This window comes from Leopardus geoffroyi, chromosome D3, assembly GCF_018350155.1.
Source record: "Leopardus geoffroyi isolate Oge1 chromosome D3, O.geoffroyi_Oge1_pat1.0, whole genome shotgun sequence".
NCBI lineage: Eukaryota > Metazoa > Chordata > Mammalia > Carnivora > Felidae > Leopardus > Leopardus geoffroyi.
Window position 1 is genome coordinate 29,365,177 of NC_059339.1, and position 68,474 is coordinate 29,433,650.

Sequence of the window (68,474 nt, forward strand, 5' to 3'; positions counted from 1 at the left end):
ATGGAGTCTGCAGAGAGCCGCCTCTGAGAATGTGGATGTGCCGGCCGTTCCCACTCATCCCTGTGCGTGCCAACGGCCGTTTGCTGCCTCGCCAGGCCTCTCTGGCACAGTCACTTCAGGTCACCGGCAGGCGTACTCTTTGCTGCAGATCAGAGGGAGGACTGACCTGAGGTGGGGGGGTAGCTAGCATGAGGAAGGCCCAGGAGGAAGTTCTCCCTCTGAAAGGCCTTGTCCCTTTCCTGCAGGATATGAGCCTTCAGGAGCTGTGGCTGGCCAGTGCCCCCCAGGCTTGCTGGGTGGGGAGCCGAGGGGGAGGGAGCCCTGACCATGCAGACCCTGCCAGCGTCAGGAGAGGATGCTGTGGGCAGTGGAAGGGAGGGCACAGCTAGGCGGTGCTCAGACCTGACCCTGGGGCTGCATGGGCTGCAGAGACAACCTCATGTGGAAGGTCATGCCAAGTCCACAGTCTGGTCTGCTCTTGTCACCTGGAACATTCTGTTTTCCTTTGCCTGTGATCCTGCAGCCACCTGGACTGCTCCCCCATGTTGGTGGGGAGGGTGGGGGCAGAGGAGCAACCACTCTAAAGTAGTGACTTGCTTTCTTCTCTAGGTCAAGGGGCCCATCCCTGTGCCTGGTGTGTTCCGGGTGCCTGGTAAGGACTCTGCTGGGTGTAGAAACAGCCTGTGTGGGCTGGAGTCTGTGGGGTGGAGGATATGGGGCCTCGGAGAAGCCCCTGGAGGTGGCCAAGACTGGGGGCTGGACCTGCTTTCTCAGGAGGAGCTGGGCTCTGCCGTCTGGGTCCAGGGGCAGAGCACACGGCATGTAGGACCAGCCAGGCTTATAGGGCAGCTGCACGTTCCCCTTCTTAGTGGAAATCCCTCTCTTTCAGCCATACATTGTGTTTGACTCGGTGTGTTTTTCTTGGCTTTAATGAACAGGATTAGTTACAGTCTTTGTAATTTTTGGAATTGAAGGTATTTTTAACAAATGCAGCCAGTATCGTGGGAACATCCTGAAGTTGCTGGCATGTCTGTAGTCTAAAATCAACCCAGTCCCACCCCCAACCTTCCTCCCTGAAGAGTCAAAGTCACTCAATGGGATGTCTATTTTTGTTCATTTCGATTTCAGACTGAAACATGGATAGAACTGAGGAAACTGGCCTTCCCCAACTGTTATTCCTTCTTCTTTCTCTTGCCCCAGATCTATGAAAGCGAGGTAGAAGGTAAAAAGGACCAGACTGTATGGCACATCCAGGCAGGGCAAGTGGGTGGGCCAGTAGCCCTGCCCCTCCCAGCCAGACATCGATGCCCCCACTCGTCAGTTAACTGCATGCTCTAGCTGGAACAAGCAAGACAAAAATGAAGTACATCAGCAATCACTAAGTTATGGAGGTGCATTAGTTATCAACTGCTGCACAACAAATTATCACACACTTAGCAGCTCAAAATAGCACAGATTTGTGATCCCACAGTTTCTGTGAGTCAGGAATTTGAGCATCAGCTAGGTCCTCTGCTTGAGGTCTCTTGTGAAGCTGCAGTCAAGGTGTTGGCTGGGGCTGTGGTCTCATCGGAAAGCTCCACCGGTGGGGTCCCCTTCCAAGCTCACTCACGTGGTCGATGGCAGGACATAGTTCCTGTGGACTGTTGGACTGAGGCCACCCTCAGTTCTTTGGCACATGAGCCTCCCCAACACATCAGTTTGCTTCATCAAAGCTAGCAAAAGGGAGAGTCCTGAGTCTTTTGCAATCTAATCCCAGAGTGACATCCTCTACATTGCCACATTCTGTTGGTTAGAAAGCAGTTACTCAAGGATGAGGGATCACACTGGCCATGCCTTCCAGGAGGGGAATCATGGAGCCATCTCAGATGCTGTCGGCCACAACACAATGTAAAAATGGTCATGCCCTTTGCTGGTGCATGTATTCATCTCATGGGTGTGCTAACCCATCTCATGGGTTGCAGAAAGTGCTTTGGCTCCTCGTCCAGAGGGGGAGCACCGAGGGCGAAGTCCTGACTCAGGACCCTCTAGCAATCCAATTAACCACTCTGACCCTCATTCTCTTCCTCTTTAGAATGGGGATCATGGCAACTGTTGTGCCATTTTGTGACAGTTTTAGATTTGATGTGATAAGCATTAGGCATTAAAGAGCTGGTCAAGGCAGCTGACTCATAGCAGGCACCCAGAAATTCTTGCTGAATGAATGAATGAGCTTCCTGTTGATACAGTGGGGACAAAGCCCTGTTTGGAGTCTTTGGTAGCAAGAAATACATGAGGATTCCTTCAGGATATTTGGATTCTGAAACCCACTCCAGCTCCTGGGGAGTAGGGGCAGATCAGAGGCCCTAACCTGGACTTGGGCTTTTATTATTCAGGAATAAAGGTGTCTGACTGCTGGCACACACTGTCCAGAGAAGGGACAGCTCAAATGACAAAGGAACAGACACATTTTTCTGGCTTCTCTTAAAAATAAATCTTATCTGATTTTGAAAGTGATGTTGGTTGGTGGCAGAACTCTAGCAGAGGAGCTGGCCTAGGTGTGTCAGAATAGTGGAGTGGGATGAGCTATACCAGGGCACAGGCAGGGCCCACCCAGACCTGTCCCTTGGAGCCTCAGGGAGCAGAGCTTGGCAGGAGGGGCTGGGACAGTTCAGGGGTGATTCTGACTTTCACTCTGGTCATTAAGCACCGTGAATGCATCATCCCTTGTGGGTGAGGCTGTAACCTGGGGTGTTTTCCTATGTTTGCTCTCCCTCAGGTAATGTCAACACCATTTTCCAGTTACTTGGATTACTCTGACCACCCCATGCCCCTCGCGACGTGAGACTGCTGTCATCAGATTGGTGCATGGCATTCTAGGCCTTTTTCTCTGAATTTCCATACTTACATATTTAATAACAATACAGTTTTGGATTTTTTTTTTTATAAAAATGGCATCCCGCCACACACGGCATCCTGTGGCTTACCAGTTTTCTACTTGATAATATGTCTTAGTATCTTTCCATGACCAGACATGTTGCTGATGCACATTCTTTTCATTGCTTCATGATGTTCCAACCTATGGACACACTGTGTTTCATTTGCCTCCCTCTATGCATGAACGTTTAGATTGCACCCAGAGAGATTTTGCTTTTATAAGCAACACTGCCTCTCTCTCTCTCTCTCTCTCTCTCACACACACACAAACACACACATGAGTCTTCTTTCTGTAGGGGAAGTCAAGAAACAGAATTGCTGGATCCTGAGGGACGCATATTTAAAATTTTGGTCATATTAATAATACCATATTGCCCTCTGACATGTCTGTATTAATTACCTTCTTACCAGTGATGTATCTGAGTACCATTTCTCATCATCCTTGCTATTACTCAATATTCTCAAACTTTTGGGTTTTTTTTAATGTTCATTTATTTTAGAGAGAGAGAGAGAGAGCAAGTGGGTGAGGGGCAGAGAGAGAGGGAAACACAGAATCTGAAGCAGGCTCCAGGCTCTGAGCTGTCAGCACAGAGCCCGACGCAGGGCTCACCAACTGTGAAATCATGACCTGAGCCAAAGTCAGAGGCTTAACCGACTGAGCCACCCCGGCGACCCGATTTGGATCTTTTTTAGATGACCCTTTGATCTGAATATAGTTTGTTCAGCTTTGTTAGCATTTGAAAAATTCATTCTATACCTGGTGCCTGTCAAGGGCCAGGGTCCTGGGAATATCATTACTAAAGACTAGGAGTGTTCATTAGTGATGTATTACCTGAATCAACAGAGAAGGGGAAGTGGTCAAGAAAATAAAAAACAGAAACATGTAGAGAAGCCCATGGCAGGGGTGAGAGCATTCTTCATGCCATCTTCTGCCCACGGACCATATGGTCCTAGGACCCCTGCTCCAGGTTCAGGATCATGGTGGTGACACTGGCTCTGCTCTGTGGCAGCACTGGTCACAGGTTCCTGGGACAGTCTTTTATGAAGTCTCTTCACAGGCTCAACTCCCGACCTTCATGTACATCAGGATCCTCGAGGTAAGTGTAAGTAACAAGAAGAAACCCCATCCACAGTGAGACTAAGTGACCCAGATTCATCTATTATAATCACTCACTTTATCAGAACAGAGAATCCCCAACTGAAGCAATGCACAACTAGTGATTCATTTGGTCATTATCCAGAAAGAAGAAAATCTCTAGGTCTTTGATTTATCCCCTTAACTGATTTATAAATATCAGCAATTGACAAGCCTACTTAAGCCCAGACACAAAAGATTTTTGTAGACAGTTGTTATGCCAATCTTTGGGCATGAACATGAGTATTTTGTAACCTAAAAGGCACACGATGATTGAAACATAACACAGTTTATTCATCATTAACCTAAGCATGCTGAAATTCTCTTTTGACTGGATGTTTTTTCCTTCTTCTCTTTTCACCCTGAACTTAGTAAACAACAGAACTCTGACAATAGATTTGAATAAATTTAAATTTAGAGGATGACAAACAGATCAAATTATTCCTAGTGTCCTTGCTTTAACAAGATGAAGGAATGGGTCTTTGTTTTAGGCAGTGGAGATGCCAGGAAATCCAATCCAATTATAGTTTAAGAAAAAAAAAAAAAAAGACACATTCATAATTCTGTTCTGATTTGAGAATGATGATGTCAAAAAGTGTTGTCAGAGAATATAATATTTACTTTAAAGCAAGAAATAGTGACACATAATATTTTGAAAACATAATAATATATAATATTATTAAAATAGTATATAATATTATTAAAAACATAATATTTTGAAAACAGTAATAAATGTTAATGATTACAGGGAACTTTGACTTTTTTAAAAACAAAAAAACTGTAAAAATTTAATATTATGTTAAGGCACAGAGACATAACATAATATTTTGGTATATTTCTCATACAGATCTTTACACACACACACACACACACACACACACACACACACACACTAGTTCTCCGTAAGGCCTCCTCATACCTCCACGAGCACTGACATTGTTTAACACATTGTCCTCTGCCAGGGGAGGAACCCATCTTGCTGTCTGGCAGGACCAGCCGATTCCCAGAAAGGTGCCCAGCCTCCCCACCTTTCCCAGGCTTTCCTCCAAATCCTGGTGCCCCCTCGCTATGTCCAGGGCTGAGGTCTCCACTTGCTCTTGGTGCTACTTTGTTCCCTCCCTGCCCCACGCTCTGGGGCCCAAATCTGCTCTTTTCAGTCTCTTGCTGTCATTTTAATGGGGGTTAAGGATGGAGCCAGGATAAAGCTGGCTATGTTAAAACCTGAAGTTCCAGTCATTTCTTCTACTAGTTTAACGGTTTTGCTATGTCCCTAGAGCTCTTCAGTCTACAGTTCAATTTTCTGTGGGATATATGACTGAAATCTTTATTTTTTTTCCAAATGGCTGGACAGTCATCCCAATTTTATTGACTAGTATAACCATCTTTCTGCTCACATGAATAACACTCCATAGAATATCAAGCACATGTGTATCTTTGTTCACGTGGGCACATTTTCTGGGCTTAGATTTTCTGAACTGGAAATTACAGGGTCAAGGACACGAGCCTTTGGAGGCTCCTGGGCATGCTACCAACCACTTTCCAAAAAGATTGCACCCACATGGGAGAGAAGTGTCCATCCTTGGGTATTCTAATTTTAAAAAGGTTTCTATTGTGGATAGGCCAAGTATCTCAACATTGTTTAAATTTATATGTCTGTAAAAATTAGTAAGAGGCCACTTCACAACCATTAGGATGGCAATTATAGTAATAAGGAGGAGGAGACAGAGAAGAAAGAGAAAAAGAGGAAGAGGAAGAAGGAGGAGGAGGGTTTTTGATAATGTTGAGAAATTGGGACCCTGTACTTTGCCAGTGGGAATGTAAAACAGTGCAGTCACTGTGGGGAACAGTATGGTGGTTCCTTAAAAAGCTAAACATAAAGTTGCCATTTGATCCGGCAATCTTACTTCCGGGTATATGTACAAAGCAATTGAAAGCAAGGACTCCAACAGATACTTGTACACCCATGTTCATAGCAACATTATTCACAATAGCCAAAAGGCAGAAACGATCCAAATGACCATTGACAGAAGAATGGATAAGCAAAATATGTATCCATACAATGGAATATTATTCAGCCTTAAAAACGGAGGAAGTCCCAACATGCTACCAGGTGGATGAACTTTGAGGATATGGTGTTAAGTGAAATAAGCCAGTCGCAGAATGACCAATACTGTATGATGCAATTACTGGGGTAGTCAAATTCCTAGAGACAGAAAGTGGGATGGTGGGGCCAGGGGCCAGAGGAAGGAGGAGGGGAGGACGTTGTTTAAAAGGGACAGAGTTTCAGTTTTGCCAGATGAAGAGAGTTCTGGAGATGGGTAATGGTGATGGTTCCACAACAGTGTGAGTGAACTTAATGCCACTGAACTGGACACTTAAAAACGGCTAAAATTATAAATCTTTTGTATATTTTACCACAGGGGGGAAAAAAATCAGTGAGTGGAAACTTTCTTCAATGATGATTAGACAACCCTATTTGCTTTTTATGTGAGTTTTCTCTTCACACTCACTTATGCCTAAGCTCCCAGTTATCTGGAGGAGGGGAGGGGTTCATTTCAGCAATCCTGGGCTGTGGCCAGACTGGGCCTTCTTCAGGCCCTGTGCAGGGTCCGAGGAGGTTGGTGGAGGAACGAAGGGGAGGATGGTGCAGAAATTGAAGAGGCTCCTGGGCAGTGTTGGGAGGGAGGACCCCTGGGGAGGACTTGGGCTTCGTCAGGCTTAGCATCACCAGACCCAGATGGATGGAGACAGGTTGCTAAGGAGGGTCCCTTCTCTGAGAGGGGTCCTGACCTCCAGAACGTGTTCAAAAACACCCAAGCATCTGGTCTCTGGATGTCGAGCTGCCCCTCTCAGGGCCCCAGCTGGAATGAATGCCCAGCAAGGCACTCTTGGGTCTCACTCCCTGTGTTCTGAGATCTGGGCCATCTGGAGTCCTGCCACCTGGACAATGAATCTCTGAGACAAGTGGGGCATCCCTCATGCATCACAAAACCTTGGAGGAGGGTTCTAGAAAGTATATGCATTTCCCCTGTATACATCTCCACCTCTAGTACCTGCTCCAGGGGTCTCAGCCCACAGCCCTGAGGTCCTAGGCCTTAATAAGGCCCCTGCACATTTCTAGTCAGGCCCTGCCACCAGGGGGCAGTATAGCCTGCAGGAGACTACTGTCCTCAGAGCCCTTGTTCTAGTCCAGAACTGAGCCCCTTGGGTGGACCATCCCCAAGGCCCTGGCAGACACTCTTAGCTTAGATCTGGAAGTCATTCTCTATTGTCCCAGTTATCTAAGAGACTGGGAACCTCGCAGGTGTCTGCTAATGGGGAGGCAGCCAGAGGAGGCCAAGGCACAAGTGGGGTTTATTCCTGGGATACCGGGATACCAGGATACCAGGCTGGTTCAGGATTCAAAAAGTAATCAAAGTATCCTACCATATTGACATGCAGAGAGGAAAACTCATATGATCCTATCAAATGATCATAAAAAGCATTTGGAAAAATTTAACTTTTATTAATGATAAAAATTCTAAAAGTAAGAATAAAGGGGGAACTTCCTCAGCTTGGTAAAGAGCATCTACAAATACCTACAGGTAACATTAAGACTAAATGTTCTTCCTCCAAGGTCAGGAATAAGGCAAGGATGTCTGCCCTCACCAATCTTATTCAATCTAGTGCCAGAAGTCCTAGCCAGTGCAATAAGGCAAGAAAAGGAAATAAAAGTCACTAATATAGGAAAGGAAGAAATAAAAGTGCCCCTATTTGCACATGACATAACTGTCTTCAGGGAAAATCCTAAGGAATCTACCAAAAAACCCTCTGAGAACTAATAAGTGAATTTAGCAAGGTCACCCAGCATACACATCCTTCCCAAATTAATTATCTTTCTATAGGCTGGCAGTAAATACATAGATGCTGAAATTTAAAACAAATACAATGCCATTTAAAATGCTCAAAAAGTGAAGGGGGCACCTGGGTTGCTAAGTCAGTTAAGCGCCAGACTTCAGCTCAGGTCATGATCTCACAGTTCGTGGGTTCAAGCCCCACATCAGGCTCTGTGCTGATATCTCAGAGCCTGAAGCCTGCTTCAGATTCTGTGTCTCCCTCTCTTTCTACCTCTCCCCCATTCTCACTCTGTCTCTCTCTCTCAAAAATAAATAAACATTAAAAAAATAAAATGCTCAAAAAGCGAAAACTTGGATGTACATCTGAGAAAACACACCAAATGTGGACACAGAAAAGTGCACAAGGCCGAGAGAAGAAAAAAGAACTGAGTTGTTTATATGCACAACAACCTAGATGAATCGCCAGAGAATTATGCCTAGTGAAAAAGTCCACTCCTGAAAAGTCACACACTAGATAATTCCATTTCCATTTATATGACATTGTTGAAATGGCAAAATTACCAGAATGGAGAGCAGATTAGTGGTTGCCAGGAGTCAGGAGGTGGGAGGAGGGTAGGTGTGGGTGGGTATAAAAGGGCCACAGGAGGGAGCCTGTGGTGACCTGACACCACCAATGTCAATATCTGGGCTTTGATGTTGTGCTGCAGTTTTGCAAGATGTTACCACTGGGAGGAACTGGAGAAAGTGTGCAAGGGGGCCTCTCTGTATTCTCACAACTGAATGCCAACCTATAATTATGTCAAAAAAATGTTTCATTAAAAAAGTTTTTTTAAGTGCAGAACAGGTAACAATGTGTCATTCGGATCAGAACAAATCTCAAGCATGCAGACTCCGGGGCTGGTGTTCACCTAACTGCAAGCCTAGCAATAAACTTGTATCTGCAGTTTTTGAAAATTAGAATCTGAGGCTACCCTCAGAGACCCCATCAGGAGCTCTCGTGAAGCACCCAGACATTGTGTTGTGTTTGTTTGTTTGTTTTTAATTTTTTTAATGTTTATTTATTTTTGATAGACAGAACACGAGAGGGGAAGGAGAAGAGAGAGAGGGGGACACAGAATCCAAAGCAGGCTCCAGGCTCTGAGCCGTCAGCACAGAGCCCAATGTGGGGCTCGAACCCACAGACCGTGAGATCATGGCCTGAGCTGAAGTCGGTCGCCCAACCTACTGGGCCACCCAGGCGCCCCCACACATTGTATTTTTAAAGCGTTTCAGCTTCACTCTGGGGCAAGGGCCATGGGTTTGTATTCCTTTGTGCTCAGTTCTTGCTCCTCTCTCTTTGTCCCCACCCCACCGTTGCCCCCTCAGAGCTCTGCTCTCTCTGTCCTTTCCTCTCTGTGGCCTCCATGTTCCTGCAAAACTTGCCTCTCCTCCTCCTTCAGGTTCCCTTCAAGGAGCCCGGCTTCCCTTTGGGGCCTACAGCGCCCTAAGCAATGGCATGGCACATGGGTGCCCCACGGAGGCTCATCACCTTGCACAAGAGGGGAGGCAGTGCATCTCCCTCCTCCTGTGACAAGGACATCCTCGTCAAGGAACCCATTTATCTTCTGCCCTCCATTTGGGCCAGACTCCCTCTTGGGTCATACTTGCTAAGAAATGGGTTGCAACACAGCCCTGTGTGTTTCCACACATCTGGGGAGGTGGCTGGTCTTCCGCCACAGGAACCTGTTGGGGAGGCTGGAAGGTGCCTCTTGGCATCCCAGCGCACACGCCGCGACCAGCCTGCCTCTCAGGCTCCCCTCCCCACGACTGGGTGTTGGAATCACAGCCACGCCCTGTGTAGAGTGCTCCTACCTGCTACCTGCCTGTGGAGCCCCATGGCCTGTGTGCATGGGCACAGGAATCTGCTAGGCGGACTGGCATCTGGCAGGAGATTGGAGGAATGAATGTCTCAGCCACAGCGCCCTTGAGTCTGCAGTCGGCTTTTTGATTTATGGTCGCAGCCAGTGTGTGTAGAAACCACAGCAGGACCGACTTTGGTGGATCCAGCTGCTGGGGTCGCTTCATGCTGGGTCCTCACTCTGCATCTCCCTATCCATCCCTGCCCTGCCCTCCTGCCCTCCTTCCAGGCTCATTGTCCCCTATCTCCCCCCACAGCCCGCTCTCTCTCTAACTGGCCCCTCGGCCTCAGCCATCTGGCATCACCCTGCCTCCCAGCGATAGGGGGAGCTGCTGCCACAACCAAGTTATTCCCCCTAAATCCTTGGTCTGCTCATGCCACCCACCCCAGAACCACCCTGGTCTGTCTCGCCATGTTACAGCCTTAGGTCCTTGACCCCCTCAGTCCAGGCCCACACGCTGCTTCGCCAACCTCCTCTTTTCCAAGGTTCAAGTGCTGAACCCAGAACCCTTCCCAAGTGCTCTGTCTGCTGCGCCTCGGCCTTCTCTGGCTTGGAGGCAGGGTTTGCTGGCCTCCTGGGACTTGTAGCTGTTGTAGGGTGCTCGATGGTATGTCATATCCCCCAGAACCGATGCCCCCAAGGGCAGAGGTAGGATGGATGTGCTGGATCAGGCCTTGGGAGCCCTGCCCTCAGCCCTGGGGCCCCGGGCCCTCCTCCCTCCTGGCTCACCAGAACTGTCTGTCTCCAGACCCACACAATGGCTTTTGTCTCTGTGCCCTCTGGGTTCCCTGTGGCCCTCCTTTGCCAGCTCCTCTTCCTTTGGCCACCCGCTGCTCACGGGCAGCCAGGGACCAACTTGCACCAAGAGGAAACACCAGGTGCTGGGAGTGGTCAGTGTTGCTCCATGGGTGGGGGAGGGGTCAGGGGTCACAATGGCAATACATGAAGTCAGAGGGGGTCCTGTCTCCCTGGGTTAGGGGACAGACCCCACTGTCACATGCCTCCCCACCCTGGCTTCTGCAGACGCAGGAGGTGATGGTGCAGATAAGGCTCAGATTCTGATGTGACACCCCTTGCCCTGTTCCCACTTAAACAACATTTCCAACTGAGCACAGCCCATCACATGTGCTTGGAAGCTTGTTTCAGTCAGTGCTGTCCCGTCAAGGCCAAACCACAGCCTGGTCCTTAATTAAGTGCAATGTTTAGAGCCCAAGGTGCTGAGTCTTCATGGGTCAGGGTGGGAACCTGATCGTGCTGCTTGGGAGGGGACGGGTGCCTGGGGCAGGGAGGCCTCTGCAAGACAGCATGGAACTGAGTGCTGGCCAGAGGGTCTCACCCCTGGTCCCTCCCTGAGCCTGATGTCCTGTATGGTCAAGTCAGCTTCTTCTTGATCTGCGCCAGCAGAGGGCTGGCTGTCTCCCGCAAAGGACCTCAAATGGTGTGGCCGATCAGGGCCACAGCCTCCCCTCTTAGTGGCCAGACAGCCCCAGTGGGCACAGGCTCCTTCTGGGGTGTGCTGGAACTTACAGAAAAAGAAAGTACAGCGAGCTCCTTAACGCTTTACCTCATTTACCACCTGTTTCTGTTTTGTCTCATTTCCTTTCTCACTTTCTGTATAAATATGCATGGCCCCATCACACTGCTGATGAGTATTATTCCTGGGCACTTGGGAAGTCTGGTTTTTCAGCCCTAAAACTGAGGTGTGTTTCACTTAAGAGCAAGAACACTCAGCTCAAGTATTCTCCCCCACCCCCAACCCCCGTTTCACCCACTGCCCTCCCTTCCCCTCTGCTTCTGGATATCCATGCATCTGTTCTCTGTATCTATGAGTTCATTATTTTTTTGTTTTAGCTTCCACATATTAGAGAGATCATACGGAATCTTTCTTTCCCTGCCTGACTTATTTCACTTTGCATAATGCCCTCAAGCTCCATCCATGTTGTCTCAAATGGCAGGATTTCCTTCCTTCTTGTGCCTGAATAATATTCCATTGTGTACATATACAATAATTTTTGTAATCCATTCATCCATTGATGAACATTTAGTTGGCTTCCATACCTTGGATATTGTAAATAGCACTGCAATGAACATAATGGTGTAGATAACTCTTCAAGTTAGTGTTTTCATTTTCTTCAGATAAATACCCAAAAGTGGGCTTGTTGGATCCTATGGTAGTTCTATTTTAATTTTTTGAGAACCCTCCATGCTGTTTTCCATAAAGCTGAACCAATTTACATTCTCACCAACAGTGCAGAAGGGTTCCCTCTTCCTCACATCCTCAGCAACACTTGTTATTTCTAGTATTTTTTGGTAGCAGCAGTCTAACAGGTGTGAGGTGATATCTCATTGTGGTTTTGTTAAGTATTTGATTCAGGAAATTTAACATTGATGCAACACTGTTATGGATACATAGTTCATATTCAAATTCCGCTAGTTGTACCAATAATATTCTCTCTAGCTATTTTCTCCCGTCCAGGACCATGCCCTGAATTTTGCTGTCAGGCGTTTGGAGTGACCCCTTGGCTACTGTGTCCCTGACCTTAGCATCTGTGAGCACAGGCCACCTGTTCTGCAGCATGTCCCTTGCTTGGTATGTCTGACCATTTCTTCCAGGTCAGATGTTCATGGCCACACATTATGAGTGACACCAAGTCCCTTTCCAAAGGCCCAGAACACTCCAGGCAAAGGTGATGCCTGCCAGGTGTTCTCGCCTGTGCCAATGATAAAGGAGCCAATGGGAGAAACTCTGAGGCTAAGTAAACATCTCCCTGGGACCTCTCCCCCAACCATTTTCTAGCACCTATTGGCAATTCTTGCCTGAGTCAATTATTACTACTGTGATAGCAGGATAATGGTCTTTAAACTCCTTCTCTTGTTCTCCATTTATTGGTTGACATTCTACTGCAAGGAAGAATTGTTGGTTCCCGGTCTCATTTGTTGCGATATGGGCTTGCAGGTTTTTGCTTTATTCAGGAAGTTATAATCCGTTACTGTCATTGCTTATACTGATGCTGTCAGCCTGGCTCCCGCGTCCTCCATCATGTCCCCATCCTTTTTGAGCACTTCCTTGCTCTCTGCCACTACAATCTGCTCCAAATCCAGCTTACACTTTCACTGCCCTAGCCCTGGATTCCACCACTTCTCCGGGGTTCCTTTAGAGCAGAATGTTTCGGGCGCCTGGGTGGCTCAGTCGGTTAAGCGTCCGACTTCGGCTCAGGTCGCGATCTTGCGGTCCGCGAGTTCGAGCCCCACGTCGGGCTCTGGGCTAATGGCTCAGAGCCTGGAGCCTGCTTCGGATTCTGTGTCTCCCTCTCTCTCTGCCCCTCCCCCGTTCATGCCGTGTCTCTCTTTGTCTCAAAAATAAATAAACGTTAAAAAAATAAAAAAAAAAAAAAATAGAGCAGAATGTTTCTTCAACACCAAGTCTAGGAGCTAGGTGTGCTCATTTTCACCAGGGTGTCATCTGGGTGCTAGAAAGAAGTATAATGAATAGCACCATGAGTTCACGCTGTCACTTCTAGCCCCACCCTAACATTGCGGATTCCTCCTTGCGTCCACCAGACCACATCTGCACCACCTCCCCAACTTCTGACAGAATCCCTGTATTTCTTATCTAGTTTGTCTTCTGAACACACAAGACAGTTCTAGAATTGCTATACCCACCACCGCAAATGGCAAACCTACAAAGCTTGGTCTGAATTTCTTCTTGTCTTTAGACTGAGTCTGTAGTGACAGTATTGTGTTTAGAAATTAATTGAGTTTGTTTTTTGTTTTCATCTCTGTCGTTTTCTTAATCATTTGAAATATGGTTGGGTTTGGCTTTCCGTTTGTATTCAATTTTAGGGTACCCTATCCATTGTTCTTGACTGAATGTTACTTACGACTATAGCAAACATTAGCAAGGTTTAAAATCAGAGCGATAGATATGGTTTCTTCTGCATATATCAGGAGATATATGCAGACATGTGGTCTTATTTTTCTTTCTCAGCAAAAGGTAGCATATTAATTATGCTTGTCAATGTAGTCTGGACCTACTTCTTATGGACCAGGAGGTCACCCCACCCCAAAACATTCCCCTGCATGGCTGCTGCTCTATGGGTCCAGATTATTCCCATAGTTGTAATGGCCAGTAATGACTATATTTGTTCCCATGCATTTCACACTGTTGGAGGTGTATCTTCAGGGCAAATTCCCAGAAGCAGGGTTGTAGATCCAAGGGTAAAGGCATATGCGGTCCCATTAGATACCCCGGATTCCCCTTGGCACAGAGAAATTTGCAGCCTGGGCTTGTGAGGTGCATCTACCCCACAGGGAGCTGTCGTGTCAGCTGAGCCATCTCAGGGTGGGTCAATGAGCACTTTCGTCTTTGTAAATGAATTTGAGCATCTCTTTGTGCATTTAAGACCATGTTTATATTGCATGTTGCGTGTTGTCTATCTTTTGCCCATGTTCCTATCTGTGCCCACCCTTGATTATTAAGAGTTCTTTTTTTTTTTTTTTTCAACGTTTATTTATTTTTGGGACAGAGAGAGACAGAGCATGAACGGGGGAGGGGCAGAGAGAGAGGGAGACACAGAATCGAAAACAGGCTCCAGGCTCTGAGCCATCAGCCCAGAGCCTGACGCGGGGCTCGAACTCGCGGACCGCGAAATCGTGACCTGGCTGAAGTAGGACGCTTAACGGACTGCGCCACCCAGGCGCCCCAAGAGTTCTTTATATACTAGGGATATTGGCACATAACCTGAAGGTACTCTCCATTTGTTACGTTTCATCCATCTCTACTTTTGCCAACTTTCAACACGGGGCAGCGTTGTTGTTGTTTTTTTTTTCCACGTCATTGAATTTTTTTTAATGTTTATTTATTTTTGAGAGAGAAAGAGCATGAGCAGGAGAGGGGCACAGAGAGAGGGAGACACAGAATCTGAAGAAGGCTCCAGCACAGAGCTGAGCTGTCAGCACAGAGCCTGACGCAAGGCCCAAACTCACAGACTGTGAGTTGATGACCTGAGCTGAAGTCAGACTCAACCGACTGAGCGACTGAGCGACCCATCCGCCCCCACGTCATTGAATTTTAATCGTTTCTTTATTGCATGGTGTTTCGAGTCTGTCTGCAAAGGAATCCAGCCATGTTTCCCCCATCCTCTCTGTATGGTTTCATTGTTATGTTTAGAACTTTGCGCTGTTTGCAGTTTAATTTTGTGAAGGTATGAGGTATGCATCCAATTTTGCCTTTTCCTAAATGGCTTTAGGGGCGCCCAGGTGGCTCAGTCAGTTGAGCGTGAGACTTTGGCTCAGGTCATGATCTCACAGTTCATGGGTTCAAGCCTCCCATTGGACTCTCTGCTGTCTGTGCAGAGCCTGCTTCAGATCCTCTGTTCCCCCTTCTCTCTCTCTGCCCCTCCCCCACTTGCACTCTCTCTCAAAAAGAAACTTAAAATAAATAAATGACTTTAGTGTTATTTGCTTTAAAAAATTGTTTTATTTTTATTAAGTTTATTTTTTTAAAGTTTATTTATTTTCAAAGAGACAGAGACAGGTAAGCAGGGAGGGGCAGAGAGAGAAAAGAGAGAGAATCCCAAGCAGGCTCCACACTGCCAGCACAGAGCCAGATGAGGGGCTCAAACTCACAAAACTGTGAGATCATGACCTGAGATCATGACCTGAGCCAAAACCAAGAGTCAGACGCTTAACCGACTAAGCCACCCAGGCACCCCATAGTGTCATTTGCTTTTAACAAGTCCGTCTTTCCCCTGCCTTTGTCATATACTGAATCTCCAAATGTTCCTTAATTTTCTATACCAGTAGAAATAGAATCCAGGCACATGTATAATTTTAAATTGTCTAAGAACCACATTAAAAAAATAACAAGAAACAGGTAAGATGAATATTTTTTTTTTCTAAGTAGGCTTCATGCCCAGTGTGGAGCCCAACACGGGGCTTGAACTCACAACCCTGAGATCAAGACCTGAGTTGAGATCAAGAGTCAGATTCTCAACTGACTAAGCACCCCCAGTTTTAATATTTTTTAATTTCATGTAGCCAGAATATCATTTCAACACGTAGTCAATATAAGCGAATGATTGATGAGGTAACCTGACTTCTTTTGCTCACAAGCTTGGCTGTGTTATTCTCACAGCCCATCTACATCAGGACAAGCCACATCCCAGGGGCTCAGCGGCCACTTGTGGCCAAGAAGGACTGTGCTATCCTGTCCCTCCTGCCCTCCTGTTCGGGGACAGCCCTGCACTGTGGTAGTTATAAGGGTGCAGACGGTGTTTGCATGTCCCAAAAGGATTTTATTCTTTCCATGTGGAGGCTCACTTTGCTCAATGCTGGTGCCTCTCTCCCCAGAGAATATCCTTATTTTTCATTAGGACCTGTCTTCTGGAAGCATCAGGGGCAGCTGGAATTTAGGTGAGAAAGCATGAGAAATTTCTATTTTGGGGGAAATTCAGTCTAGGAAAATGTATCTTTCCTTCATTTTGCTACTGGAGGTCTGTTCATCTGCTGGATACTGTAAAATGACTCCTTAATTTGAATACTGAATTTTCTTCTGATTCTCAAACCTCAAACCAGCTTTGTAATAGCTTATTTGGAAGTTTTCTGAAATGTAAAAATAAAAATAGAAGCTTTATTCTATGTCTTATTATTTTTCTTTAATTAAGTGCCTGGAGTCTTGGGCTGCTGGAATACAATTCTGAATAAAATGAACTCTGGTTTTTTGGGTTTTCTTAAAAGATGTGTCTGTGCTAACATCTAAGTAGATTTTAATTGCCTTTCCACAAACCTTGGCTTTTTCTGCTTATTCCATTTCACTCTTTCCGCTGTGGCTAATCCTTCCCTATGTAAGATTCTTGCCAGGTAGAGGTCCAGATGCAGCTTTCTGCTGGGAGTCTGTGCTCTGGGTTTGAGCATCGCCTTGGGGAACGCCAGAGTTCTTCCTGCCCTGCCTCCTGCTCAGAATTCCACAGCCTAAGCAAATATGTTTGGTCTCTTTGGTCTAGCCACTGGGGCCAGGCCGACCACACTGCCAGACTTCTGAGCGAAAGACTTGCAAGGTTAGCAGTGGGGGGAGAAAAACAAAATCACCTCCTTCCCCGCTGACCTGGCTTGGTATGCAGACACTCGTCACCATTACTCAGCTCCTGACAGAACGGGAGCTTCAAGTTTTCATCTGGAGAATTGCGTGCGGGGCAGGGTTGCTGTGTCTGCATAAAAAGCCGGTTTTCCTCCAGGGCCACCCGACTCCTCCTTGCCAAGCAAGCTCCCCGCAGTGGGGTGGGGCAAGGCAGCCTGGTCCTGGGGCTTTGCCTGTTTTCCTCCGCTTGGCCTCCCTTCAGCAATCTACTTTTTAACTTTTTTCCAGTAGGTGACAGAGTCTCAATATTCAAAATTCCAGAAGTGTAAAAAGATGCAGACATAGAGAATTCTGCCTGCCTCTCCCGCCTGTTCACCAACACCCTTTCTGTCGCCCACTGATGGGGCAACTTCTTGGTACCCTTCCAGGGTACTTGATGCATGTACAAGCACATGTGTGTATGCACATATTTTCTCCTGCTACCTTTTTCATACACATGGCAGCACACTATGCCCACAGGCCTGCAACTTCTTGGGGGTTTTTTGGTTTTTTTTTTTTACTGTGGTAAGAACACTTATCCTAAAATCTATCCTCTTAATAATTTTTTTTCGGTATTAACTATAGGCACAGCAGACCTCTAGAACTTAATTGTCTTGCATAACTGAAACTATATCCCCCATTGAATTGTTTTTTATTATTTAATTTTTTAATTGCAGTAAAATGCACATAACAAAGCGTGCCATTTTAATTGCTTTTTTTAAAAGCTCTTATTTTTTAGGTAATCTCTACACCCAACGTAGGGATCTAACTCACCACCCTGAGATCAAGAGTTGGAGGCTCCACCAACTGCGCCAGCCAGGTGCCCTGCCATTTTAACTACTTTTAAGTGTCCAGCTCAGTGGCATGAAGCACATTCAGATTGTTCTACAGCCATCCCAACCATCCATCTCCAGAACTTTCTGTGATCCCCAACTGACACTCTGTCCCCATTAAACACTAGGTCCCATTTCCTTCCCCGGCCCCCTGGGAACCACCATTCTCCTTTCTGTCTCTACGCATTTGACATTCTAGGGACCTCATTCATGTATGTGGAATCTTACAGTATATATCCTTTTGTGTCTGGCTTCTTTCATTTAACATAATGTCTTCAAGGTTTATTCATACTGTAGCTTGCGTCAGTTTCCTTCCTTTTAAAGCCTGAGTGACATTCTGCTAAGAACTAAGGACACATCCTTTTCTCTCCTCAAAATGCTCCAGTGGTTCAGCCAGGATGAAAACTGGAGCTCTCACCCCCTTCACAGCCCTTAAACAACCCCCCCCCCCACCACACCTGTCCCCTCCCTGGGATGCAGTGCGTGACACCTGCCCCACCCTAAGCCTCTGCCCTGTGCTCTCCACAGCCCCCCCACCAGCCACCTGCCCTTGAGCTGCCTTCCTCCTATTGTTCTCCATAACCCTTCTGACCCCACTATACACTGCAGAACCTACGCACTTTATTTTGATTATTTATGTTCTTCCCCACTTAGAGAATAAGCTCCATTAAGGGCAGAATTTCTGTCTGGGGTGCTTCCCCAGAAACCCATTCAGCGCCAGGCTCACGTGGGTCCTCAGTCAGGATATGTTCAAGGACTTCAATGGTGCAGTTCAAGGATGAATGGATAAACGTGGTATGTACATACCATGGAATATTATTCAGCCTTAAAAAAGGCAGGAAATCCTGACACCTGCTACAACATGGATGAACCTTGAGGACATCATGCTAAGTGAAGTAAGCCAGACATAAAAGGACAAATATTGTATGATTCCACTTATATGAAGCACCTGCAGTAGTCAGAGTCATAGAGACAGAGGGTGGAATGAAGGTCGCCAGAGACTAGGGGAGAGAGTTGTTTAAGGGGAGCAGGGTTTCTGTTTGGAAAGATGAAAAAGTTCTGGAGATGGATGGTGGTGAAGATTGCACACAATGTGAATGTGCTTCATGCCACTGAACTGGACACTTAAAATGGTTAAAATGGTCAATTTTGTTATGCATATTTTACCACCACCACCACCCTCAAAAAAACTCAATGTGTTCAAGGGGTGAATCTCAGGATCTTTCCAATAAGCACACATGAAGATGTCCTTGCATGTCTATAATGGCGGCTAGTGTCTATAGAACTGAAGCTTCCTTCGGGGGCTGCAGCCTGCTTTGCAGACACACTTCCAACCCCAGTCTCAGAAGCCCAGTGCAGTAGGGTTGCGCCCATTTGAGGGGTCATGGACAGCATACACAACTGGCTGTCCTGAGCTGGGTATCAAGAGAGGAGCTCTGACCTACCTCGGCTTGGCCTAGATGCCCCAGAACTAGCCCCAGCCCCCCGCCCCAGGCCCCAGACTGCAGACCCCAAACCCAGACCCAGTCTCCAGACCCAGCCCCCAGACCCAACCCCCAGACTGCAGACTCCAGGCCCAGACCCCAGACCCAGACCCAGCCTCCAGACTCAGCCCCCAGACCCAACCCCCAGACTGCAGACTCCAGGCCCAGCCCCTAGACCTAGGGTTAGGGTTAGGGTTAGGCCCTAACCCTAGACCCCAGGCCCAGCTTTAGACTCCAGAGTCCAGACCTCAACCCCAGACCCAGCCCAAGATCCAGCCTCTAGTCCGCAACCCCAGACCCTGACCCCACTCCCTGGCCCCAGATCCCAGATCACAGCCCAGGACTCCAGACTCAGACCCTGAACCCCAGTCCTATAGCTCTCTGATGGGGGGAGTCACCAAGTGGGTTCTCACCTAAAAGACAAGTGTGAGTGGTGCTCATCTTCTGGGTGGTGGCTCATTCAGACATTCTAGAAAAGCTGAAGTCCTGCACATAGGTGGCAACTTAGCACAAAGACCCTTGATGGTAGGTTAGGGTGCACTGGGCCCTAAGGGGCAGGTCTGTCTCTATCTTGTCGGCCTTGCCTCCTTCCAAAACAGTAATCTCTGGGACATCTGTGACAACAGAACTGGGGCCTTGGGTGAGACCCCGGGAGAGCCCACAGGTCAACATTTCTGTTCTCTGGGACAGTTTAGTTCCCACCTGGACTCAATAAACTGCTCCTGGCAGAAATGCAGGGGGTCAAAGAAGAGGGAGCAGGAGAAGGAGGCCTTATGGAATAGGGAGGGAAGCAGGAGCTGCAGGAAACGGGATGTTGGTGGCACAGGGGTAGGACTGAGGGCTACCTGGCTCCAGCCCACTCCTGGCAGCTCTGGGCATGATGCTCGCCCCCACACAGTGGACACAGCCCCTCCCCTCCTGTCTCCTTCATCCTAGATGGGAGAAATGGATAATAAATCGAGGCAATCAGAAAAACACAGGACCTTATGACCTTAGGATCCAGGAACTCCATTTTAGCTACCCAACAGAGACGAAAACATGTCCTCACAAAGATTTGTACACAAGTGTTTATATTCATGACAGACAACAAGTGGAAAGAACTTGAGTGTCTATCCATGGACAGATAACCAAATGTGGCCCATCCACACAGTGGAATATTATCTGGCCATAAAAAGGAATGAAGTTCTGACACGCGCTACCACAGGGACGAATCTTGAAACATCATGCTAAGCGACATAAGCCAGGCACAGAAGGCCACCTATTGTCTGAGTCCATTTATATGAAATGTCCAGAATAGGCAAATCCGAAGACACAGAAAGTATATCAGTGGTTCCAGGGGGCCAGGGGAGGGCAACAAGGAGCAAATGTGAGGGGATTTCTTTCTGGGTGATGGAAATGTTCTAGCGTTAGAGAGTGGTGATGGATGTGTGACATTCTGAATGAAATTGTGACATTGTGAATGACATTGTGAACAAAAATACACTGAATTACACACTGGATGAGGGGGGATTCTGTGGTATGCAAATTACATTTCAATAACAAGTTTTGAATTTGATTGTGGGGATGGTTGCGCAATTCTGAGTATAGTACAAACTTTTGTGCACGTTTTTTTTTTTTTGAGTAAGCTCTACACCCAAGGTAGGTCTTGGACTCAGGACCCTGAGATCGAGTTGCATGCTCTACTGACTGAGCCAGCCAGGAGCTCCTATACTACAAACTTTTGAATGGCACTCTTTAAATGGGTGAATTGCATGGTATGTGAATTATCTCAATATATATATATATATATATATATATATATATATATATATATACAGGCACGCGACCAGGGGTTGTGTGAGAAGGCCCAGGTGGCACTCATACTTGACTCCAGGTAGAGGGGAGGCCCTGAGGGGTTGGACTGAGCTTAGTGTGTTTGAGGGAAGGTGATGAGGTCCGTTGGCCAGACCCCCCAGGGTGAAGGGAGAAAGCAAGGCAGGCATGGGAGAGTGGGCTCGGACTTCTCATGTGGGCCTGTGTGCTTGGTGAGGGGTGGGGCCTGTTACCTAAAGGTGCAATTCTCAAGGGTCTCCACTGCAGAATGGAGTGCCCAAGGCTCAAGTTGAGGTAGTAAAGATCAGAGTGGAGTTGGGTGTTGTGATGGGCTGAACTGTGTCCCCCAAAGTTCATATGCTGAACCCCTAACCCCAGCACCTCTGAATGTGACTGTATTTAGAGATAAGGTCTTTAAGATTAAATGAGGTCATCTGAGTGGGCCCTAATCCAACATGACTGGATAAGAAGAGGACATTAGGACACATACACTCACAGGGGGACCACCGTGTGAGGACACAAGGAGATGACATCTGTCTGCTGGCCAAGGACAGAGGCCTCAGGAGAAACCAGCCCTGCCCACAGTGGATCTCAGACTTGTACCTCCCCCCCCCCCCCCCAGAACTGTAAGGAAATACATTCTGTGGTTTAAGCTGCCAAGTCCGTGGTATTTGTCACAGCAGCCTGAGCCGGCTAATACAGGTGGTAATGGAGCGAGGATAGCAAAATTTGAGTATGTTTAGGACTTGCTGACAGATGTGGAGAATGAGGGAGAGGGACAAATGATGTGATCTGGAGATTTTTATTTGAGCAACTGGTGGGCAGTGTTGTCTCGGGTCATACGGGAAGCCCAGGGCAGGAGCAGGTATGGTACCTCAAGGGTCCATCCAGTGTGCAATACCTATAAGGCTTCCACATGCTGCTGTTGGAATGGGGGACAGCCAGCCTAGGGGGCTGGAGTTCTGGGACAAGGGCCCAGGAGTTCCAGCCCTCACCCGAGTTTGGGGTCCACAGCCTCCTTCACAGGCACCTTTCCTATGGGGAGCACTCCTCAGTGACTTCTCCTCACCTGCCTATGCTGCAGCAAACAAAAACAACAATCAAAAGGCACCCTTGGGCCGGGGTCTGCAGGAGACAGGTCGCTTCCCTCTCCCATCAGTTCCGTGCACTGTGCCTGTTACATGTCACAGGGAAGCATGTGAACAAGACGGGCCAGGGGACGGCTCTCAGGGGTTTGATTCATGTAAGAGGGAAGCTAACACATAAATTAAAGAACCACATGTGCTGGAGAGAGATGCACGTGGTGCCCAGGCCGAGCAGTCCATCCAGCAAGGCCAGCAGGCTGAGATGGCAGCAAGGAGGAGCCAGCTTCCACGAGACGAGGATGGGCAAAGGCCCTGAGGTGGGATGCCGTTTAGCCTGAGGAAAGAAGGGGAAATGGTGGAGCCAAGGAGACAGCCTGAGGAGGAGGGGCCATGGTGGTCCCCAGTCCCTGCCCCTTATCCACAGATGAGACCCAAGATGCTGGGACATTTGCTGAAGGCAGTGCAGCCACTTTGGGGTGGGGTTACAGCTGCTTGATCTTCGGTCAACAGTGTTTTCTTAGGGATTCCCCTTGGATCTATGAGTTGGGAATGGGGGTCGTCCACGCAGGAAAAACACTGAGATGGTTGGAGACTCTGTGGGCCCCAGAGGTGTCAATGCCTTAGAGAGAGCCAGCCAAACACAGCCTGGTGTCCTCTCCCTGGCCAGCCAGGACAGCCCCAGGCCTGTCCTCAGCAGTCATCGAGCACGCAGCCGCCAGCACGGAATGCACTCTCTCACTCAGTGCCTCCCCTGGAGCCTGAGACAGCTGCATTTAGCTCTGCCATCCTCCACGTGAATGCCGGCCAACTCAAACACGCTTGTGTCGGGTTTCTTCCTGAGTCAGAGCAGTGCAGCCACAGGCTGGAGTTTCAGCACCGCGCATAGGCCCTCCAGACCACCTGCCGCCCTAGCTGTCCTCCTCTGTCCCTGACCCCATCATCCACCCACCCTGTGGCCCTCAGCTCCCGAAACACTCCTCTGCTGGGGTCCAGACTCATGCACTCGGCATGATGTCTCAGAGGCACGTTGGTATCCACATGGACACACTTTCTCCCACCCTTCCTCTCCCACCATGCCTGTTGCAGTCTTTCCTGACCACACATTGGATGATCCACTCCTCTCCACCACCCTGCCCTTGTCCTGCAGGCCTCTCTCGTAACTCATCCCAATGGAGGAGTGTCCCTGCCATCTGCTACAGTCTACCCCCACACTGCCGGCCAGAAATCGATCAATATAGATTATCCAGTCTGCAGAACAGAGAAGTAAAAGATTGACCCCAAAACAGGATGAGGTTTTACCGATTGTAGTTTTCAAAGATGACCACAACAATGTCTTCCATCCCACATGTGCTTCTAGACCCTTAATAGTCCCCCTTGAATGTAAGTGGTCTTATACTGTCTTAGAAACAGTGGATTACAGGGGCACCTGAGTGGCTCAGTCCGTTAAGCAATGACTTCGGTTCAGGTCATGATCTCAGTTTGTGAGTTCGAGCCCCGCGTCGGGCTCTGTGCTGGTACCTTGGAGCCTGGAGCCTGCTTCGGATTCTGTGTCTCCCTCTCTCTCTGCTCCTCCCCCACTTATACACTCTCTCTCTCTCTCTCTCTCTCTCAAATAAATAAACATTTTAAAACATTGTAAAAAAAAAAAAGATATTTTAGAAACAGTAGATCACAACAGAAGTGATGCCTCCCAATTTGTGAGGCTGGGTCAGAACAGATAAGGCAGCATCTGGAGCTGCCCTGGTGCTAGAGGACTAGTGCTTACAGCCTTGAGGTCTCCATGCTTCAGGGTCCAGGCTAGGCCACCTGCAGAGCCAACTGTCAGGCTAGGCCACCTGCAGAGATTGATTGCCAGGCTGCCTCACCTGCAGAGATGATATAAAGAAGCCCTAAGATGAGAGGGGGCCTGGCTGGCTCAGTGGATTGAACATACTGATTCTTGATTTTGGCTCAGGTCACGATCAAGTCATGGGATCAGGTCACGATCAGGTCATGGGATCAAGCTCCATGTCAGTCTCGTGCTGAGTGTGGAACCTGCTTAAGATTCTCTCTCTGTCTCTCTCTCTCTCCCTCGGCTCTTCTGCCCCACTCGTGCTCTTTCTCTAAGAAAAAGAAGGAAGAGGAGGAGGAGGAGGAGGAGCCCTTAGAAAGAAAAAAAAATGGAAAAAAAAAAAAGCCTTGAGACTTCATGGAAAGGGAGATGTCCAGCCAGCTGCTCCAACTCCAGACATTCTCTGCCTAAATCACAGGAACTACCCAGCTGAGCCCTCCTGAATTTCTGACCCATAGAATTCATGATAATCAAATGACTAAACTGATGTTTTAAGGCACTAAGTTTTGAATTGGTATCCAGTAACACATAGTCATTTCAGAACAGAATTTACTTTTCATTAATGGTGTCATGGCAACTCAATTGGGAAAACCAAAATTTTTCAAAACAAATGATACTAGGATATTGGACAAGCTGAAGGAGAGAGACAGAATGAACCTTGACCTCTACCTAATCCTATACACAAAAGTTAATTCAAGATAGATCATAGTCTTTTTTTTTAATGTTTATTTATTTTTGAGAGGGAGAGACAGAGTGTAAGCAGGGGAGAGGCAGAGAGATAGGGAGACACAGAATCCGAAGCAGGCTCCAGGCTCTGAACTGTCAGCACAGAGCCCAATGCAGGGTTTGAACTCATGAACCTTGAGGTCAGACGTTTAACTGACTCAGCCACCCAGGTGACCCCAGATAGATCATAGTCTTAAACATAACATGGAAACTATAAAGTTTCTTTTTTTTTGTTTTTAATTTTTAAAATATTTATTTACTTTTGAGAGAGAGAGAGAGAGAGAGAGGGAGACAGAGTGCAAGCAGGGGAGGGGCAGAGAGAGAGGGAGACACAGAATCCAAAGTAGGCTCCAGGCTCTGAGCTGTCCACATAGAGCGCGAGGTGGAGCTCAAACTCACGGACTGAGAGATCATGACTTGAGTTGAAGTCAGACTCTTAACTGAGTGAGCCACCCAGGCACCCAAAAACTGTAAAGTTTCTAGAAGAAACAGAGGAGAATATACTCATGACTTTGGAATAAGTAGGCAAAGACTTCTTGGAGAGAAACAAAAAAGCATGAAATATAAAAAATTGATACATTGAAATTTATTAAAATTACAAACATTTATTTCTCAAAAGACACCATTAAGAAAATGAAAATCAAGCCTTTGTCTGAGAAAAAGTATTTGCAGTGAACTTGTATCCAGAATATATTTAAGAACACCTGCAAATCAGGGCGCCTGGGTGGCTCAGTCAGTTAGGTGACTGACTTAGGCTCAGGTCATGATCTCATGGTCTGTGAGTTTGAGCCCCACGTCGGGCTCTGTGCTGACAGCTCAGAGCCTGGAGCCTGCTTCAGATTTTGTGTCTCCCTCTCTCTCTGCCCCTCCCCACACTCATGCTCTGTCTCTCTCTCTCTCTCTCTCTGTCAAAAATAAATAAACATTAAACAAAATAAAAAAAAATAGCACCTGCAAATCAGTAATAAAAAGATAATCCAATTTTAAAATGGGCAGGATTTGAATAAACACTTCACAAATGAAGACATACACATGGGCAATAAGCACTGAAGAAACATTCAGAATCATTAGTCATCATGGAAATACAAATGAAAACTGCAATGAGATATCCCTATACAACCATTAGAATAGCTAAAATAGAATACTGACACTAACAAGTGTTGGCAAGGATACAGGACAACTGGAACTCTCATATACTGCTGGTGGGAGTGAAACAGTACCACCACTGTGGAAGCAGCTGACAGTTTCTTATAAACATAGGCCTATATGATTCAGTCATTCTATCTTAATTATGGATCTAAGAGGAAGGGAAATATATTTCCAAACACATATGTTCATAGCAGCTGTATTTGTAATAGGCTAAAACTGAAAACAACCTAAATGTCCATCAACAGTGAATGGATGAACAAGCTGTGGCATATCTATGCAAGATAATATTACTCAGAAGAAAAAAAAAAGAACTATTAATACATTTGGGGACATAGATTAATCTCAAAATAATTATGCTGAGGTAAAGTCAGAGTTTTCATAAGTACATACTATATAATTCCCTTTATCTGAAGTTCTGAAATAGGCAAAATTAATATATGATGATAGGAGATCAGCAGTTGTGTGGGGCTGGGACAAGTATGGTGGTGGTGGGAATTAACTGGGAAGAGGCACAGGAAACTTTATGGTATAATGAAAGGGGTCTTTTATTTATGTTTTAATTTTTTCTTTTTTTTTTTTTTTTTTTAATTTTTTTTCAACGTTTATTTATTTTTGGGACAGAGAGAGACAGAGCATGAACGGGGGAGGAGCAGAGAGAGAGGGAGACACAGAATCGGAAACAGGCTCCAGGCTCTGAGCCATCAGCCCAGAGCCTGACGCGGGGCTCGAACTCACGGACCGCGAGATCGTGACCTGGCTGAAGTCGGACGCTCAACCGACCGCGCCACCCGGGCGCCCCTGTTTTAATTTTTTCAATGTTTATTTTTGAGAAAGACAGAGATGTGAGTGGGTTAGGGGCAGAAAGAGAGGGAGACACAGAATCTGAAGCAGGTTCCAGGCTCTGAGCTGTCAGCACAGAGCCCAACGTGGGGCTTGAATTCATGAACGGTGAGATCATGACCTGAGCCGAAGTCGAACACTCAACTGACTGAGCCATCCAGGCGCCCCTGGGGTCTTTTATTTTTAAGTTTATTTATTTTTGAGAGAGATAGAGGCAGATTGGGGGAAGACAGAGGATCTGAAGCAGGCTCTGTGGTGACAGTTGAAAGCCCGATGCAGGGCTCAAACTCATGAACAATGAGATCATGACCTGAGCTAACGAATGCTTAACCAACTGAACTACCCAGGTGCCTCAGAAAATAGGGTCTTGATTGGGGTTTTGTTTACATGGTTCTATATACTTGGCAACATTTATTGAATTGAGAGTTTAAGAACTGTGCATTTCACTGCATGTCAATTTTATCACAAGAAACAAAAAACAAAGTAAAACAAAAAAATGAAATGTCCAACCTGTGTTAAGTGGGTTAAAATAACAATGCTTGCTATTCTAGTTCCTCTGCCTTTCCACATAAATTTTATAACAACCTCATCCATATCTACAAAAAAGTCTTGCAGGAATTTTGATATTTTTATATTTTATATATATTGATGGGAATATAACTATACATCAGTATGAGGATAACTGACATCTTTACAATGTTGAGTCTTCTAACCCATGAACATAGTATGTCTCTCCTTTTATTTAGATATTTAATTTCTTTCAGCTGCATTTTGTTGTCTCAGCATGTAAACCTGTATGTGTTTTGTTAGATTTACACCTCAGTATTTCATTTTTTGAAAGATTGTAAATGGCATTGTATTTATAATTTTGGTTTCCATGTGTTCATTGCTAGTATATAGAAATACAATTGATTTTTATATATTGATCTTGTATTCTGCAACCTTGCTGAAGTGAGAAGAAATAGTCTACCTGATTAATGTATATATTAATATATTAATAATTAATCAATATACAGTATATATGTGTGTGTATTCTATGGCTACAGCTATTAAAACTGTATGGTATTAGCAGAGGGATAGATACAGATCAGTGAAACAGGGCATGTTACCCTCCCAAAATAGATCCACATTAACATGCCCAACTTATGTTTTTTAAATTTATTTTGAGAGAGAGAGAGAGCATAAGTGGGAGGATGGGACAGAAACAGAGGGAGAGAGAGTATCCCAGGCAGTCTGCATTGTCAGCTCAGACTGGAGGCTCGATCCCATGAACCATGAGATCACAACCTAAACCAAAACAACTCAGACACTTAACTGAGCCACTGGGGCACCCCATGTCCAACTGATTTTGAACAAAAGTTCAAAAGCAACTCAATGAAGGAAGGATGAAGCAAATGTTGTTGGAGTAATTGGACATCCATAGGCAAGCAAAACACTCAACCTAAATTTTGCACCTTATATAAAAAATATTTCAGGGGCGCCTGGGTGGCTCAGTCAATTAAGTGTCAGACTCTTGATTTCAGCTCAGGTCATGATTTTCATGATTGGTGAGATCCCGTTTGGGATTCTCTCTCTCCTTTCTCTCTGCTCCTCCCCACCCCGCCTCCCCCACTTTCAAAATAAATAAATAAACATTTAAGACTAGGGGGAAAAAATGACAGTCCCAAATGCTGGTGAGGATGCAGAGAAACTGAATCATTCATATATGGCTGGTGGAAATGTAAAATGGTTTGGCTATTCTAGAAAACACTTTGGCAGTTTCTTGAAAACCTAAACATGCAATTATCATAGGACCCAGCAATTGCACTCCTGGGTATTTCTCCCAGAGAAATGAAAACTACATCCACACAAACACTTACATGTGAATGTTCATAGCAGCTATATTTGTATTAGCTACAAACTGAAATACAAATATTGGTATGTCCATAATGCAGACATACTACTACTCAGCAATATATATGTGTATATATATATATAAAAGGAAGGAGGTACCTACACATACAGCAAACTGCATGAATCTCCAGAATAATACGCTGAGTGAAAAAAGCCAATCCCTGTATGCTACATACTATATGATCCCATTAATGTGAGATTCATAAAATGACAACATTATAGAGATGGAGGTTCCCAGGGATTATAGGGAGTGGATTGTGATATATAATATTGTTTTGCAAGATGTTACAATTAGGAGAAACTGCTGTATTATTTCTTACAACTCCGTCTCAAAATAACAAGTTTAATTTAAAAAACATGTAAACTCAGGGATGTCCAGGTGTCTCAATCGGTTAAGCGTCAGATTCTTGATTTCAGCTCAGGTCATGATCTCACGGTTCGTGAGATCGAGCCCCCCCCCCCCATTGGGCTCCAAGCTGACAGCATGGAGCCTGCTTGAGATTCTCTTTCTCCCTCTCTCTCTCTGCCCTTACCCCTGGCTTGTGCATGCTTTCTCTCTGTCTCTCTGTCTCTCTCAAAATAAATAAATAAACATTAATAAACAAAAAACAAAAAACACGTAAACTCTGATGACTGGCTTGCTCATATGGCCACTCATAGGGCCATCTTGGGAGGGGAGAACAGAGCAAATCCGCGAGTTCTTGCACGTGGCCAGCGCAGCCCAAGGCTTCCCTGGGCTCCTCACTGCGGGGCCTCACCATCCAAGGCTCTGACATCCTGCAGGCAGCCTTTGTCCCATACCACACATCCACAGCATCTGTGTGCCTCTCTCTTTCACCTGAGTCTCAAAAAGCATCAGCTATCAAAGACGTTCTCTATGCCATGGACAAGGCCAGGCAACCACGTGGCTGCAGTCCTGTGGGTGAGCTGGTGTCACTGTCCTATTCTCTGCACCCAGGGAGCTTCTCCAGCAACCTTGTGGGGCTGGGAAAGATCCCATCTCTGTTTCAGACAGATGGTTTGTGCCCAATGCCATTCTCCTCTCAACAGTGACCTGCCAGGTGTGGAGGAAAGTGGGCACCGGGACTAGAGTTTGCTGGGTAAAGAAGGAGGCTGTGGGGGGCCTCATACATACTTGTCCCCCATAACTCTGGCTACTTCCAGTCTCCTTCCACTCCCAGGTATTGACACAACTTCACTTCCTGTTTACCCATCTGCCCTCTGGAATAGCTTGGAGCTGTAGGCCATATATCAAATGCCTGGCCATCCTGGACTGGAATGCTGTCCTGGCCACCACAAAGGCACCAAGACCACCGCTGTCAGCCCCTCTCCATTCTTCGTGTACCCCACTCCTTGTCACAGTTGTGTCCTCCCTGGGGTTCCAGGAGGCCCTACCCACATCCCTCCCCCAAACGGGGTCCCTTGTCTGTCCTACTGTCTGACAAAGTTAGGAGCCCAAGCCTCTCTGTCTGTGAATGCCCCTTTGCCCTGATTCTCCCACTCAGCTCTCACTGAGAGCACTTGCTGTGTGCCAGCAACTGGAGGTACACTGAGATGCCAGGAGGGAGCAAGGGAGGGGGGATCCCAGCCAAGACTGGGGGTGCCAAGATGAGTCTTAAGGGAGGAGGCATGGAAAGGATCTTGCCAAGTGAGGGGAGAGGAGGCAAGAGGGGGGGTGGGGTGCCTGGGCTCAGTATGGCAAGAGGGGTGTGGCCTGACATTGAGATGTATGGATAGAAGCCAGAATGGTTAGGTCCTCAGAAAGCTCTTTAAAAATGTCTTGAGGTGGCGCACCTGGGTGGCTCAGTTGGTTGAGCACCTGATTCTTGGTTTCAGCTCAGGTCATGATCTTGTGGTTCATGGGTTTGAGCCTCGAGTTGGGCTCTGTGCTGATTGCATGGAGCCTGCTTGGGATTCTCTCTCTCTCTCTCTCTCTCTCTCTCTCTCCCTCTCTCTCCCTCCCCTGCTCACTCACTCTCTTTCTCTCAAAATAAATAAATAAACTTAAAAATGGTCCGAGGGCCAGGCTGAATGCAGGGAGGCCCACAGGAGGCTGTGTGTGTGGGCCAGGGTTGCAAGCCTGGGACCAGGTAGGTCTCAGGAATCTTAAGCCCCCATCTCAGGCTGGCTCCTCTTGGGAGAAACATCAGTCTGGTTCTTTGCCCTTTTGGAATTAGGTTGTCTTTTGTTGTTGACAGTCTCTGTTTTTTGATCCTCAAAATTATCTTGAATACCCAACGCAGCCAAAGCAGTCTCACTGCGTATGGATGGGGAACCTGAGACAGGCCTGCTCCAGACCTCGGGGCAGCTGGTCCTGCGGCCCAGGACAGGGCATCTGAGGCCTCAGAGGTGCTCTGGTTGGACCCCTGCTTAAGACCAGTGTCTGTTATGGGCACCTGGATGGCTCAGTCGGTTAAGCATCTGACTTCAGCTCAGGTCATGATCTCGCGGTTCATGGGTTCGAGTCCCGTGTCGGGCTCTGTGCTGACAGTTCAGAGCCTGGAGCCTGCTTCAGATTCTGTGGCTCCCTCTCTCTCTCTCTCTCTCTCTGCCCCTCCCTTGCTGGTGCTCTGTCTCTTTCTCTTTCTCAAAAATAAATGAATGCATTAAAAAAAAAAAAAAAAAAAAAAAAGACCAGTGTCTGTTGTGGGAGCTGTGGGCCCAGACCCTGGGCAGGGGGTCTGGCAGAGCTGTGACGTTGTCTTGGCAGCAAGGCCCATACCCAGTGTGCTGGTCCTCCTCCCAGCAGCATGCAGGTGGGGACACCAGCCCAGCAACACCCTCACAATGCCCATTGTCACCCCCAGCTCTACAGATTTCTCTGCTTTCCCGGGCCCTGATTTGGCCAGCACCTGCCCAGGACGCCTCTGACCCATTCCAGGTGGCTCCTTGGGCCTCTGTACTCAATGCTTATGGCCCATGCCCTCCCTCCTGGCCTGGAGGAAGCACTTTATGGGGGCTTATGGCACGTTGACGCCCCCCCCCCGCCCCCAGGGAGAAACCCTGGGGAAGAAGCCTGGCAATCACCACTTTGTCCTACCTGTGTTGCAGTGTGATACAGCCAGGCAGGGCTGGTGGCTGCTGCGGAGGCAAGAGGCATCTTCCACCTGCAGCCCACAGCTGCCTGGGAAGGTCCAGTGGGAGGACCAGTTTAGCACATCAGCAGTGTGTCCTGCTAAGGAGGCCACGTGCAGCTTCTCACCAGGCAAGAGCACCTATGGGTGGACACGCCAGCACCCGTGGGTGGCCGTGAGCTATCATAGCTGCAAAAAGGAGCCTTTGGCAAGAGCTTGAGGGAGGGGAGTGAGTCGGAGTGAGTCCTTTTTCCTCGAGGTCCTACTTCCCAGACCCAGCACCCAAATGCACTCTGGCGATGCTTCTTTGGTCCGAGCCCTGGCCAGAAGCACTTTTACTTGGCAGCCAAGCCCCGTGCTTCCCGCGTGCCATTAAGAGCCACTGGTGATGTTGAAGGGCCCTCCTTTTTCCTGCAAAAGCTGCCCAGGCTCGGCAGCTCCATCCCCTGCTGCTTTTCAATCTGGAGAAGACCCTGATGGTGGTTCCCGTCAGGTTCCTCGTGGGCGTGGGCGTTGCTTTAAAGAGCCTTTGGAACGGGGAAGGGGCAAGCACCAACTCAGCATGACACATCCTGCTAGGGAACACAGGCCTTGCCTCATGCATGCATTATTAAGGCTGGCTCTAGCTGGTCACAGGCCTTAGACACTTGGCCTCATCCAGTGGAGGGAGTTTGGAGGCCTCCTGGTGTATGGTGGCTGGCCTGTCTCCCACAGACTGGAACCCCCTCCTGAGGGCAATGCATGGCTCTGGCTTGCCGTGGTGTGCCAGGAATACCCGGTGGGGACTGGCCACCTGGGAGCAGACCTCTCTGCTCCAAGGAAGAAGAGCCCTGTCCTCACCCTGGAGGAGTAAGCAGATGCTGCACTCAGGCATCAGAGATGACAGCTCCTTTAACCCCCTACCCATGCCCTCTTGACTCCCACCCCAGTGGTATGCCCAGGGTAGGCAAGGGATCCTCCACAGATTGCAGCCAGAACAACAGGTGGGGAGGAGACCCTGAGTCCTGCCCAACGTGGCCAGTCACCAGAGACCTTGGAAACCAGGTGACTGATGCCCGCTCTGAGGACTTTGATGTCTGCCTTCTTACCTCTGTATGATAGGCAGCATACTTGCACCACTGACCTGCCACACCTTCCCTGGGTGGTGCCAAGGCCCTGTGTCCAGCATGCATGGGGCAGGGTGCCATGGACCGGGAAAGTGCCAAGGCCACTGAGGGACATGGCCTGCATGGCTGGGTGGCAGGGTCCGGGGTCCTCCCTGCATCCTGTTTATTCCGGGAAAATTTCCTGATCTGTCTTGGCCTGATGCTTACATGGCAGACCAAGGAGCTGGGGTATAGCGAGGATCTGGAGCTGGCCTTTGGAACCCTCGGCCTTCTCTGGCAGGAGAGGCAGGTCACAGGGAAAGGGCTGGACGCTTCCTGCTCCAGCTTGCCAGTGCTCCAGCCCCATACTCTGCCTTTCACAAGCACGTGTCCCCATGGGATCTTACAGGGCATGAATGCTCTGGGAGAGTCTCCATGTCGGCGCATTTCATATCTATATCTTAGGCTTCTCACGAGATCGCAGAGCTGCCACAACAGAGAGCCTCAGAGGTGCTAAGACACCTTGGAGGAGGTCTTATCCAGTCTCCTGATGACCCCCGAATGCATACCTTTGGAGGGCCTCTGGGGGCCACACAGTCAGGCAGCCCTTCTGTACTGAGTCACACTGCACTCTGGATTCCTGTCACTCCTGCTCCTGCCCTGAGCTGCTCTCTGCAGCCTCTCCCAGAATACTTCAGGGGACTGTGTGTCATCAGATGTGACTGGAGGCCCACACCACCCCCCACTGACCCTTGCCAGGGAGAGAGCCCATCGCCCGCTGCTCTGGGTCCCCAGGTCCCCACGCTGGTTCACTGCCTCAGAGCACAGGCGCCCTTTGTAGCCCTCCTCCAGCTGCCCAGTGAATGGGGAACTCGGTGTGGACCATGGCTCTGCCCCATTTGGAACCCTGCTCTGTCCCCTGCAACACACAGGCCGCTTTAACGGGGCTGGGTAGCACCCTCCTGACAGGGGCAGCTGCTGTGGACTCTGTGCTCTGATTGGTGAAGACGACGGGGGTGTGTCGTGACCCCCTTACATTTTTCTAACAAGAAGATCAAGAAAAGCCTTCTCCAACAGCTCCTTGATGCATATGCATTTCCCTGTGAGACAGCCACCCCCAGAGCTCCCCGGCTCACAAACTCCACTCAGGCAGGCAAGAAGGGCTGGGGACAATGCATGAGACTCTGAAGTCTGGTCCCTCCCACCCCCAGGTCAGTCGGGCAGGGGAGAGCCGTCCAAGCAGCAGACACATGGTGGTACCAAGCTGCAGGATGCACTCACAACAGCAGGGCAACCCTCCTGACTGGGAGCCCCAGGGCCCAGGGATGGTTTCTGGTCTTCTCATGGGTATGGCTAAGCCAGAGTAACCGGACTCAAAGTTACTCAGAGTAACCGGAGTCAGGAGGTGCCAGGTCACTGAGTTGATGGAGTTCAGGGTCAGGCGGGGCTGCCTGATCAGGGCAGGCTCCTGGCCTGGCTGAGGACAGTTCACACATCTTTGCTAGAATGAGGCCTGGGCCAGGAGGTCCTGGGTTCAGCTGTTTGGTCTCACCATGCTGTGAACCTCTGCTTCTGATCTGTGCGTGGCCACGACACCCATCCCCAGCAAGCATTAGGGCTGCCCCGGGGAGTGCCATGTAGGTAGGTGGAGGGTGACAGAGTGGGAGTGGGGAGAATGAACTCACCTTCCAGCAGACCAGGGAACTATCCTCTGAGACCAGGGAAGTTGAGATTGCTGGCAGGAGAGGAGGAACACCTTGACCCCATCCAAGGCCCTGTCCATGGCCCCAGCATTGCATACTAAGGAGCAGGCGTTTCAGAAAGGGGACATAGGACGTTGGGGTATAGTCCCCTGAGCCAGAAGCTGGTAGATGCTGCACATAACAGTGCAGCCAGTGCAGCCAGAACAGTGTGGCAGGAAGGAAAGGAGTGGGCAGGGCTGGATGTGGAAGCTGGCAGGGCAGGCGGGAGAAGGGGCAGCATCGAGGTGGAGTACTTACATTGAAGGATCCCTGAGCAGAGCACCATCCACTGGCCAGCGCAGTGGGTCCTTTTCTCAGTTCTTACTTAACTTGATCTTGGCCTGCTCTGCACACTGGTCCCACGCCCAGTGACAAATTCCTTGGGAGTGACTTGGAAGACCCAAGCCTCACCTTAGAGCCTGTCGGAGCGCACTCTGTGAATCACAACCTCGAGCCTTACTTAGGGCCCCCCCAACATTCCCCCCAGGGAGGGCCCCACAAGCTGCCAGGGATGGGGAAAAGGGTCACCCCTGCCACCATGGCTTCTCCAGGTTGGTCAGAGCAGGAAGGGGTATCCCAGAGCCCCTGTTCTTGGACGCCTGAAGACCCAAAGAGAATGTCCGGTCTGTCTCGTTCTTTCCTTTTTTTTTTTTTTTTTTTCCCCAATATATGAAGTTTATTGTCAAATTGGTTTCCATACAACACCCAGTGCTCATCCCAAAAGGTACCCTCCTCAATACCCATCACCCACCCTCCCCTCCCTCCCACCCCCCATCAACCCTCAGTTTGTTCTCAGTTTTTAACAGTCTCTTATGTTTGGCTCTCTCCCAGTCTAACCTCTTTTTCTTTTTTTCCTTCCCCTCCCCCATGGGCTTCTGTTAAGTTTCTCAGGATCCACATAAGAGTGAAACCATATGGTATCTGTCTTTCTCTGTATGGCTTATTTCACTTAGCATCACACTCTCCAGTTCCATCCACGTTGCTACAAAAGGCCATATTTCATTCTTTCTCATTGCCACGTAGTATTCCATTGTGTATATAAACCACAATTTCTTTATCCATTCATCAGTTGATGGACATTTAGGCTCTTTCCACAATTTGGCTATTGTTGAGAGTGCTGCTATAAACATTGGGGTACAAGTGCCCCTATGCATCAGTACTCCTGTATCCCTTGGGTAAATTCCTAGCAGTGCTATTGCTGGGTCATAGGGTAGGTCTATTTTTAATTTTCTGAGGAACCTCCACACTGCTTTCCAGAGCGGCTGCACCAATTTGCATTCCCACCAACAGTGCAAGAGGGTTCCCATTTCTCCACATCCTCTCCAGCATCTATAGTCTCCTGATTTGTTCATTTTGGCCACTCTGACTGGCTTGAGGTGATATCTGAGTGTGGTTTTGATTTGTATTTCCCTGATAAGGAGCGACGTTGAACATCTTTTCATGTGCCTGTTGGCCATCCAGATGTCTTCTTTAGAGAAGTGTCTATTCATGTTTTCTGCCCATTTCTTCACTGGGTTATTTGTTTTTCAGGTGTGGAGTTTGGTGAGCTCTTTATAGATTTTGGATACTAGCCCTTTGTCCGATATGTCATTTGCAAATATCTTTTCCCATTCCGTTGGTTGCCTTTTCGTTTTGTTGGTTGTTTCCTTTGCTGTGCAGAAGCTTTTTATCTTCATAAGGTCCCAGTAATTCATTTTTGCTTTTAATTCCCTTGCCTTTGGGGATGTGTCGAGTAAGAGATTGCTACGGCTGAGGTCAGAGAGGTCTTTTCCTGCTTTCTCCTCTAGGGTTTGGATGGTTTCCTGTCTCACATTCAGGTCCTTTATCCATTTTGAGTTCATTTTTGTGAATGGTGTGAGAAAGTGGTCTAGTTTCAACCTTCTGCATGTTGCTGTCCAGTTCTCCCAGCACCATTTGTCAAAGAGACTGTCTTTTTTCCATTGGATGTTCTTTCCTGCTTTGTCAAAGATGAGTTGGCCATACGTTTGTGGGTCTAGTTCTGGGGTTTCTATTCTATTCCATTGGTCTATGTGTCTGTTTTTGTGCCAATACCATGCTGTCTTGATGATGACAGCTTTGTAGTAGAGGCTAAAGTCTGGGATTGTGATGCCTCCTGCTTTGGTCTCCTTCTTCAAAATGACTTTGGCTATTCGGGGCCTTTTGTGGTTCCATATGAATTTTAGGATTGCTTGTTCTAGTTTCGAGAAGAATGCTGGTGCAATTTTGATTGCGATTGCATTGAATGTGTAGATAGCTTTGGGTAGTATTGACATTTTGACAATATTTATTCTTCCAATCCATGAGCAGGGAATGTCTTTCCATTTCTTTATATCTTCTTCAATTACCTTCATAAGCTTTCTATAGTTTTCAGCATACAGATCTTTTACATCTTTGGTTAGATTTATTCCTAGGTATTTTATGCTTCTTGGTGCAATTGTGAATGGGATCAGTTTCTTTATTTGTCTTTCTGTTGCTTCATTGTTAGTGTATAAGAATGCAACTGATTTCTGTACATTGATTTTGTATCCTGCAACTTTGCTGAATTCATGTATCAGTTCTAGCAGACTTTTGGTGGAGTCTATCGGATTTTCCATGTATAATATCATGTCATCTGCAAAAAGCGAAAGCTTGACTTCATCTTTGCCAATTTTGATGCCTTTGATTTCCTTTAGTTGTCTGATTGCTGATGCTAGAACTTCCAGCACTATGTTAAACAACAGCGGTGAGAGTGGGCATCCCTGTCATGTTCCTGATCTCAGGGAAAAAGCTCTCAGTTTTTCCCCATTGAGGATGATGTTAGCTGTGGGCTCTTCATAAATGGCTTTTATGATCTTTAACTATGTTCCTTCTATCCCGACTTTCTCAAGGGTTTTTATTAAGAAAGGGTGCTGGATTTTGTCAAAGGCCTTTTCTGCATCGATTGACAGGATCATATGGTTCTTCTCTTTTTTTTTTTATTAATGTGATGTATCACGTTGATTGATTTGCAAATGTTGAACCAGCCCTGCATCCCAGGAATGAATTCCACTTGGTCATGGTGAATAATTCTTTTTTATGCTGTTGAATTCGATTTGCTAGTATCTTATTGAGAATTTTTGCATCCATATTCATCAGGGATATTGGCCTGGAGTTCTCTTTTTTTACTGGGTCTCTGTCTGGTTTAGGAATCAAAGTAATACTGGCTTCATAGAATGAGTCTGGAAGTTTTCCTTCCCTTTCTATTTCTTGGAATAGCTTGAGAAGGATAGGTATTATCTCTGCTTTAAACATCTGGTAGAACTCCCCTGGGAAGCCATCTGGTCCTGGACTCTTATTTGTTGGGAGATTTTTGATAACCAATTCAATTTCTTCACTGGTGATGGGTCTGTTCAAGCTTTCTATTTCCTCCTGATTGAGTTTTGGAAGAGTGTGGGTGTTGAGGAATTTGTCCATTTCTTCCAGGTTGTCCAATTTGTTGGCATATAATTTTTCATAGTATTCCCTGATAATTGTTTGTATCTCTGAGGGATTGGTTGTAATAATTCCATTTTCATTCATGATTTTATCTATTTGGGTCATCTCCCTTTTCTTTTTGAGAAGCCTGGCTAGAGGTTTGTCAATTTTGTTTATTTTTTCAAAAAACCAACTCTTGGTTTCGTTGATCTGCTCTACCGTTTTTTTAGATTCTATATTGTTTATTTCTGCTCTGATCTTTATTATTTCTCTTCTTCTGCTGGGTTTAGGCTACCTTTGCTGTTCTGCTTCTATTTCCTTTAGGTGTGCTGTTAGGTTTTGTATTTGGGATTTTTCTTGTTTCTTGAGATAGTCCTGGATTGCGATGTATTTTCCTCTCAGGACTGCCTTCACTGCATCCCAAAGCGTCTGGATTGTTGTATTTTCATTTTCGTTTGTTTCCATATATTTTTTAATTTCTTCTCTAGTTGCCTGGTTGACCCACTCATTCTTTAGTAGGGTGTTCTTTAACCTCCATGCTTTTGGAGGTTTTCCAGACTTTTTCCTGTGGTTGATTTCAAGCTTCATAGCATTGTGGTCTGAAAGTATGCATGGTATAATTTCAATTCTTGTAAACTTATGAAGGGCTGTTTTGTGACCCAGTATATGATCTATCTTGGAGAATGTTCCATGTGCACTCGAGAAGAAAGTATATTCTGTTGCTTTGGGATGCATAGTTCTAAATATATCTGTCAAGTCCATCTGATCCAATGTCTCATTCAGGGCCCTTGTTTCTTTATTGACCGTGTGTCTAGATGATCTATCCATTTCTGTAAGTGGGGTGTTAAAGTCCCCTTCAATTACCACATTCTTATCAATAAGGTTGCTTATGTTTATGAGTAATTGTTTTATATATTTGGGGGCTCCAGTATTCGGCGCATAGACATTTATAATTGTTAGCTCTTCCTGATGGATAGACCCTGTAATGATTATATAATGCCCTTCTTCATCTCTTGTTACAGCCTTTAATTTAAAGTCTAGTTTGTCTGATATAAGCATGGCTACTCCAGCTTTCTTTTGGCTTCCAGTAGCATGATAAATAGTTCTCCATCCCCTCACTCTCAATCTAAAGGTGTCCTCAGGTCTAAAATGGGTCTCTTGTAGACAGCAAATAGATGGGTCTTGTTTTTTTATCCATTCTGATACCCTGTGTCTTTTGGTTGGCGCATTTAATCCATTTACTTTCAGTGTTATTATAGAAAGATACGGGTTTAGAGTCATTGTGATGTCTGTATGTTTTATGCTTGTAGTGATGTCTCTGGTACTTTGTCTCACAGGATCCCCCTTAGGATTTCTTGTAGGGCTGGTTTAGTGGTGACAAATTCCTTCAGTTTTTGTTTGGGAAGACCTTTATCTCTCCTTCTATTCTAAATTACAGACTTGCTGGATAAAGGATTCTCGGCTGCATATTTTTTCTGTTTAGCACACTGAAGATCTCGTGCCAATCCTTTCTGGCCTGCCAAGTTTCAAAAGAGAGATCAGTCACGAGTCTTATAGGTCTCCCTTTATATGTGAGGGCACGTTTATCCCTTACTGCTTTCAGAATTTTCTCCTCATCCTTGTATTTTGCCAGTTTGACTATGATATGTCGTGCAGAAGATCGATTCAAGTTACGTCTGAAGGGAGTTCTCTGTGCCTCTTGGATTTCAATGCCTTCTTCCTTCCCCAGTTCAGGGAAGTTCTCAGCTATTATTTCATCAAGTACCCCTTCAGCACCTTTCCCTCTCTCTTCCTCCTCTGGGATACCAATTATGCGTATATTATTTCTTTTTAGTGTATCACTTAGTTCTCTAATTTTCCCCTCATACTCCTGGATTTTTTTTATCTCTCTTTTTGTCAGCTTCCTCTTTTTCCATAACTTTATCTTCTAGTTCACCTATTCTCTCCTCTGCCTCTTGAATCCGAGCCGTCGTCGTTTCCATTTTGTTTTGCATTTCGTTTAAAGCGTTTTTCAGCTCCTCGTGACTGTTCCTTAGTCCCTTGATCTCTGTAGCAAAAGATTCTCTGCTGTCCTCCATACTGTTTTCTTTTTTTTTTTAATTTTTTTTTTAACATTTATTTATTTTTGAGACAGAGAGAGACAGAGCATGAATGGGGGAGGGTCAGAGAGAGGGAGACACAGAATCCGAAACAGGCTCCAGGCTCTGAGCTGTCAGCACAGAGCCCGACGCGGGGCTCGAACTCACAGACCGCGAGATCGTGACCTGAGCTGAAGTCGGCCGCTTAACCAACTGAGCCACCCAGGCGCCCCTCTATACTGTTTTCAAGCCCAGCGATTAATTTTATGACTATTATTCTAAATTCACTTTCTGTTATATTATTTAAATCCTTTTTGATCAGTTCATTAGCTATTGTTATTTTCTGGAAATTCTTCTGAGGGGAATTCTTCCGTTTGGTCATTTTGGATAGTCCCTGGAGTGGTGCGGACCTGCAGGGCACTTCCCCTGTGCTGTGGTGTATAACTGGAGCAGGTGGGCGGAGTCGCACTCAGACCTGATGTCTGCCCCCAGCCCACCACTGGGGCCACAGTCAGACTGGTGTGTGCCTTCTCTTCCCCTCTCCTAGGGGCGGGATTCACTGTGGGGTGGCATGGCCCATCTGGGCTACTTGCACACTGCCAGGCTTGTGGTGCTGGGGATCTGGTGTATTAGCTGGGGTGGGTAGGCAAGGTGCACGGGGACAGGAGGGGCAGGCTTAGCTCGCTTCTCCTTAGGTGATCCACTTCAGGAGGGGCCCTGTGGCAGCAGGAGGGAGTCAGATCCGCTGCTGGAGGTTTGGCTCCGCAGAAGCACAGAGTTGGGTGTTTGCGCGGAGGAGAGAGCAAGTTCCCTGGCAGGAACTGGTTCCCTTTGGGATTTTGGCGGGGGGATGGGCGAGGGAGATGGCGCTGGTGAGTGCCTTTGTTCCCCACCAAACTGAGCTCTGTCGTCCGGGGCTCAGCAGCTCTCCCTCCCTTTGTCCTCCAGCCTTCCCGCTTTCTGAGCAGAACTGTTAACTTATGACCTCCCAGACGCTCAGTTGCGCTTGCTGTCGGAACACAGTCCGTCCGGCCCCTCCGCTTTTGCCAGCCAGACTCGGGGGCTCTGCTTGGCCGGCAGGCTGCCCCTCCGCCCCGGCTCCCTCCCGCCAGTCCGTGCAGCGCCTCGCCGCCCTTCCTACCCTCTTCCGTGGGCCTCTCGTCTGCGCTTGGCTCCGGAGACTCCGTTCTGCTAATCCTCTGGCGGTTTTCTGGGTTATTTAGGCAGGTGTAGGTGGAATCTAAGTGATCAGCAGGACGCGCGGTGAGCCCAGCGCCCTCCTATGCCGCCATCTTCCCGGGACCCCTGTCTCGTTCTTTCCTAACCCTCAAACCACCAGCTTCCAGAGGGCTCAGACCAAGTTTATATCACTGTCCCTAGTCACTCGGAGTTTGTGGCCCCATGTGCTACGCTGATGTAGGAAGGCAAGCGAGATTTCCATTTCAACTTAAGAAGCCAAGTGGATTTAATGTGTTTTGAGCTAATGTAAGGTCCTTTGTAGTGCCTCTGTTCAGATAAAGGGACATGTGTTTCTCCTTTCTTCGTAGTGACCCTTTTCTCAGGGATGTAGTCTCACCTCCATTGGGCAGGCATGACCCTGTAGATCCCTTCCCTCCAATACCCCTGTGAGGGGATCCTAGGGGTCTAATGCATTGTACCCAGCTTGCCCTCTGCCCTTGTCCTCGGATGAATCGAACATTCTCGAGCTTTGTCATTGGTGGCCCCTGTTCCACCTGACATCTGTGTGTAACCTGGAACAAACCTCTGAACCTTGGCACCTGCCTCACTTGCCACCCATTTGTCCCTTTGTCACTATCATAGTGGTTTACTGTGAGGCCATCTTCAGTCTCCCGTGGCCATGCTGATGCCCACGTGTCCGTGCTAAGGGGGAGGGAGACACAGCATGGGCTGAACGCAGCCTTTTGAGAATTTCTTAACTAAATGAGGTTTTGTTGCCTTTTTTTTTTTTTTTTTCTGGAAAGCATCAAGCTATTTGTAGCCCAAGTTGGTTGAACAGATTCTTCTGGGTGTAACTTATTTTTTCATTCATTAACTTCTTTTCCTTGTGAATTAAAAAGTAGCATTTTTTTTCACCCAGGGGTGTCTTATTTACTCCCCTTTGTACCAGAGCCAACACTTTCTCTGCCTGCTGAGGAAGCAGACTCAGAGCCCAGTCAGGGAGGCCACAGCCCCTTACCCAGGTTAACGCTGTGTGTGTCCAGACCAGGCCCTGCCGCTCCCGCCCCTTCCCAATGTCACCCATCCCCCTCAGGGTTTGCACCTGTTTAATAAACAGGAGCAGTGTGACAGTTTGGCTCAGGCCACCCCATCGGCAGTATCTAGGCTGGAGGAAGGAAAGGCCTTACGTTGACACATCTAGGAGAACTGGAGGCACATCCCACGAATCTGCTAGCCAGTACAAGCACCTCACAGTCCTACTTCCAAAATGTCCCCGGGCAGATATTGTGAATGTCAATCAATGCATGCTGCTACCCCGAGGGTCTCTCAGCTAGGCAGTGTATCTGTGGTGGGATTCAGGGCTATCCCCTGGACTCGGTCCAGGTGACCACAGCCCCAAGGCAAGGAGGAGACCCCTCTCTTCCCCCTTCCGGGCCAGCAGCCTCAGGACAACCTATGGCGTTTCACAGAAGGCATTGACTCAGGCCTGCCCTGGATACCTTCTCCTTCCAGGGAGTGGCTCCGGTCTTCTTTCAATCGGCTCCACACCAATCCACGGCTCCACTCCAGACCCAAATCCAACAGCATTTCTGTATGTAATCTTTTGGAATGTACTTACTTCAATTAAAAAAAAGACATATTAGGGGCACCTGGGTGGTGCAAGTCAGTTAAGCGTCTGACTTCAGCTCAGATCATGATCTCATAGTTCGTGGGTTCGAGCCCCGCATCAGGCTCCATACTGACAGCTTGGAGTCTGGAGCCTGCTTTGGATTCTGTGTCTCCCTCTCTGTCTGTTCCTCCCCCACTTGTGTTCTGTCTCTCAAAAAATAAACATTAAAAAAAAAGACATGTTTATGTGATACACCTTGTTCTTTTTGTCTCATATCTCCAGACTTGTTTTAAAGCCTATGATTCTTGTACAGGTGCACCTCCCACCCTCGGCCTGAGCTATGCCCTTGACCTGCAGCCCACTCCCCTCAAGACCTGACCCAGGGCTGCCCGGAGCCCCCCTCCCTGCTGAGCCCAGAGAGAGCCCTTTGCAAAGACATGTCTGCCTCATCGAGGATAGGTTCCTGTCTCCTCCTTTGTCCCCACAAGCACAGGCTTGCATGGGTCAATTCATACTAAAGGTCCAAGTGCCAGTTTTCACTGACCAGTTCAACCATTTTGCAAAGCTTCAGGCCCCCTCAGATGGGGTTTCCACCAGGCCTGTCGGAGCTGAGGAAGATTCAGGAGTCCTGCCTATCACTTCAAGTGTTCCCTCCCTGCTGCATTCCTTTATCCCCAATTCCAAATTCCCCCAAAGCTCTGAAACTTAAAGTGTTGGAAACTCTGTAACAAAGGCAGCCCTGGGCTGATGTGTAACCATGTGTTATGGCCTTTATTAATTCCAGTTCATGTGAATAGTCGCACTGCACTACCAACACCTTTTTTAAATGTTTGTTTGCTTGTTTGTTTGTTTATGTATTTATTTTAAGAGAGAGAGATTGTGAGTGGGAGACGGGCAGAGAGAGAGGGGGAGAGTGAGAATCCCAAGCAGGCTCCATGCTGTCAGCACAGAGCCCAAACCCGTGAGATCACAACCTGAGCCAAAATCAAGAGTTGGACGCTTGACCGACTGGGCCACCTGGACACCCCTCATTTCACTACAAACATTTTTAAAAGTTTTTTTTTTAATGTTTATTTATTTTTGAGAGAGACAGAGACAGAATACAAGTAGGGGAGGGGTAGAGAGTGAGGGAGACACAGAATCCAAAGCAGGCTCCGGGCTCTGAGCTGTTAGCACAGAGCCCAGCACGGGGTTCGAACGCACAGACCAAGAGATCATGACCTGAGCTGAAGTCGGACGCTTAACCTACTGAGCTACCCTGGTACCCCTCCACTACAAACATCTTAATGTGTTTGGTTACCAGCAGCTGCAGCCGGCTCCAATGAGGTATCATGTACTGTATGAGATATATGACAAATTCTGAATTCCAAACACATCTGGCCCTGAGGCTTTGGATGAGGGGTCTGAGTGGTGGAGTGTCCCCCCACTGGTCACAGCTCTGGACTACATGGAGGTCCCAGTGGAGGGGGAAATGGGCGTTTGCCACAGAATTTTGCAGAGCAATGCTGCTGCTTACATGGCTTTTTCATTTTCTGAGCAAACAACTCTGTGCTAGGTGCTGGTGATTCAGAGATGGAGGAGGACCAAGGGGCACACAAGGGGCTAGGGAGAAAGGAGCGCTTCCTGAGTGTGGAAGGTACAGCAGGCCATTTCCTCCTAAGGGGGCTGTCATTGGGGGAGCTGGTGACCACAGGTCTGCCTGTCCTTTCTGTGGGACCGAAGACTCCAGATATGACATCTGAGAGCACTCCAGGGAAGCCAAAGGTACTTGGGAGTGTGATAGTGATGGAAGACGGGAGGCACTCATGCCTGAGAATCTTGCCAATCACTGAAGGTCTGGGGCCTCAGTTTCCCCATCTGTAAATGGGGTGCAGGCCCTGGCCCTGCCTTCAGTGCCACTGACTGGCCTCTAGCACAGGAGGCCGAGATCTCCCTGCCCCCCTTCTCAGGGTGGTAGCAGTTCTGGCTGCCATCTGCAGAGCAGAGGGTGTACAGCTGGGGTGGGGAGTGGGGGAGCAGGCAGGCTTGAGGTCGGTCCGTCCTGTCCCAGATGTCAGCTCGGTTACTCTTTAGAAATAATCCCAGAAAATAAGCCAGAAAAAGAGAAGAGGGACAACGGCCCAGGGGCTTGGACTTTGCAGCTTGCCTAGGTGTCTCCTCCCAGAGCGGATGTGCACAGCACTGAACAGGCTGCAGGAGGGAAGCTGGGGCACCGGCCCTGCGCCGGGCATCCGGCCGGCCGTGGGGTGACCATCACCTCTCCTGCTGTGGCCAGGAGCAGGACTCCACAGGCCAGCACCTCATTCGTCCATGGTGAGGTGAGGAGCGGCTGCAGGAGGCCGCCAGTCCCTGGGGGGCAAGGTCTTACGGAAGAGCCACACGTTGGGAAGGTCAGAGGCTGAGGCACCGACTGGGGTCCCTCGAGAGCGAGGCAGGCAGAGTCCAGGCCTGGGCATGGGAGACGCGAGGTGTGGCGGGAGTCGGGCAGCCGCCTTGCCGTGGGCTGGGGCATCGTGGGCGTCGCCGGGTTCCCGGGGCGCTGGCCTGCGGCTGTGAGCTAGGGTGTCGCCGGGAGGCGGCGGGCGCGGGGCCGTTGGGGGGCGCCTGGGTCCCCGCCCCCGCCGGCCGCGCCGGGTCGTGCGTGGGCGCGGCGGGCGCCGATTGGCTGGCGGGCGCGCGGGCGGGGCGGGCGGCGGCGGCGCGGAGGGGCCGGTCACCCCGCAGCCTGGCCTCGGCCTCCGCCGCTCTTCGCCGCGCCCCGCCCGCGCGCCCGCCGCCGCCCGTCCCCCCCGCCGGCGGCCACCATGAGCACAGGCCTGCGGTACAAGAGCAAGCTGGCGACCCCAGGTGAGCCCGGCGCCTGCCCGCGCGCCCGCGCGCGCCTTTGTCCCCGCCGCCCGCCCGCCTCTCACAGTGTCTTTCCGTCTCTCCCCCGCCCGCCGGCCCAGACCCGTACCCCGACCCGACCCCGACCCCGCAGAGGACAAGCAGGTACGTGCGCGCCGCCGCTCCCCCCGCGGCCGGCTGTCACCCATTGTGCCACCAACGCCGCCGGCGCCCAGGCGCGACCCCGCCCCCGCCGGCCGTCATCCCGCCCTGTCGCGATAACCGATTGTCAGCTGGGGCAGTGCCGCCTCGCCAGGGGCTACAGAGGGGAGGAGTGGGCACTGGGCCCCTGGGGGCCTGACCCCTGACCCTTACAGCAGGGGTGCCCCTCCCAGAATGGGGGGATGGGCCGGGTGTCTCCCAGTGGTCCAGTGCCAGTGTATCTTCCCTGAACTGGCCTTAGGCCTCGTGCTGGGGGTCCTGAGTGAGGCCACCGTCACCGCAGGCCACAGGCTAGGGGAGGGGTCTGTATCCACCAGCCAGCACCTAGACCCTAAGCAGCCCCACCCCACTCCTGTGCATCTTATGTCTCTTCTCCCCACACACCAATTTGAGTGGGCTGATCTGTGGCCAGACCTCTTCCCCAGACTGGGAGCCTCTAAGGCCTGGTCTGAGTCATCCCTGTGCCCAGAATGGGTCTTCCAACCTAGTGGGTACAAATAGGCTTGTGGCCTCCCACAGGGGCTGGCCTGGCCCCCACTCAGGGAATGCAGGACATGACAGGAGGCTGACCTGGGCACCCACTGTGAAACCCAGCTGAGGCTGGGGTTAAACAGAGCTGGGAGATCCTGAGAGTGGGGTGGGGGTGGGTAACCAGATGGGCAGGGGGCTCTGGGGCCCTGCTGGAGGCCTTTCTGGCTTGAGCTCAGTCACGTTGGGGGATTTTCTTGGCCTAACTCTGGCACCAAGGTGGCCTTGGCACTCCTCGTCAGAGATAGGAATTCACACAGTGGGTAGGTGCTGGGTAGAACCCCGAAGTCCTGGCCCAGGGTGCGGCCCAGCAGGTGGGGTGGGGGCTGGGAGTCACTGGCTGCCAGGTGCCAGTCTCCTGGCAGGGACACGCCCCACCCTGGGACAGGTGAGGCTCTTGGGGAGGGGCCCCTCAACCTCAACCTGCTGGCAAGGGCCTCTCCAGGGAGCCCGGGCCAGGAGCTGTCTTCCTATCAAGGCGGGTCAGACAATGCCTGAGACGCAGGGACACATGCTGCCAGGCTATTGTTTGAAGGAGAGAGAGAGAAGGCCCGGGAGACCAGCCCCCACAGCTTCTCCAGGGCCTTGGAGTTACTGGGCCAGGCAGCTGCTGCCTAGCACCAACAGGGACTCCCTCCTGCTGAGGTGTGAGCCCCATCAGGCCTGTGTCTGCCCATCCTTCAAAGTCAGTTAGGAGCCAGCCTCACCTGTCCCCTACCCCTCAGACCAGAGGGAGAGGGCACCATGCAGGTGGAGGGGGAGCCCCAGGAACAAAGCCAAGGAGCCAGGTCTTTGGGACAGGGTCCCCGAGGATCGGGGGGGGGGAGCTGGAAGAATATGGTAGTTTCACCGTTAATATTGTTTGGTGTTGGTGAGCTATCCACACTATGAAAGAGGGTGGGGGGTGCTCTGGAGGCCCTCCGTGCCCCCATCCTCTGGCCCCCACCTTGTCTCAGGCAGTGGTGGAGCTCTATTGGCTCTGGTGGCTGCTTCCAGAGCTGACTCCAGTGATTCTAAGAATGGAAATGCCTCGAGAGTCTCAGGCACCGGGAGGAGGTGGGCGCAGCTGTGTCTACAGCTCAGGAAGCCCTGAGAAATATTTGTTGTACTTCATGGGCCAGAGAGAGGGGGTGGCAGGGCCCCTTCCCTGGAGCTCCCCCAGGGAATCCACAGGCCCTATCTGGATGAGTTTGTGTGCAGGGGCAGGAGCTGGGAGTAAGACCCTTTCCCTCCTGACATGTCACCCTCCTGACTCTTGCCCTTCTGACCTGGGCCTCCCCAGAGGCTGTGCCTTATCAGTGGAGAAACTGAGGCAGTCTGAGAGTGACAAGCTCCATTAGACACCCAGCTGTGAAGTGCTAAGGTGTAGACCCAGGTGTGTCTGTCTTGAAGATGCCCTGAGCCTGAGATGCCAGCCTGTCTGGCTGGGGGGCTAGGCTGAGGGGCTGTGTCTCTAGTGGACCCACCGCCCAAGGTAGGACCCAGCCTAGGCCTGCTGCAGCCAGGCATCCTAAACTCTACACACACAGACACATTCTCAGGTCCCTGCAAGGCCCCTCACTGAGGCGGGGGCAAGGATGCCTGTCACCCCCTTCCTGCCTTCCCAGCTCCAGGCCTTTGCTCACAGGCCCTCACCCCATTTCTGCCATTGAAACTCCCCATACAGAGGACTCTGCCCTCTGCTGCCTCCATGTCTGAGCCGGGTAGGGAACGGGGCATCGGACTGCCCCAGGAATCCAAGCCTGCGCCTGACTTGCCCTGCCCCTGCCCCCCAGGATATCGACAAGCAGTACGTGGGCTTCGCCACACTGCCCAATCAGGTGCACCGGAAGTCTGTGAAGAAGGGCTTCGATTTCACTCTTATGGTGGTGGGTGAGTGGGCTGGACTCCCAGGTGGGGTGGCTTGGGCCATAGCCAGCTAGGCTTTGTCAGAGGGGTCCCAGACTTAACCTGACTCTTTCACTGTACCTGCTGGCAGGTGAGTCGGGCCTGGGGAAGTCCACGCTGGTCCACAGCCTCTTCCTGACCGACTTGTACAAGGACCGGAAGCTGCTGAGTGCCGAGGGTGAGTGGGCCCTATGCAGCCCTGGCATTGGTTCCCCATCCTCTGCTGTGTGACCCTTCAAAGGGGTCCCTTCTGGGTCCAGACCCTGCTCCTCTCTCCCCACAGCGTGGGTCTCTCCTGTTCAGGGTCCGGGAGGAGTGGCCCAGACCACAGTCAGGCCATGAGGCCAGGGCTAAATGCTAGAATGGATGAGAACAAGGGTCCTGGCTGCCCAGTGGGGGTGGGGTCTGAGAGTTGGAGAGACCCCTGCAAACGATGCCCCGACACCCACAGAGCGCATCAGCCAAACGGTAGAGATCCTGAAGCACACGGTGGACATTGAGGAGAAGGGGGTCAAGCTGAAGCTCACCATTGTAGACACACCGGGCTTCGGGGATGCTGTCAACAACTCTGAGTGGTGAGGAAAGCCTGGCTGGGGAACAGTCTGTGCCTAGGCTGATCCAGTGTCCCCTCTGGCCTCACCGACCCTCCTGCCTACCTGCAGCTGGAAGCCCATCACCGACTATGTGGACCAGCAGTTTGAGCAGTATTTTCGTGACGAGAGTGGCCTCAACCGCAAGAACATCCAAGACAACCGTGTGCACTGCTGCCTCTACTTCATCTCCCCTTTTGGACACGGGTGCGTGAATGTCCTGGGAACAGGCTCAGGGTGGGGGGTGGGACCCGCCTCCATGGTTCCCCGTTGGCTGCACCCGTCACTGCTTATCTTCTGCCTGTGCCCTCACAACCATGCCCTCCCTGAGCCCATCCCACCCTCTCTCTGTGCCCCCACCACCCCCACCATGCCCCTCTCCACCCCTGGATGCTCTCTGCAGGCTGCGGCCAGTGGATGTGGGTTTCATGAAGGCTCTGCATGAGAAGGTGAACATTGTGCCCCTCATCGCCAAAGCTGACTGTCTCGTCCCCAGCGAGATCCGGAAGCTGAAGGAGCGGGTGAGCCTGGCATCTGGGCCTGGGCTAAGTCTCCAGGACCCAGAACACCAAGTGCGCACCTGGCCCCGGGTCCCTGGCCAGCCTCAAATCTGACAGCCCTTGCCCCACCACAGATCCGGGAGGAGATTGACAAGTTTGGGATCCACGTGTACCAGTTCCCTGAATGTGACTCTGACGAGGATGAGGACTTCAAGCAGCAGGATCGGGAACTGAAGGTGAGCGGCCTGGGGTGGCAGAGGAGGGAACTGGAGGTCAGTTTACATGGCACCAAGCATCCAGGTCCAACCCGGTGGGGGAAAGAGTCTTTTGTCTGGGCAGTAGAGCCCCTCCACCTGGGGTGGGGCGGGGGGTGGGGGTGGGGTACAGTCACTCATGTCCCCACTGGCTTGTGCAGTTTGGGCCCCGTGTGGTTAGTGTGTCATGGAGCACTTGCCAGGACCCAAAGGCACAGTCCTGGCCAGGCCTCCACCCTGACCCTGCTCCTCAGTCTTCTTCCAATGGGTCACGAGCAGAAGGGTCTGGCCTGATGGCCACAAGCCTGTGTGTGCCCTGGCTCCCGGAATTCTGAGCTCCAGAGGGTGGTTGTGGCTTTGGGTGCCCCGGGATCTAGAGTGGCAATAACCAAGCCTAAGGCACGGGATAGGCAGCCACGGGACCAAGAGCAGGGTGGAGCCCTTGGCCCCAGCCTAAGTCAGCATCAGTAACAGGAGGCAGGGGCTCAGCTCTGGGGAGGGAGGGATGGCGATGGTAGCTGAATGGAGCAGTTCCTGATGGGGGATGGTGTCAGAAGGGGAGGATATGCCTAGCTGGGCACATACCCTGTGCCACGGGTATAAGCCATGCCAGCTCTGGCTTCAGAGAGGCCACAAGGGTTGTGCAACCCCAGGATCTCTTTGGGGAGGGGCTGTTGATAGTGATACTGGAGGAGCGACCAGGTGCCGAGTGCCCATGTCCCTTCAGCCACTAAGCCCATACTCACACTAACTGGGCGCGAGCCCTTGTACCTGCCCTTCCCAGGAGAGTGCGCCCTTCGCGGTTATCGGCAGCAACACAGTGGTGGAGGCCAAGGGGCAGCGGGTCCGGGGGCGACTGTACCCCTGGGGGATCGTGGAGGGTGAGTTCAGGCATGGGGTGCGACAGAGGGAGTGGGGTGGCTCCCCCGGGGCCTGCACCCACCCAACACCCGCTCTTGCCCCACAGTGGAGAACCAGGCACACTGCGACTTTGTGAAGCTTCGCAACATGCTGATCCGCACACACATGCATGATCTCAAGGACGTGACATGCGACGTGCACTATGAGAACTATCGCGCGCACTGCATCCAGCAGATGACCAGGTGCGCAGCTCTGACCCGGACCTGGATCGTGCACCTCATGTTCCCAGCCAAGGCTCCCTAACAGAGGGCTGATCCTTGCTGCCTTCCCAGATCTGAACTTTGCCCCGACTCCCAAGTAGGCCCCCCACCCTGCACCTTGTCTTCCCAGAGCCGACCCAATGGTGTGGGAGCTCAGGAGGGCAGAGCCTCGGTAGTGTTGGGGGTCAGACAAACTGTCCTTCTTGTCCACCCCACAGCAAACTGACCCAGGACAGCCGCATGGAGAGCCCCATCCCCATCCTACCACTGCCTACCCCGGATGCTGAGACAGAAAAGCTCATCAGGATGAAGGATGAGGAGGTTAGTGGGGCCACAGGGGAGGAGAAGGGGTGGGGGCGGGGGTCCAGCCCCTCCTATCACGTTTGTCACTCTACCTTCTGCTGTTCCCATCTCACCTCCAGCTAAGGCGCATGCAGGAGATGCTGCAGAAGATGAAGCAGCAGATGCAGGACCAGTGACCCCTACCCAGCCCCACATTGCCATGGATATACTGCCAGTTTCCAGGCTGGCCCTTCCCGTCCCTGGACCCCAACTGGCCTGGACTCCACCCTGGAATAATCAGGATGTCCAACAGGCCTGGGCACAACCCCAGTCCCGGAGTGGTCCAGACCAGGACTGTTCCCGACTATTCCCAACCTGACCCAGAGATGCAGGCTCATAGCCCCCAAACAACCCTAATTTATTCTCAGCACCAGTCCCTCCCCTTATTTGTATCTGCTTCCAAGGGGCCTGGACAGCAGCCCCCGCAGCTGGCCCTCTTTGGCCTCGGGGGAACAGGAGCTAATTTGGGCCATGACTTTTGAGATCTACCCCTGCCCCAGAAGGTCATGAACTCCGACTCCAGGCCCTACTCAGGTAGGGGGGTAAAACAAGGCAGAATAGGGGAGCAGATCCTCGGCATCCCAGGTCTATTTCTCCACCCCAGTGCCACAGAGTGGACGTGGGAACCCTCGTGTGCCCCCTCCCTCGGGCCACCCAGCTTACGCTGAGGCCTCACTTTGTGCCGAGGTGGGCCAGTCCTTCCCTACCTCCTCACCCCTCACTGGGTAGCTCAGTGGCAGGTTGGGCAACAGAAGCGCTTAGGATCCCTCCAGACCCAAGCAGAGCAGCTGGCTGCAGGCAAGGATCTCCCGGGGCTGGTGGGGCAGGGACGCCTGCAATTGCCCAAACTCCTCATCTAGGGCTGTGGCCTGGCCTGAGGGCTCCAGGAACAGTGGGTGCTGGGCAACCTGGGAACCCCCCACCCCTAGACTGCCATTCCCTGCCTGTGGCTGGAGGTCCTTTCTCCCCAGCAGCACTGTTGCCCTGGGTTGCCTAGTCCATCCCTCCCCCACCCCCAGCATGATACCTTCCGCCCCAATCCCAGTCTCCAGTTTTGTTCAGTTGTGAATGCTGCATCCTGTCCTGGTGACAGGAGAACAATGTTGGTGAAGTCGCAGCGGTGTCCGAGTGATCCGTGCTCCCCTGCGTTGGTGGGGGGCGGAAGCCCCGGTAGCGTGAGAGCCCTGGTGATAGCGCTCTATCTGGGGCCGCAGCGTCTGTCTACTGGGCCTCCGGGTTATTTCTGGCGGGTGGCAGCGCTGTGGTCGGTTTGGCCGGGGTGCTGGGGCCTGGCAGGGGCGGGGCGGCATTATCACTTGGCTCTCCAGCCAACGCTTAGAGCTCCAGAACAAGCCAGGTCACCATCCTCTCGCCATGGGCTCCGGTGAGTTTGGGGTCAGGCAGGCCCGGGACTGCGCTCCTTGAGCAGAGTCGGGTTGGGAGGCGCTGCAGTCATCTGGGCTGCAGTAGGGGGATTTAGGGCGGACTTCCAGTCAGCGCGCGGATGGTCGAGGTGGAGAGGCTTTCGGGTAAGGCGGGGCTCGGGTCTCCGGGGCCCGGGCCGGGCCCAGCGCCCTGGGGTGTACAGGGACCCGCTCAGGTGCCACACAGGCCACCAGGCTCACTGCGGCGCTTCCCTTGCAGGGCCGCGCCGGGCGCTGAGCCTGCTGCTCCTGCTGCTAGCGCCGCCCAGCCGCCCAGTCGCGGGCTGCCCCGCGCCGTGTGGCTGTGCGGGGACGCGCGTGGATTGCGGGCGCCGCGGGCTGACATGGGCCTCGCTGCCCGCCGCCTTCCCGCCGGACACGACTGAACTGGTGCTGACTGGCAACAATCTGACGGCGCTGCCGCCGGGGCTGCTGGACTCGCTGCCCGTGCTGCGCGCCGCGCACCTGGGCGGCAACCCCTGGCGCTGCGACTGCCGCCTGGTGCCACTGCGCGCCTGGTTGGCCGGCCGGCCCGAGCGCGCGCCCTACCGCGACCTGCGCTGCGCCGCGCCCCCGGCGCTGCGAGGCCGCCTGCTGCCGTACCTGGCGGAAGACGAGCTGCGCGCCGCCTGTGCGCCGGGCGCGCTCTGCTGGGGGGCCCTGGCAGCGCAGCTCCTGCTGCTCGGCCTCGGGCTCCTGCACGCGCTGCTGCTGCTGCTGCTGCTGTGTCGCCTGCGCCGGCTGCGCGCCCGCGCCCGCGCCGCGCACCCGTTGTCGCTGACCGCCCCGCTGGTGGCGGAGACGGCCGGAGCCAGCGAGTTCTACGAGTAGTCCTGAGAGGAGCTGAGCGACGCGGGCGTGCCAGCCCGACAGGACCCTGCTCCAAGGAGCCCTCGCCCTGACCCGGACCGGGGCTCGTCCTCCGCCTGGGCACAGTCTTCCAGACCCCACCACCCCCCTGCGGGCCCCGGGCCACACGCGCCTCTCTGCAGCGAGGCGAGCCAAAGCCCAGGACGCTTAGGCGGGTCAAGGGGGTGAGCTGCAGCCCAGCCCCTGCGAGGTTCCCCACACCAAACTCCAGTGCAGAATAAACCCTTCTCCCAATCTGACTGGTCTCTGTGCCCCCACCACCCGGAAATTCCCCTCCCAAACCACAGGACAAGCCCTAGGAGGTGATTCAAGGGGGATGCATCACATCTTCCTACACCCAACACGGGATCAGTGACTCTCCCAGACCACTCACTTTCAAAGGAGTTCAAGTGGAAGGCACAGAAGAACTCAGACAGTGACCACATTATAGGGTAGTGAAGACATTGTGGGGACAGTGAAAACAGTGTTGAGACAGTGAGGACACTGAGGGGCAGTGAGGACACGGGGACGGTGAGGATACTGGACAGTGAAGACAGTGGGGACATCGAGGGCACTGCAGGACAGTGTGGTTGAGAGAAAGAGGATGTTTGGAGTTGGGGTCTCTGGGGGTCAGTGAGGGGCCGTGAGGAGGCTCTGAGGACTGTTGTGAGCGTGGATGAGCAGATTTCAGGGCAGTCAGGGATGGGTCAGGGTGGTGAGAATAATCTGATGACCCACCTGGAACTCCCTGGGCATCTGAATTAGAAGCTCAGCCTCTGGAGGACAGGTGAGGCAGGTCCCTGCAGGGTTGAGTGGGTACCAGGGAGTTGCACAGTGTCTGGAATCATGTTCTGCACTTGACCACCACTTCCCGTGGGAAGGTGCCTCTGACCGCTCGGACCAGCCTTGGTCCCTAGTCTCCCCTATCCCACCCCTGAACTCAGGCTGAGCAGCCAGGGCCTGGGACTCCTCCAGGGTGCCCCACTGTGGCACAAGCTGCTAACAAGGGACCCAGGGTGCCCAAATGAAGGGCTGACACTTTCCTCAATATTGGAGTCCCATTCCTGCCCTGGGTGGGGCCTCCACCTGGCTGGCCCTGTAAACAATGAAGGCCACTCTTCATGGACCCAAACAGGACCCTGACAAGAAGCCTCAGGCCTGGGCCTGGGGCGCCTGGCACAGGAAGGCGCTGGCCCCCATTGACCGGGTCGGGGAGGCTGCCGCTGACATGGCCTTTGTCCCAGTCTTTGTGGGACAAGATGGATGGCCCTCCGGTTGGGCTGATGCTATCTCAGGGCTGCCGGTCAGACGTGAGGCAGGAGCCACCCCCTCCTTTGTGGGCAGGTGCGGGGCATCCGGCCCATTGTGGGCTGTGGCTGACTGTCCAGCCGTCCATCCGGCCTTATCACTACATCAGGGATGGCCCCTTTTGTACAAATGAACTGCCACCCCCCCCCCGCCCCCGCACACACACACCCTCAGGGATGGCCCAGCACACCCAGAGCCCCTGGTGGGGGTCAGAGGTAATAGTCTTTGTCACAGTAAGGTACACAGGCAGCCTAACTCAGTCCCAGCATGGTACAGGGAGGGGATGTTCCCCCTCACTTTCCAGAGGAGGAAACCAGATGCCAGAGAGGGGTCTTCCTGCTGGGCCTGAGCTTTCTCCACGCTGCACTGGAAGCAGAGCCCCTAGGACTCCTCTCTTACTCCTCACTGAGGCCTTCAGGGAACAAATGTAGGGCTCAGGAGAAAATGGCCTGGGGGTCTTAGGTGACCCCAAGCTAAGAGAAGGAAGCCTCCTGGGCTGTGAGCCCAGGCTCCAGCAGACACTATGGGGAGGGGTCAGCAGGAGCCCAGGCCCACTGCCCACAAGTTTGAGGGCTTCTGGGCTGAGTCCCTCTGAGAGGGTGGGCACAAGGAACCCTGAGAGCCCGGAGCTGCAGAAGCAGCTGGAGCTCCTCTGATGTAGGAAAGAGGCTGGTGTCACAGTCTGGTCAGACCTGAGGAAGAACTTCCTTACTCCCTGGTAAATAGGGCAGCTGAATTCCATGGTTCCTCCTAGACTCTCTCTCTCTTTTGTCAGTTCTCCGTGGTTTAGATTGGCTTCTGCCCAAGGTACTGACCACAGAGGGTGCTGGCCTGGCCTCCCTGGCGAATCTTTTCCGGGCTGCCTGGGAGTCCCCGGTCCCAACTTGTGACCCTGAGCTGACCCTCCATGCACTGACCCTGGGGCCTCCAAGGAGTGAGTGTGGGGAAGTGGATGGTCCCAGCTCAGCGGCCCTGAATGGCCCTGTGCAGGGAGGGGGAATGTACACCTCTACCCCCACCTCAAGGGCCTGCCATGCCCCTCCCCCCAGCGTGGTCCTCCATCTAATGGACACCACACCTGCCCCAGGGGCCCTTCCTTCCCCACTGACAGCCTGGTCCTCTCTGCGGTTTCAGGCTCCTTCTCCTTCCAGATGGGAACAAAACGGTGGCCACTCAAGGCACTACGCATCCCCCCACACCTGCAGCCCCCAAGCTGTCTGATTCAGGGTCCTTTGCCCTACAGCCCAGGGGTCCTCTGACCACATCACTGCCCACCCCCAGCCTCTCTGAACAAGCCCCGGCAGGGCCAGACGGCATTCCTGGGACAGATACAGCCGTGACCTCCCTCTGGCAATCTTCGTGTCCTTGTCTGTGAAATGGGTTGCGGCCTCGGCTGAGGACCTCCCGCCCCCAAATCGGCATCCGGTTCTCCCCTCACGCGCCGCGACCCGAATGAGCCACCAGAGGGCGCTCGTGGTCTGCGGAAAACCCCCCACGTGGGGCGAGGGCAGCCGAGGTGAGCCCTGGGCGTGCAGACAACCAGGGTCCGCAGAGGAACAGAGGCCAGGAGAGGACGGATTTGCCCAGGCTGGTGGGGGTGGATCGCCGAGACGGCGGACAGGTCGCACACCCCACGGGAACAGGGAAGGGTGCATCAAGTGGCAGCTGACAGGGAGGGGTGAGCGCGCCCCCTCTACACCCTTCCCCTCCTTTACCTTCCTCTCCCTTCCCCTCCCCGGGGTCGCTGACAGCTCATCAACAGGGAAGATAAGGGACTTCTTCTGCCAGGCGGAGGGAGTGTCAGCTCAGGTGCACCAGCCGCACTCCTGCCGCCTGTTTGTTCCCTAAACATATATTGGGCCCCTGCTTGTGTGCACCGAGGCGGGGCTGGAAGGAGCGGCTGCGTGGTGGCCGGTGGCGTGGAGGGCGACTAGAAGGAAGAAGCCGGTGGGGATGGTGGAATGGGAGCCCCCCAGGGGGAGTGGAACAGACGCTTCGCCACCTCCCGACCAACCTGGGGGCGAGGAGTGTGTGCGGGTCCTTCGTGGGCCCCCTCCTGCCTGGGGAGATGAAGGGGAGCCTGGGGAGGGGGGCGGCCCCTCGGTGGGCGGAGACTTGAGTGGGGCCCGCGTGGACGAGGCCCTGGGAAGGTCTGGGGGCCCCCGAAGCCCTGGCCACGTTGGGGTGGGGTGCACCCGCCGCCCAGACAGAGCAACAACATTGGGGTGGGTGGCGGGGCCCTGGGGGCCCATAGCTCACTGCACCGTCTGCGCCCACCCCCGGCGTTTCCGATGGAAGACAGGCAGCAGGCGATAAATCACCGGCTCCCACTCCCACCCACCCAGGCTGCCTCGGGGAAGGGGGGCTGCATGTGACAGAGACAGAGCCTGAGACAGAGACAGAGACAACCACAGAGAGAGACAAAGGCAGCTATGGCTGGCCAGCTGACACTGGCCAGGTCCTTTTGCTCAGGGTGTCTGGCCTCCCACCCCAAGATGCCCCCTCTATCAGGCCCATCTGGAAACCAGCTGAGAGCCACCCCACCCCAACCGACCCCCAACAGGGAGGAGGAAGAGGGAGGGAGCAAGGCCTTAGCAGCCATAACTCTGTCCACCCTGGAGAACCATAAATCAGCAGGGGGCTCTCGGGAAGCACTCGCCCCCTAGGCTGAGGGGGGCCTTTAGGGTCATTGGTCCTGGTGACTGGGCCTGGCCTTAGCTCTTGTGTCCCGCCCTCCTTAAACAGCCCCTGGGGTATCCCCCAGGCCTACCTCCGTTTTTCCCCAGCACAGTCACATGCCCAGAGCTGTCTACACCCAGGGCTGTCTACAATGGATGCAACACTCTCCTCGTCCTCACCTTCTCTGTGCACAGACAGGAAATGTCTGCAGAGGATGACGTCCTGTCCTATCAGGAGAACCCATGGGCTGGCCCTGCAGGGTCTGGGGATCAGCAGTCCTTCCCAGAGAAGCCTTCCCATGGGGATCTTCTCTTCCCCAGAGAAACACGGTCTTTCCCTCCTTCTGTCCCGCTTTCCTGTCACCACCACCCCGCAGCGTGGTGAAGGCCAGCTGGACAAAGGGTGCTGGGAGATCGACCAGGTGGGGACCCCTCCATTACTGTGGACATCCCCTGGGGGGTCAGTACTCAGTGGGCAAAGCTTAAGAGAGCCCATGAAAATGTTCCCAAGACCTATGGAGTGTGCTCAGCACCCCCACTGCCCAGACCCCCAGTTCAGCCACTGGCCTCATGGATCCCTGGCCCAGGGGTCTGTCCTGCAGACAACCCCTCAGGGCTCTCGTGGCAGAAATAAGGCCACTTATACACAGGGAAACAAATGTCCACCATGAAATCCCTCAAAGAGCGGAGGGAGCGGGGACGGGAGCATCCCTCAGAGCTCTTGGAATTCTGTGCCTGAGAGAAACCCTGGTCCTCATCATGTGGTTGATCCCCTTGACCCTCAGAACAAACCTGAGTGCCCCAGCCCCGGGACATCAAAAGCACTGACTGCTATGTCGAAGGCAGGTGGTGGGGAGGGCCTCCTGGGGATGTTCAGGCTGAGGGAGCAGCACTGTGCTGCCAGGAGACGCCTGTCAGGGGAGGGTACAGAGATTGCAGGGGCCAGAGGTGCCCTGGGCTCAGCCTGTAGGAGGGAGAGGGCAGAAGGGCCCCAGATGTGTAAGGGGAGCTCCATCCAGTCATTTGTTGGTTCTGAAGCATTCTTCCCAGCAGTGTGCCGTCCCATCTGGAGGCTACTGTCTGCATGGTCTGGGGGGGGGGGGGGGGGGGCTTGGGATGCAGGTCCCTTGGACTCCAGCCTTCACCTATCAGAGGCTCCCACCCTCCTCACCCCTTGTCCTACTACAGGTGTCCTTGTGGGGAGGGCCTCACCTCACCCTGTTTAAGTGTGTTAGACAAATTGAGGGGCTCTCGGCCAGATAGACACTCATGTGGCAAGGGGTGGGGGACGGGAGGGCACCTTCAACAACAAGGACAGCCTGACTGGCTCTCTCCACCCACCCCAGTGCTGCTCTCCCTGCCTCTGTCCCAGTCACACAGGACCCTGGGATCATCCCCACAAGGTCACTGTGTCCCCAGTGGGGTAAAAAAAAAAACCCTTCAGAAGTGGCAGGGGACTGGGGCATCTGGGTGGCTCAGTTGGTTAAACGTCTGACTCTTGCTTTTGGCTCAGGTCATGGTCTCACGGCTATGTCGGTTTGAGCCCCTTGTCAGGCTCTGCGCTGATGGGGTGGAGCTTGCTTGGATTCTCTCTGCCCTTCCCCCACTTGCACTGTCTCTGTATCTCTCAAAAGAAGTAAATAAACTTTAAAGAAAAAAAAAAAGAAGTGAGAGGGGCTGGAAGGGAATCCTTCAAGCTTTGCCAGAGGGAACCCCTGGGGTTTGGGGGTACAGACCTCAGGGCAAGTAGAGGGTCCCCATGCTGCTTCTCTTGCCCGGGTGTGTGCATAGGCCTGGTGTGCCCATTCCCAAGAGGGAGACTATAGCCTGGGGCCAGGGGGCTGGGGAGGTGGGGGTGAGTGTCCGGGGCAGTGTGGGCCTCGCCCAGGTGATTGTGCCCCTGGGCCTCTAAAACTCCCAGGCTTGAGCAGGGCTTTGAGGAGGCCTATGGGAGGCCTAAAGGCCAAGCTCTGCTGTGCTTCTGCATGGAAATCTATGTTAATGTGACTTGTATTTAGGAGCTCACTTTTCTCTGTGCTTTGTTTATTTAAAGATGCTCTTGAAGGATTCCAGCCAGATACCGAGGAAAGGGCTTCTGTCTGGGCAGGGCTGCGGGGGGCGGGGAGGGGGGGCGGGCGCCCCTGACAGCCGCCTGTCCCAACACGCCTGCGCCCCTGTGTGCCCACTGAAGGTGCTCACCGTGTTCAAGTTGCCTCATCTCCTGCAAGAGTGCGTCTTGGGGGGCCACACCCGGGAGGACACCAATGACACAGACCAGAGCAGAGCCAGAGCCCATAGACAACGCCATCCTGAGATGTTCATGCAGGGGAGGAGTGGGGGAAGACCATTGGCTCTCTTTATAGGAAAAATGGGGACAGACTTGTTTGTGGGAGCCCTGGGTCTCTCCTGGCACAGAATGCCTCACCTGGGTACCCCTTGCTCCGGGGGTCCCTGGTGAGGGTCCCTATTTTATGAGTCTCTCTGCTGCAGATCCTTCATCTAGAGCCCCTGCTCTATAGGTCTCTTCTCTTTGGAGCCCTGGTATGGAATTTCTGGTGTAGGCGTCTCTGGTATGGGGGTCTCTCCTCTGGGGATCTCTGGTCTGAGGTCACCGTTTGGCAGGTCCCTGGTGTGGAGGTCTCTGGTCTCAGAGGTCCCGGATCGGTTCTCCAGGTGTCTGCTCTGCATCTGGAGGTCCCCAGTGTGGAGGGCAGTGATGTTGTCTGTCCTTATTTGGGGTACCATGGTTTTGCCATGGTGGTCTCCAGGATACCAGTCAGCCCCTTTGCCCCGGGCTGGGGATCCACCGCCACAGAAATCCTCCCGGGGGGCCACACTCCTGACTGTCTTGTGGCAAGGCCAGCACCCAGGGCTGCCCGGAGCCCCCCTCCCCACTGAGCCCAGAGAGAGCCCTTTGCAAAGACATGTCTGCCTCATCGAGGATAGGTTCCTGTCTCCTCCTTTGTCCCCACAAGCACAGGCTTGCATGGGTCAATTCATACTAAAGGTCCAAGTGCCAGTTTTCACTGACCAGTTCAACCATTTTGCAAAGCTTCAGGCCCCCTCAGATGGGGTTTCCACCAAGCCTGTCGGAGCTGAGGAAGATTCAGAAGTCCTGCCTATCACTTCAAGTGTTCCCTCCCTGCTGCATTCCTTTATCCCCAATTCCAAATTCCCCCAAAGCTCTGAAACTTAAAGTGTTCGAAACTCTGTAACAAAGGCAGCCCTGGGCTGATGTGTAACCATGTGTTATGGCCTTTATTAATTCCAGTTCATGTGAATAGTCGCACTGCACTACCAACACCTTTTTTAAATGTTTGTTTGCTTGTTTGTTTGTTTGTTTGTTTATGTATTTATTTGAAGAGAGAGAGATTGTGAGCGGGAGACGGGCAGAGAGAGAGGGGGAGAGTGAGAATCCCAAGCAGGCTCCATGCTGTCAGCACAGAGCCCAAACCCGTGAGATCACAACCTGAGCCAAAATCAAGAGTTGGACGCTTAACCGACTGGGCCACCTGGACACCCCTCATTTCACTACAAACATCTTTAAAAGTTTTTTTTTTTTAATGTTTATTTATTTTTGAGAGAGACAGAGACAGAATACAAGTGGGGGAGGGGTAGAGAGTGAGGGAGACACAGAATCCAAAGCAGGCTCCGGGCTCTGAGCTGTTAGCACAGAGCCCAGCACGGGGTTCGAACGCACAGACCAAGAGATCATGACCTGAGCTGAAGTCGGACGCTTAACCTACTGAGCTACCCTGGTACCCCTCCACTACAAACATCTTAATGTGTTTGGTTACCAGCAGCTGCAGCCGGCTCCAATGAGGTATCATGTACTGTATGAGATATACGACAAATTCTGAATTCCAAACACATCTGGCCCTGAGGCTTTGGATGAGGGGTCTGAGCGGTGGAGTGTCCCCACACTGGTCACAGCTCTGGACTACATGGAGGTCCCAGTGGAGGGGGAAATGGGCGTTTGCCACAGAATTTTGCAGAGCAATGCTGCTGCTTACATGGCTTTTTCACTTTCTGAGCAAACAACTCTGTGCTAGGTGCTGGTGATTCAGAGATGGAGGAGGACCAAGGGGCACACAAGGGGCTAGGGAGAAAGGAGCGCTTCCTGAGTGTGGAAGGTACAGCAGGCCATTTCCTCCTAAGGGGGCTGTCATTGGGGGAGCTGGTGACCACAGGTCTGCCTGTCCTTTCTGTGGGACCGAAGACTCCAGATATGACATCTGAGAGCACTCCAGGGAAGCCAAAGGTACTTGGGAGTGTGATAGTGACGGAAGACGGGAGGCACTCATGCCTGAGAATCTTGCCAATCACTGAAGGTCTGGGGCCTCAGTTTCCCCATCTGTAAATGGGGTGCAGGCCCTGGCCCTGCCTTCAGTGCCACTGACTGGCCTCTAGCACAGGAGGCCGAGATCTCCCTGCCCCCCTTCTCAGGGTGGTAGCAGTTCTGGCTGCCATCTGCAGAGCAGAGGGTGTACAGCTGGGGTGGGGAGTGGGGGAGCAGGCAGGCTTGAGGTCGGTCCGTCCTGTCCCAGATGTCAGCTCGGTTACTCTTTAGAAATAATCCCAGAAAATAAGCCAGAAAAAGAGAAGAGGGACAACGGCCCAGGGGCTTGGACTTTGCAGCTTGCCTAGGTGTCTCCTCCCAGAGCGGATGTGCACAGCACTGAACAGGCTGCAGGAGGGAAGCTGGGGCACCGGCCCTGCGCCGGGCATCCGGCCGGCCGTGGGGTGACCATCACCTATCCTGCTGTGGCCAGGAGCAGGACTCCACAGGCCAGCACCTCCATCGTCCATGGTGAGGTGAGGAGCGGCTGGCAGGAGGCCGCCAGTCCCTGGGGGGCAAGGTCTTACGGAAGAGCCACACGTTGGGAAGGTCAGAGGCTGAGGCACCGACTGGGGTCCCTCGAGAGCGAGGCAGGCAGAGTCCAGGCCTGGGCATGGGAGACGCGAGGTGTGGCGGGAGTCGGGCAGCCGCCTTGCCGTGGGCTGGGGCATCGTGGGCGTCGCCGGGTTCCCGGGGCGCTGGCCTGCGGCTGTGAGCGAGGGCGTCGCCCGGAGGCGGCGGGCGCGGGGCCGTTGGGGGGCGCCTGGGTCCCCGCCCCCGCCGGCCGCGCCGGGTCGTGCGTGGGCGCGGCGGGCGCCGATTGGCTGGCGGGCGCGCGGGCGGGGCGGGCGGCGGCGGCGCGGAGGGGCCGGTCACCCCGCAGCCTGGCCTCGGCCTCCGCCGCTCTTCGCCGCGCCCCGCCCGCGCGCCCGCCGCCGCCCGTCCCCCCCGCCGGCGGCCACCATGAGCACAGGCCTGCGGTACAAGAGCAAGCTGGCGACTCCAGGTGAGCCCGGCGCCTGCCCGCGCGCCCGCGCGCGCCTTTGTCCCCGCCGCCCGCCCGCCTCTCACCGTGTCTTTCCGTCTCTCCCCCGCCCGCCGGCCCTGGACCCGGACCTCGACCCGACCCCGACCCCGCAGAGGACAAGCAGGTACGTGCGCGCCGCCGCTCCCCCCGCGGCCGGCTGTCACCCATTGTGCCACCAACGCCGCCGGCGCCCAGGCGCGACCCCGCCCCCGCCGGCCGTCATCCCGCCCTGTCGCGATAACCGATTGTCAGCTGGGGCAGTGCCGCCTCGCCAGGGGCTACAGAGGGGAGGAGTGGGCACTGGGCCCCTGGGGGCCTGACCCCTGACCCCTACAGCAGGGGTGCCCCTCCCAGAATGGGGGGATGGGCCGGATGTCTCCCAGTGGTCCAGTGCCAGTGTATCTTCCCTGAACTGGCCTTAGGCCTCGTGCTGGGGGTCCTGAGTGAGGCCACCGTCACCGCAGGCCACAGGCTAGGGGAGGGGTCTGTATCCACCAGCCAGCACCTAGACCCTAAGCAGCCCCACCCCACTCCTGTGCATCTTATGTCTCTTCTCCCCACACACCAATTTGAGTGGGCTGATCTGTGGCCAGACCTCTTCCCCAGACTGGGAGCCTCTAAGGCCTGGTCTGAGTCATCCCTGTGCCCAGAATGGGTCTTCCAACCTAGTGGGTACAAATAGGCTTGTGGCCTCCCACAGGGGCTGGCCTGGCCCCCACTCAGGGAATGCAGGACATGACAGGAGGCTGACCTGGGCACCCACTGTGAAACCCAGCTGAGGCTGGGGTTAAACAGAGCTGGGAGATCCTGAGAGTGGGGTGGGGGTGGGTAACCAGATGGGCAGGGGGCTCTGGGGCCCTGCTGGAGGCCTTTCTGGCTTGAGCTCAGTCACGTTGAGGGATTTTCTTGGCCTAACTCTGGCACCAAGGTGGCCTTGGCACTCCTCGTCAGAGATAGGAATTCACACAGTGGGTAGGTGCTGGGTAGAACCCCGAAGTCCTGGCCCAGGGTGCGGCCCAGCAGGTGGGGTGGGGGCTGGGAGTCACTGGCTGCCAGGTGCCAGTCTCCTGGCAGGGACACGCCCCACCCTGGGACAGGTGAGGCTCTTGGGGAGGGGCCCCTCAACCTCAACCTGCTGGCAAGGGCCTCTCCAGGGAGCCCGGGCCAGGAGCTGTCTTCCTATCAAGGCGGGTCAGACAATGCCTGAGACGCAGGGACACATGCTGCCAGGCTATTGTTTGAAGGAGAGAGAGAGAAGGCCCGGGAGACCAGCCCCCACAGCTTCTCCAGGGCCTTGGAGTTACTGGGCCAGGCAGCTGCTGCCTAGCACCAACAGGGACTCCCTCCTGCTGAGGTGTGAGCCCCATCAGGCCTGTGTCTGCCCATCCTTCAAAGTCAGTTAGGAGCCAGCCTCACCTGTCCCCTACCCCTCAGACCAGAGGGAGAGGGCACCATGCAGGTGGAGGGGGAGCCCCAGGAACAAAGCCAAGGAGCCAGGTCTTTGGGACAGGGTCCCCGAGGATCGGGGGGGGGGAGCTGGAAGAATATGGTAGTTTCACCGTTAATATTGTTTGGTGTTGGTGAGCTATCCACACTATGAAAGAGGGTGGGGGGTGCTCTGGAGGCCCTCCGTGCCCCCATCCTCTGGCCCCCACCTTGTCTCAGGCAGTGATGGGGGCTCTATTGGCTCTGGTGGCTGCTTCCAGAGCTGACTCCAGTGATTCTAAGAATGGAAATGCCTCGAGAGTCTCAGGCACCGGGAGGAGGTGGGCGCAGCTGTGTCTACAGCTCAGGAAGCCCTGAGAAATATTTGTTGTACTTCATGGGCCAGAGAGAGGGGGTGGCAGGGCCCCTTCCCTGGAGCTCCCCCAGGGAATCCACAGGCCCTATCTGGGTGAGTTTGTGTGCAGGGGCAGGAGCTGGGAGTAAGACCCTTTCCCTCCTGACATGTCACCCTCCTGACTCTTGCCCTTCTGACCTGGGCCTCCCCAGAGGCTGTGCCTTATCAGTGGAGAAACTGAGGCAGTCTGAGAGTGACAAGCTCCATTAGACACCCAGCTGTGAAGTGCTAAGGCGTAGACCCAGGTGTGTCTGTCTTGAAGATGCCCTGAGCCTGAGATGCCAGCCTGTCTGGCTGGGGGGCTAGGCTGAGGGGCTGTGTCGCTAGTGGACCTACAGGTGGAGATTGGGTGGGACTTGGCCCAGACACTTCCTACAGGTCCACATGGCAGAGGGCTGGGGCCAGTGTGGAGGCTTTCTCGGGGCAAGGACTGCGGGCCCAGTTGGGAGAGCTGAGGGAGGTGCCCTGTGGCTTCCCCCTGCTCTCTTCTGGATGAAAGACTCTCCTGTTCCCAGCTGTGGGCCCACCCCTCCTCCCCAGGTGCCAGGGGCCTCCAGGCCCCACAGCAGCATCATGAGCCTGGACAAATGGACAGAGGCCCCTCAACCAGGGGAGCCAAGAAGGGAGAACCAGGGTGGGGAAGAGCTGGGGGGCCGCCTATCCCCACTGATATACAGTCCAAGAAGTATGTCTGTTCTTATTGCAGCTCCTTTCCAAGCCTCCCTCCTGCCTGGTTGTCTGGTTCCGATTCTGGTGGGGTCCTGAAGAGAGGGGTGAGGAAGGGTTTGGTGCCCAGGAGAGGCCTGTGGCCCCTGGGGTGGTCACAGAGGGTGAGAGGTATACCGGCTTGAGCTTTCCAGCCCTCGTGGGTCCGTCTTGTGGATCAGAGCAGGCGAGGAGGCTGACAGGGAGACAAATGATGGGGAGGGGGTAAGTTCACTCTACACACCACCCCCCCACTTTGGCTGGCAGAAGTGGTCTGGGGGCAGCTGTGGCCAGTGCTGGCTGGCTGCAGCTTCCAAGTTTCCCGGAGGTAGGGTGGGTAGGCCTCTGGTGCTCTAACTGAGCACTTGAGCCCCTTCAAGCCCGGGCGAAGGGGAGGTGGGTCCAGGCTGGGGAGGTGGGCTCTGCCCCCTCCCAGTTCCCACGTGTCTGGAAGGGCCACACCAGTCCAGAACCCTCCTGCTCCCATCACACACACATAACATACGAGGGGGGAGGGAGCGTACAAGGAGGGGTGTGGCCGTGGATAGTTAGGACTCCGCGACACCGCCGGGAGGTTTCCGGGCCAATTCTACGAGGAGAGAAGGAGTGAGAGGGGCCGCTTCCCGCGTGGGTGCGCATAGGTCCCGGGAGCGTTCTCCCGGCGCCCTCTGGCGGGTGAAAGCCGCGCTGCACCTGGAGGGGGCGAGACGCGGGGCGGCCACAAACCCCGCCCCCTAGGGCCCTTAGGTGGGCCCTGGCTTCCCCACCCTCCCACCCGGGTGGTCGAGACGCCCGGACAGAAGCCACCCGTCCGGCAGCGGGACTCCGCCTCCGTGCCTATGCGCGCCTATGCTGGGCCCTGCCCTCCGAAGCAGCTTTCCGGTGGCTCCGCCCGCGGCCCAATTTCCAAGAGACTGTTTCCCGGCGACCGTGCGGGTGGGGCGGTCTTGTTCCCCGCCCGCCCCGCCTGCCAGCGCCCGCGAGGCCCCGCCTCTGGTTCGGTGCGGGAGCCGGGCCGGCCTGTGGCTGAGACCGCGCGCGCGGCTCGGGGCGGGTCCGCATTGGCAGAGGCATGGCCCGCGTGGCCTCTGGGGTCAGCCACACCGCGGGTGGGCAACGTCCCTTCTCTGGGCCTCAATTCCCGCGTCTGTAAAACGGGGGCGAGAACAGAGCTTCAGGGCAGTACCGCCTGTAAGTCCCTCCTGAAAGCCCTGCCCCTGTGGGTCTGACCCGGTCTGGGGTCCAAACGCAGCGATGGACTCTCTGGCAGCGCCCCAGGATCGCCTGGTGGAGCAGCTGCTGTCACCGCGGACCCAGGCCCAGAGGCGGCTCAAGGTGTGTGTGGAGAGGGGAGTGGAATGTGGGTCAGCGTGTGTGTGCCTGCCAGGTCCCGGTCCCAAGGGCTCTGGGACGTGACAGGGACTGGCAAGGCCAGGGTCCACCTGACTGGGCGCTGGGACCCCGAGGGTGGGGGAGGCTCGGTGCCGCTGTCTATAAATAGCCTTTGCTCCGCCTTGGTAGCAGCAGCCAGCCACCCCCGCGGCTGGATGGTGGCCAGATGGGGCCTCCCACCCCCTGGTACACTCAGGAGGGGTGAGTATTGAGGCCAGGGGGCTTCTCCCGCCTATGGAGGGCCTTGGATGTGTGTGAGGGGTCTGGGTCCTGGTGCCCTCTGCCCACCGCCCAAGGTAGGACCCAGCCTAGGCCTGCTGCAGCCAGGCATCCTAAACTCTACACACACAGACACATTCTCAGGTCCCTGCAAGGCCCCTCACTGAGGCGGGGGCAAGGATGCCTGTCACCCCCTTACCTGCCTTCCCAGCTCCAGGCCTTTGCTCACAGGCCCTCACCCCATTTCTGCCATTGAAACTCCCCACACAGAGGACTCTGCCCTCTGCTGCCTCCATGTCTGAGCCGGGTAGGGAACGGGGCATCGGACTGCCCCAGGAATCCAAGCCTGCGCCTGACTTGCCCTGCCCCTGCCCCCCAGGATATCGACAAGCAGTACGTGGGCTTCGCCACACTGCCCAATCAGGTGCACCGGAAGTCTGTGAAGAAGGGCTTCGATTTCACGCTTATGGTGGCGGGTGAGTGGGCTGGACTCCCAGGTGGGGTGGCTTGGGCCATAGCCAGCTAGGCTTTGTCAGAGGGGTCCCAGACTTAACCTGACTCTTTCACTGTACCTGCTGGCAGGTGAGTCGGGCCTGGGGAAGTCCACGCTGGTCCACAGCCTCTTCCTGACCGACTTGTACAAGGACCGGAAGCTGCTGAGTGCCGAGGGTGAGTGGGCCCTATGCAGCCCTGGCATTGGTTCCCCATCCTCTGCTGTGTGACCCTTCAAAGGGGTCCCTTCTGGGTCCAGACCCTGCTCCTCTCTCCCCACAGCGTGGGTCTCTCCTGTTCAGGGTCCGGGAGGAGTGGCCCAGACCACAGTCAGGCCATGAGGCCAGGGCTAAATGCTAGAATGGATGAGAACAAGGGTCCTGGCTGCCCAGTGGGGGTGGGGTCTGAGAGTTGGAGAGACCCCTGCAAACGATGCCCCGACACCCACAGAGCGCATCAGCCAAACGGTAGAGATCCTGAAGCACACGGTGGACATTGAGGAGAAGGGGGTCAAGCTGAAGCTCACCATTGTAGACACACCGGGCTTCGGGGATGCTGTCAACAACTCTGAGTGGTGAGGAAAGCCTGGCTGGGGAACAGTCTGTGCCTAGGCTGATCCAGTGTCCCCTCTGGCCTCACCGACCCTCCTGCCTACCTGCAGCTGGAAGCCCATCACCGACTATGTGGACCAGCAGTTTGAGCAGTATTTTCGTGACGAGAGTGGCCTCAACCGCAAGAACATCCAAGACAACCGTGTGCACTGCTGCCTCTACTTCATCTCCCCTTTTGGACACGGGTGCGTGAATGTCCTGGGAACAGGCTCAGGGTGGGGGGTGGGACCCGCCTCCATGGTTCCCCGTTGGCTGCACCCGTCACTGCTTATCTTCTGCCTGTGCCCTCACAACCATGCCCTCCCTGAGCCCATCCCACCCTCTCTCTGTGCCCCCACCACCCCCACCATGCCCCTCTCCACCCCTGGATGCTCTCTGCAGGCTGCGGCCAGTGGATGTGGGTTTCATGAAGGCTCTGCATGAGAAGGTGAACATTGTGCCCCTCATCGCCAAAGCTGACTGTCTCGTCCCCAGCGAGATCCGGAAGCTGAAGGAGCGGGTGAGCCTGGCATCTGGGCCTGGGCTAAGTCTCCAGGACCCAGAACACCAAGTGCGCACCTGGCCCCGGG

At 52.7% G+C, this 68,474-nt stretch overlaps 3 protein-coding genes and 2 long non-coding RNA genes across 9 annotated transcripts in view; 3 read left to right on the plus strand and 2 right to left on the minus strand.

Annotated features, from left to right (window-relative positions):
* Positions 1-913: 913 nt before the first annotated feature.
* On the minus strand, positions 914-11,513 carry LOC123588113. Its single transcript, XR_006707709.1, has 2 exons — positions 10,512-11,513; positions 914-1,338 (listed from the first exon to the last, which is right to left on the minus strand). It is a non-coding gene; the product is annotated as an uncharacterized LOC123588113 (long non-coding RNA).
* A 10,301-nt stretch (positions 11,514-21,814) lies between these two features.
* Positions 21,815-31,652, minus strand: LOC123587656. Its single transcript, XR_006707448.1, has 2 exons — positions 31,593-31,652; positions 21,815-22,447 (listed from the first exon to the last, which is right to left on the minus strand). It is a non-coding gene; the product is annotated as an uncharacterized LOC123587656 (long non-coding RNA).
* Positions 31,653-45,459: 13,807 nt separating this feature from the next.
* Positions 45,460-52,138, plus strand: LOC123587256 (septin-5-like). Of its 2 annotated transcripts, XM_045456790.1 has the most exons (12): positions 45,460-45,598; positions 45,732-45,742; positions 48,103-48,199; positions 48,306-48,392; positions 48,666-48,789; positions 48,877-49,011; positions 49,208-49,325; positions 49,439-49,540; positions 50,343-50,439; positions 50,526-50,661; positions 50,898-51,000; positions 51,102-52,138. In XM_045456790.1, exons 1-12 carry the CDS (start codon positions 45,556-45,558, stop codon positions 51,156-51,158), a joined length of 1,110 nt encoding a protein of 369 aa, XP_045312746.1. In that variant the 5' UTR covers positions 45,460-45,555; the 3' UTR covers positions 51,159-52,138. The 2 variants fall into 2 exon arrangements, with proteins under 2 accessions (XP_045312746.1, XP_045312745.1); XM_045456789.1 differs by lacking the exons at positions 45,460-45,598; positions 45,732-45,742 and adding an exon at positions 46,803-47,012.
* Positions 52,139-52,265: 127 nt separating this feature from the next.
* LOC123587257 (platelet glycoprotein Ib beta chain) lies at positions 52,266-53,554 on the plus strand. Its single transcript, XM_045456791.1, has 2 exons — positions 52,266-52,405; positions 52,666-53,554. The coding sequence occupies exons 1-2, from the start codon at positions 52,396-52,398 to the stop codon at positions 53,274-53,276; spliced, it is 621 nt and encodes a 206-aa protein (XP_045312747.1). The 5' UTR covers positions 52,266-52,395; the 3' UTR covers positions 53,277-53,554.
* Positions 53,555-62,072: 8,518 nt separating this feature from the next.
* Positions 62,073-68,474, plus strand: part of LOC123587258 (septin-5) — a 9,145-nt gene continuing 2,743 nt past the window's right edge. The window contains exons 1-7 of one of the 4 annotated variants that reach the window (XM_045456794.1): positions 62,482-62,625; positions 62,760-62,770; positions 67,182-67,278; positions 67,385-67,471; positions 67,745-67,868; positions 67,956-68,090; positions 68,287-68,404. In XM_045456794.1, coding sequence (XP_045312750.1) covers positions 62,583-62,625; positions 62,760-62,770; positions 67,182-67,278; positions 67,385-67,471; positions 67,745-67,868; positions 67,956-68,090; positions 68,287-68,404 — 615 coding nt within the window. In that variant the 5' untranslated portion in view covers positions 62,482-62,582. Of the gene's footprint in view, positions 62,096-62,481; positions 62,626-62,759; positions 62,771-63,761; positions 64,041-66,175; positions 66,527-67,181; positions 67,279-67,384; positions 67,472-67,744; positions 67,869-67,955; positions 68,091-68,286; positions 68,405-68,474 lie in introns of those variants that run through there. The other 3 variants (XM_045456795.1, XM_045456792.1, XM_045456793.1) reach the window with 3 other exon arrangements.

Excerpts from the sequence above, each read along its gene's own strand:
- LOC123587256 (XM_045456789.1), top strand. The coding sequence starts at position 46,818 with ATGCCTGAGACGCAGGGACACATGCTGCCAGGCTATTGTTTGAAGGAG. Across the intron at positions 49,326-49,438 it reads TCCGGAAGCTGAAGGAGCGG|ATCCGGGAGGAGATTGACAA; the intron begins GTGAGCCTGGCA and ends GCCCCACCACAG. Across the intron at positions 49,541-50,342 it reads AGCAGGATCGGGAACTGAAG|GAGAGTGCGCCCTTCGCGGT; the intron begins GTGAGCGGCCTG and ends TGCCCTTCCCAG.